The following is a 72,089-nucleotide window of genomic DNA, read 5'->3' as shown; positions in this document are numbered from 1 at the left end:
GATTCGTTGTTTCTGGGCCGCCATTCGAATAAGGGCGGGATCACATCTCTCGTCTAGTAGCTCCAAACTTGTGTTTAGGGTCTCGTTATTTGTTTCTTCGACAGCATATCAGAACCTGAGACTCCGCTCTCCAAATTTGACAAGTATCATAGCTTCGGTTCCATAAACTAGTGAGAATGGGGTTGCCCCGATAGTAGATTTCGAAGTCGTACGATATACCCACAAGACTTCTGGCAGGATCTCCTTCCATTTTTCTTTGGCATCGATCAACCTCCTTTTGAGGTTTTGTATTATGGTTTTATTAGTGGATTCTGCTTGTCCGTTCCCACTATGGTGGTGGGGAGTTGATAAGATCCTTTTGATCTTATGGTCTTCGAGAAACTTGCTTACTCTGCTGCCAATAAACTGTTTCCCATTGTCGCACACGATTTCGGCCGGTATTCCGAACTGACATATGATATGGTCCCAGATAAATTTGATGACCTCCTTCTCCTGACCTTCTCATATGCCTTGGCTTCCACCCATTTATAAAAATAGTTAGTCATAAATAAAATAAATTGGGCCTTACCGGGTGCTCGTGGAAGCGGGCCAATGATGTCCATCTCCCATTTCATGAATGGCCATGGTGATAAGACCGAATGTAGCAACTCTCCGGCTCGATGAATCATCGAAGCATGCATTTGGCATTAATCACATCTTCGTACGAATTCCTTCGCATCTTTTTCCATGTCGATCGAGTAGTATCCAACCCTAATTATTTTTCGGACCAGTGCTTCGGTACCTGAATGATTTCCGCAGGTGCCTTCGTGAATTTCCCTCAAAATGTATTCGGTATCTCCTGGTCCCAAACATATCGCGATCAGGCCATCGAATGTTATTCTTACTAAGGTTCCGTCCTCGGACAAACTACACTGGCCTGCCTTAGTACGTAGGGCCCTCAATTCCTTTAGATTCAAGGGCAATTATCCGGTTTTCAGGTATTCTATGTATTTGTTTCTCTAATCCCATGTTAGGCTCGTTGAGTTTATGTTGGCATTGCCCTCTTCGACTACCAATTTCATTAGTTGTACGACTGCCCCTGAATTGAGCTTATTGTCTTCTACCGACGACCCCAGATTAGCGAGGGTATCGGCCTCGTTGTTTTGATCACGAGGTACGTGTTGTAGAGTCCATTCCTTGAACCGGTGTAGTGTTACCTATAATTTATCTAGGGATCTCTGCATTCGTTCTTCTCTTACCTCAAAGGTTCCATTAATTTGATTTACCACAATGAGTGAATCGCACTTAGCTTCGATCACCTCCGCCCCAAACTTATGGCTAGTTCAAGACCTGCAATCATGGACTCATATTCGGCCTCATTGTTAGTCAATCTTAGAGTTCTAATAGATTGTCTAACTACATTGCCCTTTGGTGGCTTTAACACGATGCCAAATTCGGACCCCTTCACGGTCGAGGCGTCATCTTTAAAGAGGGTCTAGATCCTCGAAAAAGTCCTCGAGTTTAATAATAACTCTCTTTCGACTTCGGGTATCAGTGCTGGCATAAAATCAGCCACAAAGTCTGCCAAAATTTGAGATTTAATGGCGGTTCGAGGCCGATATTCAATATCGTACCCGCTGACCTCAACGGCCAACTTGACCAACCGTCTCGAGAGTTCGGGCTTATGCATTATATTTCCAAATGGGTAAGTAGTCACAACACGTATAGGGTGGCATTGAAAATACAGTTTCAACTTCCTAGAGGCGCTTAGCAAAGCAAGCGCCAATTTCTCTAGGTGTGGGTATCTAGTTTCGGCCTCACCTAAAGTTCTGTTAACGTAGTAAATTGAGAATTGCGTACCTTTTTCTTCACGGACCAGGACTCTACTTACCGCTATCTCCGAGATCGCCAAGTATAGGTATAGTTATTCCTCTATCTTCGGTGTGTGGAGCAGCGGTGGGCTCGATAGATATTGCTTGAGCTCTTCCAAGGCCCGTTGGCATTTTGGAGTCCATGAGAAGTTACTCTTTTTCTTCAATAATGAGAAGAATCAGTGACTCTTATCGGTGGACCTCGAGAAGAATCGCCCCAGAGCGGATATGTGCCCGGTTGGCCTCTGCACTGACTTTACGTTATCTACGACCATGACATCTTTAATGACTTTGATCTTATCAGGGTTAATCTCGATTCCCCGGTTAGATACCATGAATCCGAGGAATTTACCTGATCCAACTCCGAACGCACACTTCCCCGGGTTCAGCTTCATGTTGTATTTTTTTAATACGTTGAAGGTTTCCTGCAAGTATTTTAAATGGTCCTCTGCTCGCAGGTACTTAACCAACATATCGTCAATGTAAACTTCCATTGATTTTCCTATTTGTTTTTCAAACATCCGATTTACTAGGCGTTGGTAAGTGGAACCAGCATTTTTTAACCCAAATGGCATCACGTTATTGCAGTATGCGCCGATAAAGGAGGTTTTTTCTTGATCATCTAGGTTAATCCGTATTTGGTTGTACCCGGCATCGAGAAAACTGAGGATCTCGTAGCCGGCCGTGGCATCGATCATGCGATCGATGTTGGGCAATGGGATGGTGTCCTTGGGACATGCTCTATTCAAATCCTTATAGTCTATACACATTCTTAATTCATCCCCTTTCTTGGGAACTACCACTACATTTGCTAACCAATTCGGGTATTTAACTTCCCGAACGGACCCTATTTTAAGGAGTTTGAATACCTCGTCCTTGATGAAAGCATGTTTGACCTAGGACTGGGGTCTCCTCTTCTACTTGACTGGGTGGAACTTCGGATCCAAGCTAAGCTTGTGAGTGGTTATTTTCAGTGGTATCCCTGTCATATCGAGGTGGGACCAAGCAAAACAATCTTTGTTAGCTATAAGAAATTGAATGAGTTTTTTTCCTAAGCTCGGGGTTTAACCCCGTGCCCAGGTATACCTTTCGATCGGGCAAGTGTTCACTTAGTATGACTTGATCCAGTTCCTCGACCGTTGATTTTGTAGCATCAGAATCATCGGGGGTTATGAAAGACCTGGGGACTCCGTAGTCATTACCCTCATCTATTCCCCGCTCCTCCGATTCTGTCGAGGCCAGTATAGGTGATTGCTATTTGGCCCCATTTTTTATCACCGGATTCGTACCTTTAGATACCGAGAGTGTGGATGTCGAGATCACCTCATCGACTGTGAACATCTCCCTTGTGGTCGGTTATTCCCCGTACACTATTTTGGTTCCTTCGGGAGTCCGGAATTTTAGCACCTAATGTAATGTCGAGGGTATTGCTCTCATGTTGTGAATCCATGGCCTTCCAAGAAAAGCGTTGTATTCCATATCCCCTTCGATCACATAGAACTTGGTTTCCTGAATGGTTCTAGTGACGTTTACCGATAATGTTATTTCCCCTTTAGTGGTCTCACATGCCATATTGAACCCTTTTAGGATTCGGACTGTAGGTACTGTCATGCCCCAAACTCGAGGACAACGAGGATAACGAAAGTGTCACCTATTGTCTGCAGGTACTGTCACACCTTTTGATATTCACATAAATGTTGTTCTGTCTGCCATATAACTGAAACTACATATACAAACGAGGACAACGAAAGTGGCACTTATTGTCTGCATTACTAATGTATCTCATTAGACCGTCCTTAGTGTTCACATATCATATTATACACTTATGCATTTCATATACCGTCCATAGTGTTTATTCATATCGTATACCTATACATCTCATACACAAATTCACCTATGCGTTTTATAGACCATCCACAGGATTTCATAACACAATATACCTATGCGTTTCATAGACCGTCCACAGGATTTCATAACACAATATACCTATGTGTTTCATAGACCGTCCGCAGGATTTCATAATATAATATACCTATGCGTTTCATAGACCGTCCACAGGATTTCATAACATAATATACCTATGAGTTTCATAGACCGTCCACAGGATTTCATAACACAATATACCTGTGTGTTTCATAGACCGTCCACAAGATTTCATAACACAATATACCTATGAGTTTCATAGACCGTCCACAGGATTTCATAACACAATATACCTATGCGTTTCATAGACCGTCCACAGGATTTCATAACACAATATACCTATGGTACATATATCTTTCATCACAAGCTTATTCGGAATAGCCACTTTCATAATGAATAATTCTTGGACTTTACATAAATTGAATGAATACCGTGGGATTTAGTTATAGGAAAGGAGTTTAGCCAACATACCTCAATTGAGCTTCCTTAAACTCCAAAATATTTCGAAATTCTTAGCAACTTCAATCTATTTTAGAAATATAACAAATTGAACCAAGATTAGGAAGATGATCATGGTTCTAGCTCATTTGAGCATTTTATCAAACACTAGATGTGCATTAAGGTTTCAAGGTCCTTTATGGAGGATTCCATCATCCCACAACCCATTCTTTACCATTTTTAGCTCAACAATCATCCTACACCCCTTGATAACACATGCATGAAAGATGGACAACTCTCATGCCCAAATATTATCTTACTAATTACTCAATTCTAGACAAAATTCGAAATTGAGGGTTAGGGTGTAGAATCTTACCTTTAGGATGAAGACCTTGCAGGTTTTCCTTGTTAATCTTCCATGATCTGAGCAAGACTTGATGAATAATTAGCCTAGGGTTTCCTCTCTCTCTAAAACACTCTCACTTCTCTCTAAAACATTAGATATTTGCTAAATAATGTCCCATTGCATCCATTTAACGAAGTAGGGTCGGGTTATAAAAACCCAAAAATGAAGCTCCGAAACAGGGTATGCGGTCGCATATGCGACCGCAGAATGGATATACGGTCCGCATATCGGCTGCACAATTTGGTGCCAAAAATTGGGAAAATTTTTGCCTGGGTCTACGGTAGTTATGCGGCCCGCAGACCTGTTCTGCGGTCGCATAATGCACCGTAGAAGTGGTCTGCGGTCGCATAATGCACCACAGACTTTCGCCCAAACTGCCTCGCCCCTGCTATATTCTGTGACCGTTATATGGTCCACAGAGTGATTCTACGGCCGCATAGTGGGCCGCAGAAATTTTTTTTTCTGCCCAAATGTTTCCTTCACTTTCCAGTACATTGTTCAACCCAAAATACGTAAGCCTAGTCCAGCACCACGAAACCTTGAATTCATTTGTGAAATTTTACGGGGCTTTACACTTAAATACTTCGAAATTTTCTGGGGTGTTACAGGTACTATATGACCTTATAGGCCGAGTTATTTCACGACTCTCGATCTGATGATGTTGGCCGAGCTACCTGGAACAATCAACACACATTTAATTCGATATTTATTTATGAGTATCGATATTACCAGTTTATCATTGTGGGGCTATGTGATCCCCTCTGCGTCTTTGTCGTTGAATGACAAGGTTCCTTCCGGTAGGTAATCTTGAGTTCATTTCTCCCTTATGATGGAAAGTTTGGTGTGTTTCAACATCGGTCCCTGGGGGATGTCGACCCCACCAATGATCATGTTTATGACGTGCTGAGGTTCCTCTGATTCGGTTCGTTTATTCGAATATCTGTTCCTGAAATGGCTCTTGGCCCGATCACTGAGGAATTCTCGGAGATGACCGTTGTTGAACAACCGGGCTACTTCTTCCCTTAATTGTCGATAATCTTCCGTTTTGTGTCCATGAGTGCAATGATATTTGCACATAAGGTTAGGATCCATTTGGGATGGATCGGATTGCAAAGGTCGAGGCCATTTGGTATGTTTGATGTGTTCGATGGCAGACACGATAGCGGAGGCATCGATGCCAAAATTATACTCTGAGAGCCTCGGTGCTTCTTTAGGCCCGATAGGTCTGTCGAAGTTGTTTTTGCTCATTGATCTTGTCCAACTCACACCTCTATTCGGGGTTGTGAAATGGTCGATTACAATGATAATACCCAATAAGGAGTCGGGATCGAATCCATAGGGAGCTGAGATGGGATTAGTGGTATATATTTGGATAAAGCACGTGAAGTATCTTGGTTGCACTTTCACAAATATGGTTTTATTTTTACTTCTAAAATTACGTTAAGGGTTACAATTTTAAAGATATAAAACTAGAGAATATTGTTTTTGGATGGTTTTCAAATATATAAAAAGTCCTAGGGGTATGACCTTCACCTAAGTGTTTGCCTAACGGGTTGTAAACTTTAAGGCTTGTTTTGTTGGTCGGGGTATATTATAGCAATCAACACTCAAATACCAACTCTACCTCTCGGTGAGAGAGTGATTTTGCCCGATTTGGCTTTCTCAAGTCCAAATAGGTATTGAACAAAACAGTTGATAAAATGCTCAAGTCAGGTTTTACTATCTCTAGGTTCAACCCTTTAATTGGGACTATCAATCTCTTGATTTTATCTCATATTCTTGTTAGCCAAGTTTTAATAGACTAAGTCTCTCTTTCTCAAGTAGAGACCAAGTCAAATAGGCATAAACTAATATTTACAACCATTAATTCTACAATTAAAGGCAAGAACAAGGCTAAATAATAAACACTCAACCATAAACAAGTCATAAATCAAACACCCATTAGGTTCATACACTAGAGTTGGGTCACTATCCTAGTTAGAAATTTAGCTACTCATAATGGGTATAGAAGAAAATAAAGAAGAAAAGATGATAAAACTCATATTGCAAGATTAAAAGATAAAAATCCAATGTTAAATCACCAAAGTAAGCTAAAGTTGCCTAAAAAGGCCAGTAAAAATGGCTACAAGACTTTTAATATTCAAAATTTGACCTAATTTCATGAAAGTAGTCTATTTATACAAAGCTGAAATTTTCGGACAAAATTGCCCTTTCGGAGGTTCTGCGGCCACATAATTATATGTGCGGTCCGCCCTTCTCTTAAGATCTTGACAGGAGTTGATTCTGCAGCCGCACAATTCTGGATTACGGCCGCATTTCTCATGTTCTGCGGTTTGCACAATTCTGGGTGCGGCTGCGCTGGGCTCTTCTATGGACCGCACATTTCTTGAGTGTGGTCGCATAGATATTTTTGCGGCTGCACAATTATTGTGCGGTCCGCATTTCTTCTTGAGCTTGAAATGAAACTCTTTGAACTTTGGCTCTTACGTAGCTTCTACGGCCATACAATAATTGTGCGGTCCGCACTTTGCACTGGAGCTTTGTTGATTTTTCTTCACATTCTGCGGCCGCAGATAGAAATCTACGATCCGCACTTGAGCTTCTGTGCCTGATTTTTCTCCTTGTTCAGATCACTCCTCCTTGAGTTGGATTTCATCGTAGTGGCTCATTTTCCAATACTCCTTCAGGTAAGCATATTTCATCAGTTTTCATGAATACAATTAGACACTTTTGGACTAAAACGAAAGCTAAAAGGCACTAATAAGTCGTCAAAATTCCCACTTATCAACTTCCCCAAACTTAAGCTTTTGCTTGTCCTCAAGCAAATAAAGTAATTCCCACCTCCACAAAATAAGAGCTATTCCAGCTAATCTAAGGTAAATCAAACACACATCCATTGGAACCAACAATTACCCACAACACTTATAAATTATCAACAAGGCAATGATTTGAAGTTTTAAGCACAAATAGTTCTAATGTGACACTAGAGCATCAAGAGTTGACTTAACTCATCAAGGAAGTTCGCTCTTTCATGTAGGTCATTGTGGATCCCAAACTTCTCCTCCTCTACACTCCGTTAGTATATCTCACTTAAGAATGTAGCACTCACTTCAAGAATTTGTGAAAAGTTCGCTCATCTTCCTCAAAAGAATGTCATAAGTACGGCTCTAAGTACCATATGCTTTTCCCTCATGTAAATCACCACTAATGTAAGTTCACTCAGCTTGAAATCACGTAGGGCTTTTTCGGAATGTAATGAATGCTTTTGGACTAAGGTAGAAAATGTTGGAATAGAACGGGTTCATCTTTTCTTAAGCACTCTATTTTCTATTTTTGGCTCATGCTTTGCCGACTCTTTGAGTCATTTTCTTTTTCCTTAGGGGAACTAGAGAGACTTAACATCACTCTTTCTTGGTCATGATATTCGTTTTCTCCTTCTTTGTTTTCTCCATGCTTTGCTTTTCTTTGAATCCCTTCAACTCTTCAACTTATTCACTTTCTTTTTGCATTTTATTTTCTTTTGTTCTTTCTTTATTTTTCTTTGCCTTTCCTTTTCTTCATTTCTTTTCTCTTTTTCTACCCTGATACCACTTTCAAATTTCTCGTCTCTCCCCCAAACTTATGTTTTAGCCAATTATTTCTCAAGAGTGTTAAGGAAAGCTCGGGTGCCAAGAGAGAATCACTACAAAATGGGTAAAGGCTTGTAACAACATTGGTGGGTCATGAAAAATTTTAAAACGGGTCAAGGAGAGCCTACAATCACTTTTCAAGCCAAGCAAAACTTAGAATTTCCCCTAGAAACACATTCGGGGCAAGTTCAAGACCATTCGCACGGGTACTTGAACTTGTAACAAAATATCCCACCTCTCACACAGCTGGATTATTCAAGAGGATAGAGTCGAGGGCCCAAAACAACCATATTCGAGATTAAAAATCACTAATGGTTCAACTAAACCACTCGATGATTGCTTAAGTCAATACAAGAGTCAAAAGGTCACTAACTAGAGCTATTTCCTTTTGAGAACTTATTTTTAATCATAAGCACATAGTTAAGTGTGCTAGTATCAAGTGAAGCATGCTTGACTCTTCTAGTTTGACTCAATTAGGTCATCTTATTCATTATTACTACTGTTCTTACCTAAACATCAAAAACGGACTCAATCCTTTAAGAAGGTTGTCACGCCATCCATCATTGGGAAGAGTCACCCGTTTTACACAAAAACTACTTTTGGAAAGAACCGTGGCATTAAAAAAACTAAAGGCTTATTGATCACTTAAACATAAAAAGAAACTACAAAATTAAAAAGAAGTTATTAAAATAAATAAGACGCTATTAGACTAAACATTGACTACTGAGAAAATAAAATAAAGAAGCTATGAAGTAAACTGCTGAAAGCATAACTGAATATACAAACTGAGAAAGGGAAAGATAGTATATACATCAATAGAGAGAAAAGAATATGTACATAATGAAAGTAAAAATAAAAAGAGAATGTTATCAGTTATTACAGGCCAATGTCAAATCAAAATAGACTCCACCCCCCTGAATAAAAATAAGCATTGTCCTTAATGCTTAACAAAATAAAAACAAGGAAGGGAAAGAGTAGAGATGACTCCCTATGTGGTCTCCGTGTCCATAGCAGCATCACCTCTCTCAGGCTCCTCCAACTGTATCTCATCATCCTCTGCTTGGAGAGTAGCTGGGTTGGTGAACATCTGTAGCAGCACCTCTACAGTGTGGGCAGCGAGATCTGGCTTCTCAGACTGGCTAGCTGGTGCCACTGACACTGATGGTGCTGCTGGGTCTACTGGTACTGCTGGATCTATCTCCATCAGTAAGTCAAACGGAAGGTTTCCAACAGCTGCTATCTTGGTCACCTCTCGTCTCAACCTGTCAACCTATTTCTTCGAAGCCTAAGATTTCCTCATCTTCTTCACCTGCTTCCCAAGCTCCTCAATTGCTCCCCCATATGCCACCAAGGTATCCATGATGGTCTTCTGATTCTCCAATATTTTCTTCAAAGTTTCCTCAACTGACGAAGGAATCTGGGGTGCTGCGGTAAAAGTCTGAACTACAACGGCACTGGATAGGTCAAACATCTTTGCAGTAGCTATCTGCATCCAGTTGTTGAGACTCGCCAGTGTCTGGGAGACTCGCAGTGCATAGAGTGGATAAGTAGAGGAGGAAGGCACTAATACTGATGGCCCTGAAGATGGAGGAGGAGGTATGGCAGCTGTATCGGTAGAAGGCCCGGCTGTTGTAGAAGGAATGGCTATAGTAGATAGCATGGCAACTGAATCTGCAACTACCACCGACGGCTCATCGGACTGGCCTACAGTAGTAGTCGACTTACCCTTGTTCTTCTGGTTCCTTGGGTCCTTCAGAGAGTACCAGGAGAAGGGTTGCTTTGCCCTAATTTTCGTATCAAAGCACTTGGGCTCCACCCCCGCATCCATGAGATACTCCGTGATAGTGTTGGGATATGGATAAGAGCTTTCACCCTGCCTGACAACCAGAGACATATTGTCCAACATGATTGCACCCACATTGATTGAGTACCCGGCCATGATGGAAGCAACTAGGACTACCTGAGGGATTAGTAGATTGTTTTCATTCTGGCTTGGGTCTATGTGACTGCACACAAATGTTTGCCACCCTTTTGCTTCAAAGTTGACGGTGTTCCGCTGAATGGGAACCCCTGCTATGATCCATGGTGGTGGTGGTCCTGGAGTTGCCAGAAGCTCAGCTAGCTATGGGCGAGCTGCATCGCCCATAGCCAACTTTTCCAAGTATTGCACCGGCTCCACATCCTCCAACATTAGGTATGTGTTCAGGGTGGTTTGGTCAAACCTCACTTTCAAGTTCCTCACTTTCGTCACTTTCGTCCCCTTCTTGATGTGTGCCACATTGGCATAAAATTCCCGGACCAGGTGCTCTTTGGCATCTATTACACTTTGAGTGAACCATGTCCACCTTTTTCTCTCCCGAAACTGTTTTTCCACATTTAGATTGTACCTGTCCAAGTCTTTCAAAAGAAATTGATGCTCAAGTGTGAGCGATATCAGAGGCCACCACTCTCAGAACCTGTTGAATGCAGTCAGGCTCACAAACCTATCTTCCCAAACTTCATTCTTCTTCGACCTCTCGAGATAGGCAATTCTGGTATCACCCCCTCGACCGTCATTCGGAATATCATCATTATCATCAACTGTGACTGGTGCGGCGGGGGCATGAGTAGATGAAGGCTCCAAAGCCTGATTGTTCCCTTCTGACCCCACAGAAGTACTCTCAGAAGAGGTAGGCTCATCTCTCAGTCGGTATTTGTCCTGGGGCAGCTGTGGTTATGATTGTACAGCAGGCTGCCTTTGCACTGAGTCGCCCTCCAATGCTTCCCTAGACGGGGCATACGAACTTGATTCGAAGGGCTCCAGCTGTCTACCTCGGCCTATTGTTACCTTCTTACTTATCATTTTTTGGAGGGCGAGGGGTAGGGTGATTTTGCCTCTGCCTCTGGAAGGTTCACCCCTCCCCTTTGATATATCACCACGACCACGTGATCTAACTATATTCTGCACAAAATAGCAGTAAGAGTCTGTTTTAGTTAAGTGCAGGTAAGCATAAAATTTGGAGAACAAAACATATGGCAGGTTGGGAAAGTACGGACCGCACATTTTTGAGTGCGCCCGCATAAGGGGTTGTGCAGACCGCACAATTTGAAAGTGCGGCCGCATTGATGATTATGCGGTCCGTACAATTTTAAGTGTAGCCGCACATCTGAAGTGCAGTCCGCACAATTTTGGGTGCGGCCGCACATTGAAACTTCAAAAAGGACAACTCCGTGAAGACATAGAATTGCTTGATCTGCGACCGCACACACTTTTTTGCAGCCGCGGTTGAATATGCGTGGACCGCACAATTTCAAGTGCGGTCCGCACAATCATTCCACACCAAATGCCCTAGCCTACTGATCTACGGATCGCACAATCCCTTGTGCAGCGGCATAATACAAAACTTTATCGAGCAGATTCTTAGAGTTTCTAATTCACGCACAATTTAGACATGGTAGTAGCAATTTAGACATGATACACAGTTTACCCATCCCCCAAATAACAAATAGGAAGTTACCCACACAAATTTAAGCTCACATGATGATGAATTTGACATTAGGCCTAAAAATAACTAAACTAATTATGAACAAAATTAAGAAAATTGAAAAATGTAAAGATGAATTGAACATACCAGTGATGTAGTGATGCTAAGGAAGAATAAAAAATGATGAAATAAGTGTTAGATGCGTGAATCAGTTGAGTACACTATGTTTGCCTTTGTGTTAATTGTTCAGAGTTCGTAAAGTCTCAACAATAGTGAGAAGGCTAATATTTATACTTGACCGGTTAGGGCAAGAGTTCAAGAGATGAGTGCGGCCGCATAATTTTGTGTGCGGTCCGCACTCCTTTACCTATTACAAATTACCCTTTTGATGATCTACGGTCCGCACATTTTTTAGTGCGGCCGCATATTTTTGTGCGGATCGCACATTTTCTTGTGCGGCCGCACTTTGTCCATTTCTTTGACATGCACAACTTCAGAGAGTTTGCAATTTCTGATCTCCAGTTGTGCGGCCGTAACAAGAACTGTGCGGCCGCAGATCACCTTTCTGCTGTGGCCTTCAAAATTGTGCGGTCCGCACAATAAATGTGCGGTCCGTAATTTTTTCACACTTAGCCATTTTTCCTGAGCACAATTCCTGCAAAGCACACCCATTCTTGCAACACACTTCAAAACTAGTTAGCACAAAACAAGACCTATCTAAAGAAGAAGAAAAAGGAAAAGAAAAAGAAACATGGGTTACCTCCCAAGAAGCGCCTGATTAAACATCGTGGCTGATGCAGATTACCATCAATCACTTGAAATGAATCACTGCCACTACGTGGCCATCACCAATTTTTCCCAGATAGTGCTTCACCCGGTGACCATTGACTCTAAATACTTCATCATTTTTATTCTTCAAGTCCAATGCACCAAAGGGTGTCACACTCACAACTTCAAATGGGCCACTCCATTTAGACTTTAACTTTCTCGGAAATATCCGTAATCGAGAATTGAACAATAACACAAGATCACCTTCTTTAAACTCCTTGTTCCGAATGTACTTGTCATGGAGGTGATTCATCTTCTCCTTGTATAAGGATGAACTTGTATATGCATGGTACCGAAATTCATTTAGCTCATTCAATTGTGACACTCTTAAGTTGGAGGCGACATCCCACTCAAGATTTAGCTTCTTCAAAGCCCACATGGCCTTGTGCTCAAGTCCCACCGGAAGGTGACAAGCTTTACCAAACACTAACCAGTATGGAGACATACCAATCGGTCTTTTGTAAGCCGTCCTATAAGCCCATAAAGCATCGTCAAGTTTCTTTGACCAATCCGTCCGATTGGCATTCACTGTTTTTGACAAAATACTCTTGATCTCCTGGTTGGAGACTTCCACTTGTCCGCTTGCTTGAGGGTGATAGGGGGTCGTGACTTTGTGAGTGACACCATACTTGCTAAGCAAGGTATCAAAAGCTTTGTTGCAAAAATGCGACCCCCCATCGCTTATAATGGCCCGCGGAGTACCAAACCTTGCGAAGATGTTCTTTTTCAAAAATGCCACCACACTTCTAGCTTCGTTGTTGGGTAAAGCAGCGGCCTCAACCCATTTTTACACATAATCCACAGCTACCAAAATGTAGGTGTTCCCACAAGAGCTTGCAAACAGTCCCATGAAATCAATACCCCATACATAAAAAATATCAATTTCCAAGTGGTGGTTAGGGGCATCTCATTTTTATTTGAAATCCCACCGGCCCTTTGACATTCAACACAATGCTTGACTATATCACTTGTGTCCTTGTAGAGAGTAGGCCAATAGAATCCATAACTCAACACTTTGGCCGTCGTTCTTGCTCCCCCATGGTAACCATCATAGGGTGAAGAATGATAAGCCCCAAAAATTTTAACTTATTCCTCCTCCGGCACACATCTTCTAATCACGCCATTGGTACAAATCCGGGAGAGGTACGGTTCATCCCAATAATAGTCTAGGCAATCCCGTTTGAGCTTCTTCCTTTGGTTTGGAGAGAACTCATCCGGTATAATACCACTTACAAGATAATTTACTAAATCAACTAACCATGGCATCTCGGTCATTGAAATGGCTAGAAGTTGTTCGTCGAAGAAGGATTCATTGATTTCAAGGCCGTCATGTGGCCTCCCCTCCTCCTCCAAATGAGACAAGTGGTCCGCCACTTGGTTTTCACTACCTTTGCGGTCTTGGATGTCTAGATCGAACTCTTGCAATAAAAGAACCCATCTCATTAACCGAGCCGTTGAATCTTTCTTGCTCATAAGGTATCGAAGTGCCACATGATCCATGTGGACAATCACCTTTGTACCCATCAAGTACGGGCGGAACTTCTCCATAGCAAAAATAATACAAGGAGCTCTTTTTCGATCAAGTATAATTGACTTGGGCATCATTCATTATCTTACTAGCATAGTAGACCGGATGAAAGATCTTGTTGATACGTTGCCCCAAAACTTCTTTGACCGCCACATCACTAGCGTCACACATGAGCTCAAAAGTCAAGCTCCAATTCGGGGTGGTGATAATAGGAGTAGTTGTCAATTTGAACTTGAGAAATTCAAATGCCTTCATGCAATCCTCATTGAAATGGAATTTGGCATCTTTCTCCAAAAGCTTACACAAGGGTTTACCACTTTGGAAAAATCCTTGATGAAATACCGGTAGAACCTCGCATGACCCAAGAAACTCTTCACTCCCTTCACGGATGTTGGAGGTGGAAGATTAGAAATCACCTCTATTTTTGCCTTGTCGACCTCAATGCCATTCTTTGAAATTTTGTGGCCAAGGACAATGCCTTCCTCAACCATGAAATGACATTTCTCCCAATTCAACACCAAGTTCGTCTCTTTATATCTTTCTAAGACCTTATCCAAATTTTTTAAGCAATCATCAAAAGAATTCCCGACCACCGAAAAGTCATCCATGAAGACTTCAAGGAAATCCTCCACCATGTCCGTGAAGATAGCCATCATACACCTTTAAAAAGTCGCTGGTGCATAGCATAACCCAAATGGCATCAGCGAGAATGCGAAAGTACCATAAGGAAATTTGAAAGTAGTCTTCTCTTAATCCTCCGGAGCAATAAGAATTTGATTGTAGCCGGAATACCCATCAAGGAAACAATAGAAAGCACGACCGGCCAACCTATCAAGTATTTGATCTAGGAAGGGAAGTGGGAAATGATCCTTCCTTGTGACTTTGTTGAGCTTGCAATAGTCCATACACACTCTCCACCCGGTCACCGTTCTTGTAGGACTCAACTCGTTCTTGTCATTGGTAACCATCGTCATCCCCCTTTCTTTGGGACATATTGCACTGGAGAGGTCCATGAACTATCGAAAATGGGGTAAACAACCCCTGCATCTAACTACTTGATGATCTCCCTTTTGATCACCTCTTGCATTGCTTCATTTAGCCTCCTTTGATGTTCAATGAAGGGTTTGGAATCTTCCTCCAAATTAATCTTGTGCATGCAAAATGTGGGGCGTATTCCCTGAATATCCACCAATGTCCATCCAATAGCTTTCTTCCTCTTTTGTAACACCGCAAATGTGAAGTCTACATGCACATTAGTCAAATAATAGGAAAGAATAACCAGTAAAGTAGAACAAGGGCCAAGGAATTCATACCTGAGATGCGGAGGCAATGGCTTTAACTCCAAAGTGGGAGGCTCCTCGATTGAAGGATTTGTTGGAGGAGTCTTCCGATTTTCAAGATCCAAGGACAATTTGTGGGGTCCATAATTGTACGACCCCATTTCTTGCAATGAGTTCATGCATTCCACATAGCCACCTGTCTCGTCATCATCAAGGTTAAGCAAAACGGCCTCCAAAGTATCATCAACATTCATCGTGACACTAGTATCATCAATAATCACATCGGTCACCAAGTCCACAAACGAACACACTTCATTGCTATTCGGTTGCCTCATAGATTTGCACACATTGAAAACCATCTTTTTATCACCCACCCAGAAAGTGAGTTCATCGGCTTCCATATCAACAAGAGCCTTCCCCGTAGCAAGGAAAGGTCTACCAAGAATAATCAACACCTCATAGTCCACTTCACAATCAAGAATCACAAAATCCGCCGGGAGAATGAGTTTATCAACACGAACCAACACATCATCAAGTATACCCAACAGCCTCTTCATGGTATGATCCTCTATTTGTAATCTCATATATGTAGGTCTTGGTTGCCCAATTCCCAAAGTATTGAAAACCGAATAGGGCATTAAATTGATACTTGCCCCAAGATCACAAAGAGCTTTGTCAAAGTCGGTACTTCCAATGGTACAAGGGATTGTGAAAGTGCCGAGATCTTCCAATCTAGGAGCCATTGAGTGCACGATAGTACTCACTTGATGAGTCATCTTTATAGTTTCATAATTTATCGACCGCTTCTTTGTCACCAAGTCCTTTATGAACTTTACATAACTGGGCATTTTCTCCAAAGCCTCAACCAATGGCACATTAATAGATAGACTCTTCATCATGTCAATGAACTTTTTGAATTGATTCTCTCCATTTTGCTTGGCAAGCCTTTGAGGATATGGATGAGGAGGCCTTACCATTGGTGCCTTAGCCTTCGGCACTACCGGTTCCGGTATGTCAACAATGTGCTCCTTAGACGGGTTCACTTCCTCTTGAGTCTCATCCACATTATCATCAATATCAATTCTTACTTCATCATTTTCTTGCACCACATTGTTCGGGATCTCATCTTCTTGTACCACTTTCTCATCATCCACAATTTTCCTTTGACTTGAGGTGGGTGCATCCCCACCTTTTCCACTCCTTGTAGTCATGGCCATGGCATATCTCGTGTTGTTCCCACCCTTTGGATTCACCACCGTATCATTTGGTAGTGCCCCCTTAGGACGGGTGTTTAAAGCTTGCGAAATTTGCCCCAATTGAACTTCCAAATTGCAAATTGAAGTGTTGTGAGAGGCTAGTTGAGCATCGGAGTCGGCATTCTTCTCCATCATTTGTTTGAACATGTTCTCAATTCATCCCATATCATTGTTGGAAGAGCTTGGACCATGGGAAGGATAAGGAGGCGGGGTGCTCGGTTGTTGATACATCGGGGGCCTTTGAAAGCCCGACCCCCGATTTCCTTGGTTATTGTTCCATCCCCATTAGTTGTTGCCTCCCCAATATCCTTACTATTTCCACTCTAATTGCCTTGGTTATTTTGACCATTCAAATTTCCTTGATTGTTCCAATTCCCTTGGTTGTTTTGATTATTCCAATTCCCTTTATTACTATGAGGTCGCCATTGTTGTTGATTAGGGCCTTGAGAGTTGTTTCTTTGCCCTTAGAATTTGTTCACATATTGTACTTCCTCCTCTTGGTCATTGTAAAATTCATCTTGATCAAACCCACTATCTTCTTGCACATAATGTTCCGCACAGTTTTTCACTTGAGGACCCTTTTGCCTTCTCTTGTTTACCATAATATTAACTCTCTCCATTGCATTGACTTGCTTAGGATCTTGCACTTGTTGAAGTTGAGCCTTGGCTAATTGATTCATTGTGGTGGTCAACTCGGCAATTGCTTGCCCATGATCATGGAATTCTTTATGTAGGTGAATCATGTTTGGATCACCTTGAGGAACATTTGCTCTACTTTGCCATGCCGATGAAGTATCCACCATTTCATCTAAGATCTCACACGCCTCCGCATATGGCGTTGTCATGAAATTTCTACCGACAAGTTGGTTGACCACGCATTGATTGGTAGTATTGATCCCCTTGTAGAAAGTTTGTTGAATCATAGCCTTCGTTATGTCATTGTTTGCGCACTCTTTCACCATAGTTTGGTACCTCTCCCATATTTCATTTAATGGCTCATTGGGTTCTTGTTTGAATACTAGAATCTCATCTCTAAGAGTAGCCATATGCCCGAGAGAAAAGAACTTGGAAATAAATTTCTCCGCCAATTCATCCCATGTATGGATGGAATGGTTTGGAAGCCTTTCTAACCAATCCAAGGCTTTCCCCCATAGAGAGAAAGGAAATAGTCTCAAACTTAAAACATCCTCGGAGACATTTGTCTGTTTACTCCCCCAACAAGTGTCCACAATACCTTTCAAGTATTTATACGCATTTTGATTCGGAGCCTCGGTGAAGAATCCCCGTTGCTCTAGCAATGTGAGCATAACATTTGTGATTTGAAAGTTACCCGCCCTATTGCGGGACGTGACTATGGGACTTGCATACCCTTCATTCGGCAATACCCGGTATGGAGCCGCTCTTGATAGATTTGGGGATGGAACGGGAACAATGTCTTGAGGCGGTCGGCCTCGTCTATTTTCTTGAGGTTCAAGAGGAACCTATTCAACTTGGTCATCTTCCACGTCCACCTCCCCCAAAGGCATGTTTCCGAGAGGATCATTGTTGTTGAGAGCCATTGTTTCACCTATAACTGTTTGACCAAAAAGATTAGTAACACGGAAGGAAAAGAAGACAATTCACACACAAAACCAGATATATAGCTAAATACGTTTTTAGCTCCCCGGTAATGGCGCCAAAAATTGATCTCGTCCAAATCACACCTCTATTCAGGGTTGAAAAACAGTCGATTCCAATAATAATACCCAACAAGGAGTCGGGATCGAATTCACAGGGAGCTGAGATGGGATTAGTGGTATATATTTGGATAAAGCACATGAAGTATCTTGGTTGCACTTCCACAAATATGGTTTTGTTTTTATTTCTAAAATTACGTTAAGGATTACATTTCTAAAGATATAAAACTAGAGAATATTATTTTTGGATGGTTTTTAAATATATAAAAAGTCCTAGGGGTATGACCTTCACCTATATCTTTGCCTAACGGGTTATAAACTTTAAAGCTTGTTTTGTTGGTCGGGGTGTATTATAGCAATCAACACTCAAATACCCACTCAATACCCCTCGGTGAGAGAGTGATTTTTCCCAATTTGGCTTTCTCAAGTCCAAATGGGGATTGAATGAAACAGTCGATAAAATGCTCAAGTCGAGTTTTACTATCTCTAGGTTCAACCCTTTAATTGGGACTATCAATCTCTTGATTATATCCCAAATTCTTGTTAGTCAAGTTTTTCTAGACTAAGTCTTTCTTTCTCAAGTAGAGACCAAGTCAAATAGGCATAAACTAATGTTTGCAACCATTAATTCTACAATTAAAGGCAAGAACAAGGCTAGATAATAAATACCCAACCATAAACAAGCCATAAATCAAACACCTATTAGGTTCACACACTAGGGTTGGGTCACAACCCTAGTTAGAAATCTAGCTACTCATAATGGGTATAGAAGAAAATAAAGAAGAAAAGATGATAAAACTCAAATTGCAAGATGAAAAGATAAAAATCCAATGTTAAATCACCAAAGTAAGCTAAAGTTGCCTAAAGAGTCCAGTAAAAATGGCTACAGACTTTAAATATTCAAAACTTTACCTAATTTCGTGAGAGTAGACTATTTATACAAAGCAAAAATTTTCGAACAAAATTCCCTTTCGGAGGTTTTGCGGCTGCACAACTATATGTGTGGTCCGCACTTCTCTTAAGATCTTGACAAGAGTTGATTCTGCGGCTGCACAATTTTGAATTGCGGCCGCATTTCTCATGTTATGCGGTCTGCACAGTTCAGGGTGCGGCTGCGCTGGGCTCTTCTGCGGACCGCACATTTCCTGAGTGCAGTCGCATAGCTGTTTCTGCGGCCGCATAATTATTGTGCGGTCCGCATTTCTTCTTGAGCTTGAAATGAAACTCTCTGAACTTTGGCTCTTACATAGCTTCTGCGGCCACACAATAATTGTGCGGTCCGCATATTGCACTGGGGCTCTGTTGATTTTCCTTCACATTCTGTGGCCGCAGATAGAAATCTGCGGTTCGCACTTGAGCGTCTGTGCCTGATTTTTGTCCTTGTTCAGATCACTCCTTCTTGAGATGGATTTCATCGTAGTGGCTCATTTTTCAATACTCCTGCAAGTAAGCATACTTTATCAGTTTTCGAGAATACAATTAGACACTTTTGGACTAAAACGAAAGCTAAAAGGCACTAATAGGCAGTCAAAATTTCCACTTATCACTCATGAGTTCTCGGTTGTTTTGTCCTCGGTCATTCCTTCTTTCATTTCTCATAGGATTTTGCCCAGACCCACTGCTTCTCCGGTCCCTATTGTACGGTTGATACCGATCCCGGTTTGATCTAGGTTCATGATCGGTGTGTCTATTGACTCGGTCGGTGATCCTGACGGGGTGTACGTATCCGGAAGGGATCCCGAGTTGGTCATCCTCGACCCTGATTTTTGATTAATACCGGTTGTGGACGTCGGTCTAAGTCATGGATGGATATTCTACCAAGTTTTGTTTTAACTGCTGTGAAGCCAATGAGCTTTGAATATTGAGTCCTTGGGTGAAAGCCTGAACGGCCCAATCGTCCGCAACCGGGGGCAAATCCATCTGTTCCATCTGAAATCGAGAAACGAACTCTCTGAGTATCTCATTATCCCTCTGTTTTACTTTAAAAAGGTCTGATTTCCTGGTCTCGACCTTTATAGCACTGGCATGTGCTTTTACGAAGGAATCTGCAAGCATAGCAAATGAGTCAACAGAATTAGGAGAAAGGTTGTGGTACCATATCATAGCTCCCTTTGACAGAGTCTCTCCGAATTTTTTCAACAAGACAGACTCGATCTCATCATCTTCCAAGTCGTTCCCTTTGATGGCGCATGTATAAGAGGTTACATACTCATTTGGGTCGGTCGTTCCGTTGTCCTTAGGGATTTTGGGCATGCGAAACTTTTTGGGAATCGGCTTCAGAGCCGCGCTCGGGGGAAAAGGCCTTTGAATAAATTTCTTGAAATCTAGGCCCTTCAATATCGGGGGTGCTCCTGGGATTTGGTCGACCCTGGAATTTTAGGTTTCCACCTTTTTATCATTGGTTTCGATTTTCTTTTCCCCTATTTCTATCCATTTCGTCAATTCTTCGAGCAATTTCAGGATTTCGGGGTTAGTCCCTAATTCACTTTTGCTCGTTTTTTCCGAGATTGGTTCATTTCTACGGATGGCTTCCCGGGGGAGCTCGGGTTCATTTTTGCTCAGTGTTCGACCTTGGTTCTGCAATTGAGCTATCGCCGTTTGTTGAGCCTGTAGTATTTCGAAGATCATACGCAGGTTGATCCCATCATTTTTGCCGTCGTGAGTGTTTTGGGCAATCAAATGCACTTCCCTGTGCATGCTATTTTCGAGGTCGGTAGGCTGGTCTTTGTCGATGGCCATATGCGAACAATCGTCGATGGGAACCACCATCAGGATTCTACCAAGATCGACCGGTGTTGCCTCGTTACCGAGCGCTGCATTGTTGTTCATGCCGTGGTGGCCGGATTCTGTGTCTATGTTTAGAGGGACAGACTGTGGGTTTGATATTTCGATCCTGACCTGAAATCAGAAACACCTCAAAGAACAAGTGTAAAATGGGGTGTGTTATGATGAATAGTATCAAATTGCCGCTATTATCCTTAGCCCCACGATGCGCGCCAAACTGTTTACCCTCAAAATCGGATAATAATTGAATTTGCTAGTGGTTTAAAGAATATGCGAATTAACTTGATACTGAATGATAAATTAGATTGCAATTGAAATAGATAACGATAAATTAACTACAAACCACACGAATTGGATAATTTCAGCATGGGAAAGTTGACCACCCTTGAATTGAATGTACTTCGGTTGACACCAAGATACCAAAGAATAAGAATTTAGGGGATAACGGTAATGTATTGCTTATGAGTGTATGTTACCATGTGTTTCATGAATTGTGAGGCCCCTTTTATATATTAGAGGAACCCACTTTTAAAGTATTATTTTATTATTCCATAAAAGGTAAAAAAGTCCTTGATTTGTTGACCGTTGGTCCCTCTTTTGGCATGTTCCGTGATTTCTGTCGTAATGCCCGGTTAGTTGCGGAAATTTCGGACCCCTGTCAGATAAGCTGGCAATATATTCCTTGAGACCGTTATGACCGGGACTGGTTATGACCTCGATAAACTCGAAGGCATGTTTGGTGGTTCCGATGGCTAATTTGGTAAGGCAGGAACCGATCTCCGGGATTCTATCACCATCTCTCGATCCCAAATTGTCATGCTTGATGCTCGGTCAATCTCGAGTTCGATTTTACCCGCATAGAGAACTCAGTATTTCTTATTTTACCGTATTGAAGTGCGTGTCAAGGCTTATACTATTGGATAAAAATACTATTTTAATTAATTACTACTGTGATCTTGTCTCAAAGTATAGTTTTGATATAACTTCAGCTTGTCGGCCAGAATGTCTTTTAATTAGAAAAGCTACTATTCATGAATGAAGCACAGTGGAGGTTACATGATTTAAGTTTCATGATGAGTTATTTCGCTGCTAATTAATTTCAGCAAAGTGCACGACCAGAAAACAATGAAAGGATTAGAGGAATCTAAAGCGCATGATTACGGAAAGCTACAATATCCTCATAGTAGACAAGCTTTTAATTATTGACTTGGGTAATAAATGACATACTTCCTCAATTCCCACGTACACACAAACACATGTATATTATGTAAACAATTAAACACCTAGTATAGTAGTATATATAAGCACAAGAATCAAATGAATAACATATTTTTCAATTTCTACACACTGCTATAATGCACTATCTTTGACTCATCAACTAGACGTTCAACTTCGAAACTAAAAAAAATAAAGATCTAAGAAAAAAGATAATGTCCAAAATTAGACATTTGCACCTTGTCAAATTTCTCCCTATATATGTTAAAGAACTAATCATTCAATCTACCAACCATTAATTAAGTCCACTGCTTATCAGTAACAATCTCGTTTAACGTACATCCAAAGTTTCAAAATAGGGAATTTAGTCTTCAATATTCTATATAAACTCAATAAATATCCTCACCATTCTTCACTTTCACCTTCTCCTTAATAGAGAGAGAGAGAAGATGATAGGTGCAAATGATTTTTACAAAGTAATGTGTTCAATGGTGCCTTTATACTTTGCTATGCTGGTGGCATATGGATCAGTGAAATGGTGGAAGATATTCTCGCCGGAGCAATGCTCCGGCATCAACCGTTTCGTCGCCGTATTCGCCGTGCCGGTGCTGTCCTTCCACTTCATTTCTCAGAACAATCCTTACCAAATGGACACGAAATTCATATTGGCTGACACTTTGTCAAAGATTTTTGTTCTTGTGTTGCTGTCATTTTGGGCCATTTGTAAAGGGCAGTTGGATTGGCTCATCACTCTCTTCTCTGTCTCAACTTTGCCCAACACTTTGGTCATGGGCATTCCTTTGCTCAATGCCATGTATGGAGATTTCACTCAAAATCTCATGGTTCAGCTTGTTGTCCTTCAATGCATTATCTGGTAATACTAATCCAGCACCACTTATGTTCTCTACCTCTTTATTTTCCTAAATTTTTATATTTTGGGGGGTAAAATTTCATGTCTAGTCGGAAAAGGCGTATTCAACGCAAACGGGCTCAAGGAAAACATCATATACTTGAATAAGTGAGCATAAGAATTTGTAGTGAATGCTTTTATTAGTACTTGAAATAAGCTTTATTCCTCATGTCAATATAATGTAATAATTTTATAGCACATTTGGGCATGCATGTAATATTTGCTTTCGGATCCTTTTATTTCTTCATTTATTTAGATGTAAAAGGAGTAGAAAATTCATGTTCCATTTCTTAAACTTTTTTGGTGGTATCATGCAGGTATACTTTACTATTATTCCTGTTTGAATATAGAGCGGCCATTATATTAATTAAAAATCAATATCCTGGCAATGCTGCTGCGGCCATAACCAAGTTCGAGATTGACAATGATGTTATCTCACTAGACGGCCGAAACCCACTTTGTACGGAGTCGGAAGTCGACGGTAAAGGCCGCATTCGCGTCCGTATCCGGCGATCAACATCATCAGCGCCGGAGTCTGGGTTTTCATCCTCCGTAGGAATCACGCCAAGGGCATCCAATCTCTCCAATGCTGAAATCTTCTCTGTTCACACGCCAACACCTTTACATGAATTCCGGAATGGAGATATCCCATTTGGACATGGCGACTTAAGAGTCGGGTATACTGTTAGAATTGTGTGATCATTTGAAAGCGTGATCATTTGAAAGCTTACGTTATACTACTTAAAAGAGAGTATACTTTTAATTACTCTTTTTGTCATATTTTAAGTTAAGTTTGACTAGGCATAAATTTTAAGAAGTAAATTTTTTTAAAATTTGTAGTCCAAAAGAAGTTATAACTATTTGTGCGGCATCATTATTTTTAGGACATATTAAAAAAATAAAATGCATGACATAAATTGGGACAAAAAGTGTATTTAATATGGTATATCTCTACACACTCCTTCACTTGTGCCTAATTCTTTTCCATAGATCAAATACATGGAAATACTTTATGATTTTGGAGCAGTGAAATTTGAACCTAGGAATTTTGCCAATTTTAATACTTTACTATTAGTGATAGAACAGTTTTAATTACTTAACTATATTATGTTTCAACAGGATTCGTGCAGCGAGTCCTCGACTGTCGAGCTACGCATCATCCGACGCATACTCGCTGCAGCCGACGCCCAGGGCGTCGAATTTCAATGAATTGGATACGACCACAGTGACAACAACCGGAAATACGCCAATGTGGGTAATGTCTCCGGTGGCGGGGAAGGTGTTCCGGCAGCCATCTCCATCTGCTAAAATGGCGTGGGAATCGCCAGGGAAGTGTCTAAATGGAGACAGACAAGGATACAGAGATGTTGGAGGTACGCTACTGAGTTGTCAACATAATTATTTGTTTTGGTATCTGACTTTGTTGTTTTGTCGTGCAGATTGTTAACTTTAATACTCTCTCTTTATTACCAATAATATTCCTGTAATCCAAAAAAAAAAAAAGAGTCTTCATTCCTTTTCCAGAATATGTTAATTCATGATATGAAAGTATATTCTGCGTAGTTTTTAAAACTTTAAACCTTGTATAATAATTAAAAGTATATAGGGGTAATAACTTTGATCTAAAAAGTGACTGTGATAATTAGGAAAAACAAATTACTAGTACTATTTCTTGAAAAAAAGTATATAACCACGTGATTACTTCAAAAAGATAAAATTAAAAAAAAAAGATCTAGGAGAATTGATAATGGTAAAACTATAATATTTGGATTTTGTGAAAGTTTCTTTTTATTATTTAAAAAAATTAAAAATAGTTTCAATTAGGAAGATATTGACCTTGAGTATTTTTCATATAATTTTTATTGCATAAAAAATTATGAAACCGATGCTCAATTTTGTATTGGAAATTTTATTCTTGAACTCCGTACTTAAATTCTTTTATGGAGTAGTAATTAAGTTTAGGACGGGCGAATATTGATAAAGAGGTAGTACAAAACAAAAATAAAGCATGGTGATCCCAAGAATGTCGTTTAGGTATTATCAAATCAAGATTGAAGGGGTTTCTTTGACTGGCCAAGATATAGTATAGATGGGTTGTTTTCTCATTTGCATGCCTAGAATAAAGTCTTTGTCCCCATATCCTCAGATGTATATTGTCTCGTTCTGATTGTCATATTTTCTTTCTCTGTCCACCTGACCTGTCAATAGAACAAATTGTCTGATACTTAAATTAAAATGAATCAAAATTAATTGATACTTATAGAATTATTACTCTGTTTTCTCTTTTAATTATATCCAATTATACCAAATTGTTTATATTGTTTAGTACATTTTTAGTAGAATTTATATGTCAGAAACAATTAATATTCCTAGTATGTTTCTATAATTTAATTGGTTGGTCCGTCAAAATCTTCAATTAAATTACTAGTAATATTTTCAGCTGTAATAGTAGTAATTTGTTTTTTGAAAAAACGAGTTCATACTAATGATAAAAGAATCTATGCCCCTTCTACCAATTGTAAACGATAGAGTTTCTTACTTGTACCATACAAGTGTAGAGGCAGATTTTTCACATGTCACTTGTCCTTTTTGTTTTTCCCTAAAAGGGACTTGTCTGTCCTGAAAAAGTGCAATCTATACAATCTAGTTTTAATTTCATAAATATTGCAATAAGTAAAAAGAAAATAGAAAAAGGTCAAAGAAAAATTGAGACAACAATTGCTCAAAATAATTTCCTCTTAAATGGGCAAATAATGATTGGATCAGACTTCAATATATAGACAATATCATTACTTTAAAGCACGTGTATTTTGATGGAGAGACTTATTTGATAGCGCACTTGCAATCTGCTACTAATAAAACACTTTTGATGATCTCTCTCCACTCCATTGTTGCCCACCTTTTTCTTTTTTACCTCGTTTCGTCTTTTCAATGAATTTGATTAAAATATCTTCTATCACTAACATCTACATATGATTTTCTTAATTAATCCAGAAAAGGAAATTAGCTTCAGAGATATCTCAAATTTTCCAATACAAGGAGGAGCTGCAGATTTAGCAAGTACCAATATTATTAAACAAGAAATGCCAAATGCTTTTGTGATGCTAAGGCTAATTATAGTTATGGTTGGGAGAAAGCTTTCGCGTAATCCAAATACTTACTCCAGTATATTAGGACTTCTCTGGTCTCTTATCTCTTTCAAGTGAGTTCGTTAAATACTACTCTAAATTCTACTTATTACTTTCTATGTGTATTTTAATACTTTTGCTTAATATAGGGTATGTTTGGTATGAAAAATATTTTTTAATTTTTGCATGTCGGTTGGGTTAAATGTTTTAAAAAATATTTTTCTCATAGACTTATTTTCCTCCAATTGGAGGAAACTGTTTTTCCTACCAAGAAGAGGAAAAATATTTTTCAAAACTCTTTTTCGACCTTTCCAACCCTATTCTTACCCAGCCCTAGCCGTGCACCCCCACCCACCCCGCCCACAACCCCCACCCCACCTCCACCACCAAAACCCCCCACCCCTATCCCATATATTATTTACCTAAAACATATATTTTCCAGGAAAAAGTATGTTCTACTCACTAACTAAATACTAAAAAATATTTTTCGGATTTTGTTTTCACTCACCAACCAAACATGAAAAAATAAATGATAAAACTACTCATTTTTTACGATTAACATTTTCCTTGGTACCAAATACACGATAATCTTATTCATGAATTATTCTAAAGTTAAATTGCTTGTCGGCATTATATTCCCTAAAGGGTCATTTTCAATTTCTATGATGTCAAAGTTTAAATGATGGTTCTACTTCTACCTGTTCAGAAGTCAAATAGCAACCAAAAATAAAAGGGACTAAACTTTAGTATCTTCATAAAAGAAAAAGTTGTGTAACTTTCCTTGACATGTCATTTTCCAGTACTGTTACATAGGAGATCGCTGCTTTATTTTATTGTCTAGTGAATCATAACAAAGTTTCCTAACTTTTTGAGCAGATGGAATGTGGGGATGCCCAGTTTGGTGAAATATTCCATTAAAATAATTTCAGATGCAGGTCTTGGGATGGCCATGTTCAGTTTAGGTATGTGACATTACAAAAATTTACGCAATATCCCAACTCTTTTTGTGATTAATACTTGGAACTTAATTACATTTTTGAACAACTATTAGATAAAATGTAGTAATAAATATTAATTTTAATATGGCTATGGTACATTGTACTATTGTAGGGTTGTTCATGGCACTTCAACCACGAATAATTGCGTGTGGCACGAAGATGGCAGCCATAGGAATGGCCATCAGATTTATAGGTGGACCTCTAGTAATGTCAGCTGCTTCTATTGTTGTTGGGCTTAAAGGAGTTCGACTTCACACTGCAATTGTACAGGTAACAAACAATATAAAGTGTGATCAAAAGAGTACTCCAACATGAAATTTTACTTTCTAAATCAATTTATCTTGATTCAATAATATGACATAGTGACAACAACAACAACAACCCTGTATAATCCCGACCTTACCCCTATCCTGGGATAGAGTGGCTGTTTCCGATAAACTCTCGGCTCCCTCCCTCCAAGAACTCCCCACCTTGCTCTTGGGGTGACTCGAACTCACAACCTTTTGGTTGGAAGTGGATGGTGCTCACCACTAGAGCAACATGACATAGTGACTGCCCTTTAATACACGATGATATAGTTAAGCTAGGATAAAAACTTATTTGCATCGGGTATCTTTCATATATATATTTATCACTTAACCATGGTTAAATGATATTTATACTCTCTTTAATTTTTAACTGCTAACATTAAAAATTATATTATTTGATATTGGGATAAAAGCTTAGTGCGGGTAAGTGTAATTCCGTTCTCTAAGTTAGTTGAACCATATTGCGTTATCAAAATTTAAACAATTAGTATGATATAAGAGTTTGGACATGTACATTTAATATTTAGTGGCTCACGCTACATGGTTGTTTTTATTATTATAGGGAGGAATGTTGATGACTTCCACTTGTTAATAATTTTTGAAGTTTGTTAGTATAACATTTCAGAGCATGAACTCAAAACATTTATTTATTGTCGCTTAAATTGTAGGGAATTTTCACTTTTTATATTTGTAGCGCAGCCCCTTCAATTGCAACAGTTTTCCCTGGGAGAAAAAATATAATTTATTATGTATACCTTTGCTCCTTAAAAAAATACATATATATGTGTGTGTTCTATTATCTCGCCCTTATTTGCATAAGCAGGTCCAGAGTAGTTTAACTACTTCGTTAATATCTAGGTATAAATAAATAATTAAGATAACCATTGCATTATAAAACGCTAATACAACTCAATTTTCTGTCAAATTCAGGCAGCTCTTCCCCAAGGAATTGTTCCATTTGTCTTCGCAAGAGAATATGGATTGCATCCCGACATACTAAGTACTGGGTAAGTTGATCTCAATTGATATTTACAAAAATAAAAGAAACAAAAAAATTATTTACAATAAGTTCTTAAATTTCATACTACTGAATGAAACACTTTTGACATATCAATATTTTTCGCTCATTTTCTCCTATCAATTAATTGTCGTGTCTCGTTTTTTGTGGTAGATTTAAAATTATCTTCACTGTAAATTTAAATTCATCCTTTGGGAACTAAATTTGGTAAATTGGAGATCTATGCAAATTACTAGCTACAAGTTGACATCTTTTCCATATCAAATATAAGAAAGAAAACTTTTGGTCAAATTTTAGTTAATACTACTATATATGATTAACCAAAGAGAATATAAAAGTGATACTCCCTCCATTTTAATTTGCTTGAACCTTTTTGAAGTACGAGTGTCAAATTGACTAATTTTCGATGTGAATTCGAACATAGATTTTTTAAGTTCTTAAATAAAAATATACACATTTAGAAACTACAAAAAACGTATTATAAATCACTTAACAATTCAAAATATTTAATAATTATTTACAATACATGATAAAAGAAAAAACCTTGTTTGATTCCCCAAATACTAAAAAATTCATTCTTTTTGAAATAGAGAGAATAATAGTAATTTCTTTGGAAATAAAGGGATATCTACTAGTTGTTTCCTTCTTTTTGCATTTCTAACCCTTTTGAAATGAGCTTATTCTCTTCTTTTGCAGGGTTATATTTGGGATGCTGGTTTCATTACCAGTAACCCTCCTTTATTATATACTTTTGGGGCTATGAAGAAAAATGTGAAGCGATAATCAAGAAAATCTTTTTCCCCCATGCGGATAATAATTTGGTCCCGATTGTGTATTACTTTGACCTAACCAGCACTTTGACAAGTAATAATTAATTAGAGTACTCATACATCAACTTCCTTTTCTTGTGTTCTGATTATGTAAAAGCTATTTGGAATATTGACTTAGTAAAATCGACACTATTTAGTATTAGTCTCCATTACCCATTATTAGTGTCGATTTAGTTAGTGATAGCAAAATTATGTAAAAGATCTCTTCGGCTACGAATATTACTCTTTCCTTTAGTGCAATATAGGTTAGTGGTAACCGAAAGGGAATAAAATATTATTACGACATATCATTGCGGTTCGGGACTGACTTTCTTGTCATAATTTTGAAGTGTGTTACAAATAAGCAATGTTTGACCTGAGAAAAAAGAGAAGAAAAGGAATATTTTGATCTCGTTTATATTGTCTTTGTTTCCATTTGCGTCTCGTAAACATAATTATTTTTTCTGATAGTCTATGTCCTCTTGAATGGCTTGATTATGCTGTGTTCAATAATTGTGAAACGCTCGTTCAAATGTTTAATTTAAGAAATTTAAAACGGCGTATTTCTATTATATATTATATGTAAGAGTTATTAAACAAGCAACTCATGGTTGACATGACTGCTTGTTGTCATTAAAATTAGTGAGTTTTTAAGGCAACTTAATCAGTCATTGTACTAATGTTGTTGCATTGTCTGCTTGTGCCGTAAGTTTGAAAGTTTGGTCTTGGATTTTTAAGATAAATTTCAAAAATGATCGTATAACTATGATTTTTTTACATCAAAGTCATATAACTATGTTTTCTCACATAAAAATCATAAAACTTTTGCTACTCACATAAAAATCACATTGACAGAGAAATACAACTTTTCAATAGTTTTTTCTTATTCTACATTTTATTATTATTTATTTTCAGCCTAATAAATAATAACCCAATTAAAATAGAAAATATATATATTTTTAGCAGCTCCCAAAAATAATAGCTGTTAATGTGTGTGTGTGTGTGTGTGTGTATATATATATATATATATATATATGGTTAGCGAATGAAATTAGTTTCGACAGACCGATCAATTTTTTATCTTTAAAATAGGAATTATCCAACCCGACTCAAGTCAATACGCATACACATAAAGTAAAATAATAAGAAAGTGAATCCTTCACCAAAAATTTTAGTTTGAAATGCATGAGATTCTAACAAAATAAAAAGAGAAAGAAATAAAAGGGTATTGAATGAAAATGTGAAAAAAAAAAAGAAGAAGAAGAAGAAGAAGAAGATAGAAGTATCGTATTTTGGGGGATTCACTTTTAATATTATTTTAATTTTTATATATGTGTATTGGATCGGGTTAGGTTGGGTCATTTCTATTTTAATTGGGTTATTATTTTATTAGACTGAAAATTAAAAAAAATGTGGAATAAGAAACTATTATCAGAAATTTGTATTTTTCGATCACTATGATTTTTGTGTGAGTTAGTGAAAGCTTTATAATTTTTGTGTGAAAAAATATAATTATATGACTTTGGTGAAAAAAGATTATAGTTATATGACCATTATTGTTTACCCTTAAAATTGGATAACAATTAAACTTATAATATGGTTCTAAGGACACGTGATTTCGCTTAATACCAATTGATAAATATGAAGATTAATAACAGAAATGAACTATAAAGTAAAGCGAACCAGAGTTGAAACGGAATTCAACCCTAGCGCTAGAGTGCCCTTGAACTAATTGATACCAAAACAGTTAAAAATAAAGCAAGCTGATGAACAAGAGAGTATAAGCTAAAGAGAGAGCGTTATATTGGCTTTTTTATGCGAGAATAATATAGCCCTTACAAATGGTTAATACTCCCCTTTATATAGTAGAGGAATTCTACTTATGGTATAACTCTAATTACAGAAGAAAATCCCATGATTAGCTAATTAACCGTTCCTGATTTGATCCATTCCGAGATTTTCACCATGATCTTCGACCAATCACGGATATTTTGCCTTTCCGTTATTATGTTATCTTCGATCTTGCTCGATGCCTGTCTCATTCGGTCTCGATCGCTGCTGGCCTCGATCTCGACAGGTACCCCGAATCCCGAACTTGGTACCTTGTCCTTGTACCTTAGTCTGATCCACTACGGGGCCGACCTTCGATGCAGCTCCCTGGTCCCGGTCAGATAGAAAAATTGGGTGGGCTCGGTTTTAACCGTATACAGATAGTCCTCTCTTTTTTTAAGAATGTAATGACAAGAAACGAATTGAGCCTTCGATTTTTACCTCGACCTGCCATGACATCACCGTCGTGACGTAAGCGACGGAAGTGACCGAAATATACCGTTGGTACAGTTCCCCAAGTTATTAATGTGTATCAGTTGGTGGTCGGCCACTAGTGCCCTTGAACCGTCGATGTGAATCCCATAAATAGGCCTCTTTTTACACTCTTTCAAACTTTACCTTCAACTTTTTTCTAATCTCCAAAGCTTTTTACATCTTCTAAGTTATTTATTTGCAAATCTACGATTTTTACTGCTAACCTCTTCTTAGAACACCAAATCTTATCATCTCCATCTATTTTTAACTTCAAATCCAAATGGCGAAATCGTCAATAACTGTTCCTCAAAAGAAAAATGCTTCTTCATCGCGGCCGGCCGGCGACAAAATACCGGTGGAGCCGCGCCCTGAGGAGTGTGTTCCCGGGGGGTGCGTCCTCACTTCCGACTTTAAGATTGACAAAACTTCGTCGGTCCCTGGTCGATGTGAGCCAATGTCGAGGTATATATGCTCGATAACTGGGAGCTTCCTTAAGCAGGTGAAGAAAGACTACAACTGAGAAGGCAAATAGGTGGTGATTCCGGCCCCCGAGGAAGACATCACTACCCACGTGGATGGGTTTCTGAGTGTTTACACTTACCCTTTCACGCTGGGCCCCCTCGATCCCATTATCGTCGATTTCTGCTGCAAGTATCAAATAACCCTAGGTCAAATCCATCCCTCATTTTAGCGGATTGTTATTCTGCTCTGATTTTTCGTGAGCAAGATGCCTTTCACCCTCGACCACCTCATCAGGTTGTACAGCCCTCGCCTCTATCGAAGCAGGTTAATAAAACTTCAGCGTCGGACTACAAAGGTGTTGTTCTTGAGCATAGATGATGACAAGGACCGAGGCTAGATGGGCCGGTTCATTCGCGTGAGGACTTCCGACCTAATCCCGGCCGAGAAGATGCCATTTCCCTAGAAATGGAATATGAAGCGTAAGTACAATCCCACTGTTAACTCCTATTTATTGTTTTGGTCTTTTGCTTCTTCTCATCGATATCCTTTTCCGTGATGTAGCAGTCGCTTGGATGCCCGGTGCAATTCCTAACCTCGAGGGCTGGGTTCGGGACCTGGCCTCGACCTCTACGTACGCCGAGCGCTCATGGCGCGATTTATCAAAGGGCCGATGAGAGATCAAAAATCATGGTAAGCCCCTTTTCCACGTCTTTGATGATTTAGTTAAAGCATTTCTTACTTAATTTCCTTTCTACAGGCCTTGGTAAAGATGCTGTCATGAGGCCCCTATCTAGTGAGGAGGAGACTTCGATCCCGACACCGAAACTGGCGAAGGATAAAAAGAGGAAAAAGACCTCATCCTCCAAGGATCCAGAACCTAAGAAGAAGGCGGCTCGTAAGCCAAAGAAGAACATCATCCTTCTGATCGAAGACTCTGTTCGGCGTCTAAGGGAGAAAGATGAAGAAGAGGAAGAAGATGACTCTGAGCTGGTGGCCCGAGTGGGAATAAGCACCGAGGCCCGAAAGGCCACTGAATCGGTGAAGGCTGCAGAGACTCCATCTCAAGATGAGGGGGTCTCGGGATGAGACTTGGGCGAAGTCCGAGAGTCATCGAGGATTGAAGATGCCTCCCACCATAATGAGTCAACGGTAAGTACGGCTGTAGGGGCTGGTCTCGAGGCCCCTCGAGATGGAGAGAATGCCCCAAGTGATCTACTTGGGGCGATAGAAATTGGAGGCTCCCCTGTCACGCCCCAAAACCGAGGAGCGCGACCGGCGCTCAACCGAGTGAACCTGACCGAGCAAGCCTGTTAGATTTCATTCTACCCAAACTCATCCATGAATAGAGAAAATACATATTATCATTAATTAGACGAAAATGTGTTCATGTCTACCATACCAATTCATTTCCAATAGTTTCATCATTTTAAAGTCTCAAATGGACAAGTAATACATCCACAACATAACATAGTTTGTCTTTCTCCAGCACCAATACATAACCCACACTATGTCTATGGAGCCTCTATAGATAAAGAAGAGTGCAATGATAATGCCGGCAACAAGGTCCCGGCTATACCTCAACAGAATACACAAAGTACAAAAGATTTATGACCCCGGAATGAAATGGAGCTCACCAAGTCAGTTGGGAAGAAGGTGCATTGCTATCACTAATCAATATCTCCTGCTGTGGAACCACCTACATCCATTTAAAGATGCAACGCCCCCGGCAAAAGGGACGTTAGTACCGTTGAATAGCACTAGTATGTATAACTAAACACCCTCTCAATAGAATAACAAATAATACAAATAAGATTATCATAATATCAATGAAAGACTTAATCAACATCAAACCTCAATTTAGGATAAAGACAATGTTCAAATTAATTTCCATATCTCACATTGGGAGATTTTTAGTATCGATATACCATTGTCCACAATACCATTATTCATAATACCGGTACCACCGTACTCTTAGCACGGAGTCCGATCACGACCCGATCGGCTAGGCCATCTCATTAGAGACATCAACCACAATTTTTCTCAATATCAATACCACCGTCTTTAACACGGAGTCCGATCATGACCTGATCGGCTAGGCTATCCATTAGGGACATCAACCACAATTACCATTTCAATTACAATTTCTAGCACAATCACCACCATGTGTGCGGCATGGTCTCTGATCACGACCCGATCGGCTAGGCCATCTTATTTGAGACATCAACCTTTTTATATCAATCATCGCATTTCATAATACTTTTACATTTTTTCATTTCATTGGCACTAGTGGCCATAATTATAAGATCATTCTTGGCACGTTGGCCATATTCAGTATTTCATGCTCACATTATCAATTTCAAATATCATCCTCGTCATCAACAACAAACACAATTCAAATCAAAGTGTGTAGTACACATGTGAGCAATTTAGAGTCTAATGCACATAGAGATATTTCACAAAATTTGGCATAATAGCCTTCATCTGAACTTGACTTAAAGTCGAAACATTATTAATGCACAATCCATATTTTAACACATCCTCAATTGGTAGCATAACATGAATAGAGCATTTGTAATGCTTGCTGAACATATATCGTTCAACCCAATCTTACTCGGAAAAGCCAATTTCATAATGAATCACTCGGGACTTACATAATTTACATGAATATCGTGGGATTCAATTCTAAGAGAAGAGTTTAGCCAACATACCTCACTTGAACTTCCTTACACTCTAAAACATTTCGGAATTCTTAGCAACTTCAATCTATTTTAGAAATATAACAAATTGAATCAAAATTAGGAAGATGATCATGGTTCTAACTCACTTGAGCATTTTATCAAACACTAGGTGTGCATAAGGTTTTAATGTCCTTTTTATGAAGGACTTCATCATCCCACAACCCAATCTTTACCATTTTTAGCTCAATAATCTTCCTACACCATTTGATAACACATGCATGTGAAATAAACAACTCTCATGCCTAGAAATTTATCTTGCTAGTTACCAATTTTTAGAAAGTTTTGAAATTAGGGTTTAGGGTGTAGAATCTTACCTCTAGGATGAAGACCTAGTAAGCTTCCCTTCTTAATCTTCCAAACCTTGAGCAAGAATTGAAGAAAATTTATGGAAGAACACCTTCTCACTCTAGGGCACTCTCTCTCACTCTAAAATATGAGATTATGTCTCAAAAATGGCCCAAAGAGTGTATTTAACGAAATAGGGTCGGGTTTTAAAAACCCAAAAATGGAGCTCCGGAACAAGGTATGCAATCGCATAACCGATATGCGGACCGCATATCGGTCGCATATTTGGTTACAAAATAGCCAAAAGAACTGTTTGTGTATGCGGTCACTATGCGGTCCGCATAACTGTTATGCGGTCACATAATGCACTGCATAACAGTTATACGGTCGCATAGTCGACCGCATAGTTGCTTCCAAGTGACCCAATCAACTGCCTCACTCTGCGGCCATTATGCGGTTCGCAGAGTGGTTCTGCGGTCGCATAATGGACCGCAGAAATGCACTTTTCCGCCAAACATTTTTCTTTAGTTTCCGGCTCATTGTTCAACCCAAAAAGTCCGAGACGCGGTTCTACAATCCTTAAACATGTAAGCCTAGTCCGGCATCATGAATCATTATTTTCTTTGCAAATTTTACCGGGTTTTACACTTAAGTACTTCGAAATTTTCCGGGGTGTTACATCCCCGCTGCTACCTCGTTTTCTGAGGAGATGATTCAAGAGGCTCGGGCCTTGAAGACCCTCTCCATCGAAGGAGCCCATGGAAGGTAGGACCCTTTCCGTGATTACTTTGCTGGGGTCGAAGATGCTACCGGCCTGAGCGACTTGGAGGTCTCGAGGAAGGACTCGGGCGAGGAATCGAGCCTTTTCAACGAAGCACAGCAAGCTCTGAATTGGGTAAGCCTTAACTACCCTTGTGTTCATTTTTCTCTTCATGTCTAACTTCTTTTTTTCCTTTCTGTGTAAGCCTCAGCGCTTCATCGGGAAGTATTTTCTCGGTCTCGAGCTGAGCTGAGTCGGTGCGAGGCCGACATTCAAAGGCTTACCGAGGAGAGGAATGCCCTCAACCTTCTCGGTGGGCAAAAAGAAGAAACGATCAAGGACCTCTGAGCCGAGTTGGCCACGGCTCACAAAGATCAGACCGACCTGATCGAGCAGGTAATGAAAATTTTAAAAGCTCATGGGCTCGATTTAGGAATGGTGGCTAATTTCAATCTCACAACTGCAGCAGAATGTCGATAGGATCGAGTAGTTCCGCGAGGAGGTCAACATGATGAAGGCGGAGACCTTGGGGTGGAAAGAATGGATGGAACGCTTTGCTGCAGAAAAAGAGACTGCTCGAGCCCAATTGTCATCGGTCGAAAGGCAGCTTTGAGGCATGAAGTAGAAGAACTCGACTCAGGCAAAGAAAATAGAGGATCTCGAGGCTCGGTTGGCTTCCAAACTTGCAAAGGCCAAATCTGAAGCCGAAAAGTCAAAGGCCGATGTAGATGCGATCGTGGCCGTCTACCGGGCCGATGCTGAAGCCACTCAAGTCCAAGCTAGAGAGGTAGCCGAGACCGCTCAAACTCGAGCACATTGGATTGCTGAACTCACCAAATGCCAATCTCGGAGGGAAACCCTCGAGGAGATCCACGCTCGAGGTTTCGATCTTACCGACGAGATAGTAAATGTTAGAGAGCATGAAGCTGATGTTGGAGCGCTGGCCTCTTTCGATGATGATGATGATGGTGATGGCAGCAATAACGGGTCCGAGAATAGGGAGGACCTCGATGGAGAAGAAGCTGCCCCTGAGGAAAATTAGGAATCTTAGGCTTCTTTTTTTTATTGTACAGGACCCTGATCAGTCCTTGTAAATATCTTCGTATGTATAAAATATCTTTTTTCTCTTTGACTTGTCTTTGTTCAATTTCCTGCCTCGTGAAAATTCTGTTTCATTCATACTTTATGAAAATTTTGCTCATAAGCTCGAGGCTTAGGCAACTTGATCGAAGCCGGACTAGTGTAGTCTAGTCCGGCACCATGAAACATTATTTTCTTTGCAAATTTTACTGGGCTTTACACTTAAGTACTTCAAAATTTTCCGGGGTGTTACATTCTCCCCCGCTTAGGATCATTCGTCCTCGAATGAGGGTAAAAATACGCCATTAGCATCTTATGCAACTCAGTTTGTTTCATACCACTTTCGGGCGGCCCCAAATTTGACTAACTCCCAAAATCTCCAAAAATTTTGCCAGAGTTTCCCTTGTAACTAGGCCTATCCACCTGTCAGAGAGCCCCAAAAACACAACCTAACAGCACATACATAATCCAATGACGTAACATAATAAACAATAACACCAACTGTGGTCTCACAAGCAATATATTTCCAGAAAGGAACACCCTTAACGCCAATTGTACAAATGATACAAAATTCATAGAAAGCAACTCTTAGAATATTTCTCATAGATCACAACTTTATAAAATACATGGCTATTCAAACAAATAAGGATACTTTTTCTTCATTTCTTCCTCGGCCTCCCAAGTAGCCTCTTCAACCTGTTGGTTTCGCCACAACACTTTCACGGAGGCAATTTCTTTATTTCTCAATTTTCGGACTTGATGATCAATAATAGAAACTGGAATCTCTTCGTAAGTCAATTTCTCATTTACCTCAATAGTCTCAACCGGAACAATGAGTGTCGGATCTCCAACTACTTTCTTCAACATAGACACATGAAACACCGGGTGTACTAATGACATCTCAGGTGGTAGCTCAACCTTGTACGCCACCTCACCGATCCTCTGAATGATTTTGTACGGTCCGACATACCTCAGACTCAATTTCCCTTTCTTACCAAATCGCATTACCCCTTTCATGGGGGAAACTTTCAAGAATACCCAATCATCTTCTTTGAACTCCAAATCCCTACGACGAACATCCGAATAGGATTTCTGATGACTCTGAGCAGTCTTCAACCGCTCCTTAATGATTTTAACTTTTTCCATGGCCTGATGCATGAGGTCTAGCCCTATCAACTCTGCTTCCCCAATTTCGAACCACCCAATGGGAGATCTACATCTCCTACCATATAAAGTCTCGAACTATGCCATTTGAATACTAGCGTGATAGCTATTGTTGTAGGCAAATTCTATGAGTGGTAAATGATCATCCCAACTACCTTTGAAGTCTAGAACGTAAGCACGCAACATATCCTCAAGCGTCTGAATAGTCCGCTCTGCCTGCCTGTCAGTCTGCGAGTGAAAGTTTGTACTAAGATTCACCTGAGTACCCAAACCTTGATGAAATTTCTTCCAAAAATTTGCAGTGAATTGTGCCCCCCGATCAGAAATGATGGAAACTAGGGTGCCATGCAACCTGACTATTTCTTTGATATACAGCTGAGCATACTGCTCCACTGTGTCGGTAGACTTAACCGGCAAAAAGTGTGATGACTTCGTGAGCCGATCCACAATTACCCAAATTGAGTCAAACTTGTGCGAAATGCACGGTAATCCTACCACAAAGTCCATATTAATCATTTCCCATTTCCTTATTGGAATTTCTATGTTTTGTGCCAACCCACCAGGCCTTTGGTGTTCGACCTTCACTTGCTGACAATTCGGACATCTTGCCACAAAATCCACCATATTCCTCTTCATATCATTCCACCAATTGACTTCCTTAAGATCATGATACATTTTCGTAGAACCTGGGTGCACGGATTACCTAGAAGTGTGAGCTTCAGTCATAATTCTTTCCCGGAGACCATCCACATTTGGAACACAGAGTCGCCCTTGGTACCTTAGTGTACCATCATCCATGCCAAGAGAAAAGGCCATGGTATTATGCTTATGAATCCCTCTTTCAACTACACAAACAATGGATCGTTGTATTGCTTCTCTTTGACTTCCACAACAAGCGATGATTGAGCCCTATTTTGCACAATTACCCCTCCTTCACTAGAGTCCGCAAGACGAACTCCCAAACTAGCCAATCGGTGAAATTCCTTGGCTAATGGCCTCTGGTATGCCTCCAAGTGTGTTAAGGTACCCATAGATTTTTGGCTAAGAGCATCCGCCACAACATTAGCCTTCCCCGGATGGTATAAAATATCAATGTCATAATCCTTGAGTAACTCAAGCCATCTTCTCTGACTCAGATTCAATTCCTTCTGTTTGAAAATATATTGAAGGCTCTTATGGTCCGTGAATATATCCACATGGACCCCATATAAATAATGACGCCAAATTTTCAATGCAAATACCACCGCCGCAAGTTCTAAATCATGTGTTGTATAGTTCTTCTCATGATTCTTTAGTTGCCTAGAAGCATAAGCTATCACCTGCCCATGTTGCATTAATACACACCCAAGACCAATTCTTGAAGCATCACAATATACCACAAATCCATCCATACCCTCTGGTAGAGTCAATACCGGCGCCGTAGTTAGTCTTGCTTTCAATTCCTGGAAACTCTTTTCACAAACATCTGACCATTGGAACTTAATTGCCTTCTGTGTCAATTTAGTCAATGGAGAGGCAAGAGTAGAAAACCCCTCCACAAAATTTCTGTAATATCCAGCTAAGCCTAAGAAACTGCGAATCTCTGTTAGAGTTGTAGGCCTCGGCCAATTCTTCACAGTTGTAATTTTCTGAGGATCAACCTTAATTCCTTCATTAGAGACAACATGACCCAAGAATATGACCGACTCGAGCCAAAATTCACACTTTGAAAATTTTGCATATAATTTGTGCTGATGCAAGGTTTGCAGAACTACCCTGAGATGGTCAGCATGGTCCTCCTGACTTCGTGAATATACAAGAATATCGTCAATGAACACTATCACAAAGGAGTAGAGGAATGGCTTAAAAACGCGATTCATAAGATCCATGAAGGCTGCTGGGGCATTTGTAAGCCCAAAAGACATCACCAAAAATTCAAAATGCCCATACCGGGTCCTAAAAGCTCTTTTCGGAATATCCCGCTCCCTGATCTTCAATTGGTGATACCCGGATCTTAGATCAATTTTGGAGAAGTACCTAGCACCTTGTAATTGGTCAAACAAGTCATCTATCCTTGGTAGTGGGTACTTATTTTTGACTGTTACCTTATTAAGTTGCCGATAGTCAATACACATTCTCAGTGACCCATCTTTCTTTCTTACAAAAAGGACCGGTGCGCCCCAAGGTGACACACTCGGCCGGATGAAACCCTTTTCTAACAAATCTCTTAATTGTTCCTTTAGCTCCTTCAATTCTGCCGGTGCCATTCTGTAGGGTGGAATAGATATAGGATGTGTGTCTGGCATCAAATCAATCCCAAAATCAATCTCCCTGTCTGGTGGGATCCCAGGGAGTTCATCCGGAAAGACTCCCAGAAATTCATTCACAACAGGCACAGACTCAAGTGTAGGTGCCTCATCATCGGTGTCCGTAACCCAGACCAAATGGTAAATACATCCCTTGTTGATCATTTTCGTGGCCTTTAGGTAAGAAATAAACCTACCCTTCGGCACTACATCGTCACCCTTCCACTCAATAACTGGCTCATTTGGAAATTCCAACCTAACAGTTCTGGTTCGGCAATCAAGCTTGGGAAAACAAGAATAAAGCCAATCCATCCCCATTATCACATCAAAATCGACCATTCTCAATTCAATAAGATCGGCCACGGTGTGCCGACCACGCAACGTAACAACACAATCCCCATAAACCCGCGTGGCTAAAATAGACTCACCAACTGGAGTAGATACAGAGAACGGCTCATAAAGATGTTCTGGTTCTATCCCAAATTCCATAGCAATATAAGGTGTGACATATGACAAAGTGGAATCGGGATCAATAAGAGCATATACATCATGAGATTGGAAAGTCAATATACCTCTAACAATATCTGGAGAAGCCTCTGAATTCTGGCGACCCCTCATAGCATAGAAACGGTCGGATCCTCCCAAATTCTGTGCTCTACCCCTAGCTGCACCACGCCCTGCGGGTGTTGGAGTGCCTCGAGCTGGAGGAGGTGCTGCAGATGTAGTAGCTGCAGAACTGGCTAGTTGTGCCATGCCCCTGCCCGTACCCTGGTGGGACGAACGACAATCCCTCTGAATGTGACCCCTCAATCCGCATCCGTAACATATGGGTAAGTCCATGTAGCATATTCCTAGGTGCATCTTTCCACACCTAGGGCATGGGGGCTTCCTCTGCTGCTGGAATCTACCACCATGACGACCCTGCTGATTGGATCCCCTATTGCCCTGACTGGGCCTGAAACGGCTCCGCTGCTGCTGCTGACTAGGCCCTGATGGTGGTGCACTAGCTGAAGACTGAGCAAAGGACTGTGATAGCCCTGACGACCCTCCTCTGAATGTTGACTTGCCACCACCTGAAGAACCACCAAAGTTTCCCGTAGACCGGGCCTTATTATTACCCTCTCGCTCCATTCTGTTCCTTAATTTGCCGGTCTCTGTGGCTTGATCGAATGACACCATCTTTCTATAGTTCATATCAGAATTTAAGGTTGTTGTAGCGGCCTCATTAATTACCAAGGGACTAAGGCCCTGCACAAATCGGCGAACTCTAGCCTCCATAGTGGGCAGCATGTAAATAGCATATTTAGACAGGTACACGAATCTCATATGGTAATCCCACACACTCAGGCTACCTTGCCTCAGGTTCTCAAACTCAGCAGCACGGGCTGCCTTAGTCTCGGCAGGCAAGAAATGATCAATAAAGGCATCGGCAAACTCACTCCACCTCGCCGGAGAGCTCCCTTCTTCACGGGAATCCTTCCATAGTTCTAACCAAGAATATGCCACCTCTTTCAGGCGGTAGGAGGCCGATTCCACTGCCTCTGTTTCAGTAGCACGCATAACTCTGAGAGTCTTATGCATCTCATCAATGAAATCCTGGGGATCTTCCTCTGGGTTAGTACCCGTGAACACTGGAGGATCCAACTGGAGAAACTTGTTCACCCTGGAACCAGTAGAATCCCCTGGCTGACTGGAAGAAGTGGGTGCAATATTTGACCTATGGATCTGGGAAGCCACTATTTGAGCCAACATCTGTTTGGCTCCCCTAAGATCAATATCAGAAACACCAGAATCGGAAGCTGGAACTGGAGATGGAACTGGTATATCAGTTGGAGGGACTGTTGCACCTTCAGTAGGTGTAGGGACAGGTGCGGTCTGATCAGTTGTAGTAGCGTCAGGCAGTGTAGTAACTGGAGGAATATTCTCACTCCTCGGGTGCTCACCCGCATCATCAATTATATGATCAATTGTCACTCCTGGGGTGACATTGGCTCTTTGGCCAGTTCTTGCCTTCTTCTTAGGCGCCATGTACTAAAAATTAGAGCAACTCGGGAGTTAAAGAAGGAACAATCTTACAACAGGCTTTATCGCACGATCAAGAACATGAAAGAAGGGTATTATTCCTAAATTCCAAATAGCATCCCAACTATAGATGTGGTCGACAACACACCGATAATAAGGACTCTGCTAGACACGGCTCCGAGACATCCTAGGACACTTTAAAACCTTAGGCTCTGATACCAAGTTTATCACGCCCGAAAACCGAGGAGAGCGACCGGCGCTCAACCGAGTGAACCCGACCGAGCAAGCCTGTTAGATTTTATTCTACCCAAACTCATCCATGAATAGAGAAAATACATATTATCATTAATTAGACGAAAATGTGTTCATTTCTACAATACCAATTCATTTCCAATAGTTTTATCATATTTAAAGTCTCAAATGGACAAGTAATACATCCACAACATAACATAGTTTGTCTTTCCCCAGCACCAATACATAACCCACACTATGTCTACAGAGCCTTTATAGATAAAGAAGAGTGCAATGATAATGCCGACAATAAGGCCCCGATTATACCTCAACAGAATACACAAAGTACAAAAGATTTATGACCCCGGAATGAAGTGGGGCTCACCAAGTTAGCTGGGAAGAAGGTGCACTGCTATCACTGATAAATATCTCCTGTTGTGGAACCACCTGCATCCATTTAAAGATGCAGCGCCCCCGGCAAAAGGGAAGTTAGTACCGTCGAATAGCACTAGTATGTATAACTAAACACCCTCTCAATAGAATGACAAATAATACAAATAAGATTATCATAATATCAATGAAAGACTTAATCAACATCAAACCTCAATTTAGGATCAAGACAATGTTCAAATTAATTTCCATATCTCACATTGGGAGATTTTTAGTATCGATATACCATTTTCCACAATACCATTATTCACAATACCGGTACCACCGTACTCTTAGCACGTAGTCCGATCACGACCCGATCGGCTTGGCAATCTCATTAGAGACATCAACCACAATTTCTCTCAATATCAATACCACCGTCTTTAACACAGAGTCTGATCACGGCCCGATCGGCTAGGCTATCCATTAGGGACATCAACCACAATTACCATTTCAATTATAATTTCCAGCACAATCACCACCATGTGTGCGGCATTGTGTCCGATCATGACCCGATCGGCTAGGCCGTCTTATTTGAGACATCAACCTTTTTATATCAATCATCGCATTTCATAATACTTTTACATCTTTTCATTTCATTGGCACTAGTGGCCATAATTATAAGATCATTCTTGGCACATTGGCCATATTCAGTATTTCATGCTCACATTATCAATTTCAAATATCATCCTCGCCATCAATAACAAACACAATTCAAATCAAAGTGTGTAGTACACATGTGAGCAATTTAGAGTCTAATGCACATAGAGATATTTCACAAAATTTGGCATAATAGCCTTCATTTGAATTTGACTTAAAGTCGAAACATTATTAATGCACAACCCATATTTTAACACATCCTCAATTGGAAGCATAACATGAATATAGCATTTGTAATGCTTGCTGAACATATATCGTTCAACCCAATCTTACTCGGAATAGCCAATTTCATAATGAATCACTCGGGACTTACATAATTTATATGAATATCGTGGGATTCAATTCTAAGAGAAGAGTTTAGCCAACATACCTCGCTTGAGCTTCCTTACACTCTAAAACGTTCCGGAATTCTTAGCAACTTCAATCTATTTTAGAAATATAACAAATTGAATCAAAATTAGGAAGATGATCATGGTTCTAGCTCACTTGAGCATTTTATCAAACACTAGGTGTGCATAAGGTTTTAATGTCCTTTTTATGAAGGACTTCATCATCCCACAACCCAATCTTTACCATTTTTAGCTCAATAATCTTCCTACACCCTTTGATAACACATGCATGTGAAATAAGCAACTCTCATGCTGAGAAATTTTTCTTGCTAGTTACCAATTTTTAGAAAATTTTGAAATTAGGGTTTAGGGTGTAGAATCTTACCTCTAGGATGAAGACCTAGTAAGCTTCCCTTCTTAATCTTCCAAAACTTGAGCAAGAATTGAAGAAAATTTATGGAAGAACACCTTCTCACTCTAGGGCACTCTCTCTCACTCTAAAATATCAGATTATGTCTCAAAAATGGCCTAAAGAGTGTATTTAACGAAATAGGGTCGTGTTTTAAAAACCAAAAAATGGAGCTCTGGAACAAGGTATGCGATCGCATAACCGATATGCGGACCGCATATCGGTCGCATATTTGGTTACAAAAAGCCAAAAGAACTGCTTGTGTATGCGTTCACTATGCGGTCCGCATAACTGTTATACGGTCGCATAATGCACTGCATAACAGTTATGCAGTCGCATAGTCGCTTCCAACTGACCCAATCAACTGCCTCACTCTGCGGCCATTATGCGGTCCGCAGAGTGGTTCTGCAGTCGTATAATGGACCTCAGAAATGCACTTTTCCGCCAAATATTTTTCTTTACTTTCCGGCGCATTGTTCAACCCAAAAAGTCCGAGCCACGGTTCTACAATCCTTAAACACGTAAGTCTAGTCCGCCATCATGAATCATTATTTTCTTTGCAAATTTTACCGGGCTTTATACTTAAGTACTTCGAATTTTTTTGGGGTGTTACATCCCCGTTGCTCCCTCATTTTCTGAGGAGATGATTCAAGAGGCTCGAGCCTTGAAGCCCCCCTCCATCGAAGGAGCCCACGGAAGGTAGGACCCCTTCTGTGATTACTTTGCTGGGGTCGAAGATGCTACCGGCCTGAGCGACTTGGAGGTCTCGAGGAAGGACTCAGGCGAGGCATCGAGCCTTTTCAATGAAGCGCAACAAGCTCTGAATTGGGTAAGCCTTAACTTCCCTTGTTAGTATTACCCTTGTGTTCATTTTTCTCTTCATGTCTAACTTTTTTTTTCTTTTTGTGTAAGCCTCGGCGCTTCATCGGGAAGTATTTTCTCGGTCTCGAGATGAGCTGAGTCAGTGCGAGGCCGACATTCAAAGGCTTACCGAGGAGAGGAATGCCCTAAACCTTCTCGGTGGGCAAAAAGAAGAAAAGATCAAGGACCTCTAAGCCGAGTTGGCCACGGCTCACAAAGATCAGACCGACCTGATCGAGCAGGTAATGAAAATCTTAAAAGCTCATGGGCTCGATTTAGGAACGGTGGCTAATTTCAATCTCACAACTGCCGCAGAAGGTCGAGAGGATCGAACAGTTCCGCGATGAGGTCAACATGATGAAGGTGGAGACCTTGGGGTGGAAAGAAGGTATGGACCGCTTTGCTGCAGAAAAAGAGACTGCTCGAGTCCAATTGTTATCGGTCGAAAGGTAGCTTCGAGACATGAAGGAGAAGAACTCGGCTCAGGCAAAGAAAATAGAGGAGCTCGAGGCTCGGTTGGTTCCCGAACTTGCAAAGGCCAAATCTGAAGTCGAAAAGTCAAAGGACGAGGCAGATGTGATCGTGGCCGTCTAGCGGGCCGATGCTGAAGCCGCTCAAGTCCAAGCGAGAGAGGCAGCCGAGACCGCTCAAACTCGAGCACATTGGATTGCTGAACTCACCAAATGCCAATCTTGGGGGGAAACCCTCGAGGAGATCCACGCTCGAGGTTTCGATCTTACCGACGAGATAGTAAAGGTTAGAGAGCATGAAGCTGATGCTAGAGCGCTGGCCTCTTCCGATGATGATGATGATGATTGCAGCAAGAGCGGGTACGAGAATAGGGAGGACCTCGATGGAGAAGAAGCTGCCTCTGAGGAAAATTAGGAATCTTAGGCTTTTTTTTTTCTTTTTTCTTTTTTTTGTACGGGACCCTGATCAGTCCTTGTAAATATCTTCGTATATATAAAATATCTTTTTTCTCTTTGACTTGTCTTTATTCAATTTCTTGCCTCGTGAAAATTCTGTTTCATTCATACTTTATGAAAATTTTACTCATAAGCTCGAGGCTTAGGCAACTTGATCAAAGCCGGACTAGTGTAGTCTTAATCGTGTGAGTACTTGCTCGAACTCGGAGTAGGGTAACCCTTAGGTTTTAATTGAGTGAGGATGATTTCTCGAACTCAAAAATAAAATGGCCCTTTAGGATCTTGAATTAGGCTGATACGGCCATAGTAAAAAGAATGGCTCTCTCCCCCTTTTTGGCTTGAAAAGTTTATTGTTTAATCATATAAAATCTGTTGTACCTTAGCATGAAATAAGGGGTTTTCTCGAGAGTCCGAACAATTCCGTACCCATTAGGGTTTTCAAGGGTCAATATTATCGAGACTCTTTGTTTCGTAATGCCTTAGCATAAAATAAAGAATTTGTTCGAGAGTTCGAACGAATTTGTACCCATTAGGGTTTTCGAGGGTCGATATTATCAAGACTCTTAGTAATTCAGCCAAGGGTAGCCTTTTTAACCGGTTTATAAGAATATTCGAAGGCCTGTTTTATAATGGCAATCGGAAGTCTCCGAACCGTGTTAATTTGGCCGTAGCCTTTAGCTTGGGATTCGCCTTTTGGGCTTGTTCCCCTGTGATACTTCGAACTCTGTCCCCGAGTGGGGTGGCCATGGCCTATAAAATCGTGGGTTACCTTTTTAAGGTCTTACGATCTCGAGGTTTTAGTAATTCGATCATGTCGATTTTTTGGACGGCAGTCCCCGAGTGCGGGGTCAATTGTTTGAACTTTAGTTATGACTAGCCTTTAAGCCAATTTCCACAATAGATCACAAGTACGACATTGTAAAGTAAAAATTTCTCTAAGGCATGAAATATCTGGCAAGGAAAAAATACTTTTTTCAATAGATTAACATGCGTACATGTTTGCCATTAGGGCTCGAGTAATCTACACGGGCATGGTTCGTTCGACCGTTTGACCCTTACAAAATTTACATATCGAGACCTTATCGGCACGAAGTATTTTCCTTGTAACTATCCGAGGGCGATGTTGCCCCCCAGTATTCGAGGTTGATTGTAAAGGAGCCTCGAATACTGTTGAATTGCTCTAAGTTAGCACGAATAATGGTTTTCTCGTTAAAAACCTCGCCGGAAAAATCCATTTGGGACAAATATCGGTCTAAGGGAAAAAGAGTGCAACGCATGCTTTAAGACCTAAGGACTTTATGTTTGAAGAATCCTTTGATGTCTTCGATTAAACACCTGCAAATGGTTAGTATAAAATATAAACAAAAGTGGAGAAGGCCATACCTTAGCAGTAATATCGTTTGAGGAGTGATATATATATATATATATATATATATATATATATATATATATATATATATATATATATATATATATACACTTTCAACATAGTACATATGCATCATCATTTAGTTTATAAGCATATAAAAGTATTTTTCATAATTTTTCATAATTTTTAAAGGCTTTAAATCGATTTATTTCCGCATTTTTATACCCAATAATTATCCTTCAAATTATTTTTATGATGATTTAATCATCCAAACTTGTCATTTACACCAACATGTATGTTTTTAAATATTTTACTGCATTTTTTATAATTACATTTGCATTTTTAGGCTAATTGCACACTTTTGCAATAATAGCCCATATTCATGTATAATTACATTATTTATGCAAAAAATAACTTTTATGTTTTTATAATATAAGTTATTATTTGTAATCATTTTAGTGCACAAATAATATTTTATTATTAATTAATTACTTTTATAAATTATTTTTTATTAAATATTGGGGTATTTAAAAACTAGCCTAAATTCCTACCTATTTTCGGACCAATTACTGGCCCAAAATCTAATACCGTAGCCCAAATAACCCCCAGCTCAAATAAATTAACCCAACCCTATAATTCGGTCGCGACCCGTTTTAACCATTCGACCTAGTTCCCCTCTAATCGTGGCCGTTGATCTCTGAGATCAACGGCCAACATTAAACCTTCCCTTTTAATTACCACCCTCATCCCTAACCCTAATCATTTCCCACCATCTGCCGCCCTCATATCCAATCCCTTCTCCCTCCTAAGAACCCTAATCGCCCCCCTAAAATCTCCATTATGGGATTCTATGGCTACCCTTTGCCATATACGGCCTCTCTTTGGTACTGGTTTTTCTTCTATACTGCTTGCCTAAACATGGCAAGCAGATCTCATAAGGATCGAACCAAAATCGGTTCAAATTCTTTACTTTTCCGATATTCTGTCTACATTCATCATCTTGGTCTTTGTAAGTACGAATATTTGTGTATCTCTTATGGATTCTTACTTACCCTAAAATTAGGGTTTTCAAATCTCTTTTAATCGAACCAAAATAGGTTTGATTCTCTGATTTTAAGTATTATTATGTCCATATTCGTTCTATATTCTACTATGGCCTATTTTTATTATATTTTTGTCAATATTTGTCTTACCCTAAAATTAGGGTTTTCAGATTTTCTTAAATTGGACCAAAATTAGTTTGACTCTATGATTTTTAGTGCTATTTGGGTCTATATTCATCCTATGTTATTATTTTTGTGTATAGTCTAGTAATATTTGTTTTCCTAAAAACTAGGGTTGCTTGACTTCTCCTAAATTGATTCTGAATCAATTTCGCATGTTATTATTTCCTTTTCTTTTGAGGTTGATTGATTGTTTTCCTTGTCTGTGTGTTTAATTGTTACCACTATATAAACCCATCCCCTTTCCCCCTTTAGACAGAACTGGAATCACTATTCTCTCACTAAAAACTGAAGTTTTCTACTCCATATTGGTTCACTATTCGATTCTGTTTGGTTCTTGGCCAGCTGAAAGCCAAGACCATCGGACTTCTACTTTTTCTGACCTCTCTTGGGTGTGAGAACTGCCTGGGTTCTTGAAACCCTTTGAATTTGACACATTCAGGACTTTGGGTCCTCACTGTAATCTTTTTCTTGTTTATCGAACAGTCACTAGTTAGTTTCTAACTTTCGCAATGTTTATTATGTTCTAATTAGCATGTTCTCTGAACTGAATGATCTAATGCATTTCTTTGACTCCTTTCTACCTAATTTTGCTTGTGATTGCTAGCTTAATAATGCTTTGCACCTAGCCTAATTAATTTAGACAAAATGAAGTATGCTTAGTTTAGTTTGTGATAACGTGAAAAATCTGTTTTGACTATATGGTTCAATCTATGTTCTCTGCCTAATTCTGAACTTCTAATGACCAATTTGATGTTATTAGTATGCCCTAACTTGTTTAAGACCTTTACTCTGAATGTTAAATGCTCTTATGACTATGGTTATCACCCTATGTATTCTTGCCATATCCAATCTGTACCTCTAACAACTTGTTATCCTTTAAAACCAGTCTGCCTTAACTGACACTCTTTATGTTACCTGATCCTGTTTGTATTATAATGCTTAACTCATGTGCTTGGTATAATATGATCCCTTAAGTCCTAAATTAGTTGCATTACTTGGTTTTAATAGTCTAATACCATTGCTTGTTAACTTGTAATCCTAGGCTCCTTGTTCCTTATCATATGTCACCCTGCCCAGTGTGTTAATTTGCTTTTGGAGTTTATTATGTGATTATATTACAAGTTCGCAAATGTTTTCCAAACTTATTACCCTATTACTATTTTCAGTGGTTGTTTCTTGTTTAATTCTGGGGCTGGCTGAAAGCCAAAGCCATTCAACTAAGTCTCCTCTATCAACCTCCCTAGTTTGATCACTGCCCTGGGTTCTTGAAGCCCTTGGAAACTCTGACACACTAGGGTCCAAGGTTCTTTGCCACATTTTTCCTAATTGCTCAACTTTTTCCCTTCTTCTCACCTACTGGATAAACCAGTTGGTTTGCGTAAATGGCTATACCTCTGGGACTTTTGATGGCTATTGGATGTGGACTATTTTGTGTGAATGGAGATTGTTTCTGGGCTGTTATGAAACCGTGTTGAAGGCCTAGCTAGGCTAGGTATACATTGGGCCTGCCTTAGGCCCACTATAGCTATTCTGTAATTCTATAATTCTGTAATTTATTTCACTTATTTGGCTTGTAATAATATTATAATAATAATTGGGGTGTTAGTTAAATTGGGAAAATGGGTATATTATAATGTTTGCATGAAACAGGTAGAAATCCTTCCTATAGGTGTTTAATTTGCTCAAACATGTTCTGCTACCAAGAGTTGTTAGATATCCTACCTATAGGTGTTAATTTGCTCTAACATATTCTGCTTCTATGTGTCATTAGATAACCTGCCTATAGGACCTGAGTGCTTAATTCATCTAACATATTTTGCTTCTATATGTTTTGTTAGGAAATAAAATGACAAAATCTCCCAATTTGCATAATTGCAGCATATTCATTAGATACCAATATTCATCTAGAAATCATGCCTATAGGACTTTGATTGGTTAATTCGATGTTGTTATTATAATTGCTCACTTAGGAGACATGCCTATAGGAGTTAAGTATAAAAATCAGTTTCAATCGCTAATCGTTAGAAATCCTGCCTATATGGTAATACCACTCGCCTTAATGTGTTAATATTGAACTTTCAAACACTGTTTCATTGATTAACTCTGCCGCTATTAGAAAGCATGCCTATAGGATCAAACTGGGTAATTTTGAGTATTTTCAATAGTTATCACTGCCAACTACTGCGCAAATCACTAGAAATCATGTCTATAGGTTTAACCACTTGTAATCTGTAATTTCAACAATCAGCTCGCAATACCAGATTCCCTAAAATGTATAGTTGTTCAGAAATCACGTCTATAAAGGTAGCATCTTGCATCTGAAACTGCCCGTATGTTTGAATTCCAAGGTCACATAGAAGCCATGTCTATAGGGCCTAATGGCTTTAATTTGCCTCAATCCTAAAATTGTCTAACGTTTAATGTGAAAATTTGTTCGCGTGCATTTGTTGTCTAAGTGTGGAGGCTAACTTGAGCCCTGAAGTCCAACTTTTTTGCATGTCGCCTAGTTTTATCATTTCTGAGCATCCTAAGCTAAGTCTAGAAACCATCCAAAATTGAGGTCCAAACGCCTCCTAGGCCATAGGCATGGGACGGGTAGTGCACGCATAGGGCACGGTTTAGAATCAACTAGTGCGCTTTAGATAAAAATTTAAAGATAGTAATCGGGTAGCAGGAGATGATAGTTTGTGCCTGCTGAATAATACGAGTAACACCCCACATCGAGGGAGTTACGAAGTATTATTTATGTTGCACGGGGTGATCCTTTAGGCTAAAAAATGTAGGACACCCCATCTTGTCTTTAAACCAATTATCTGTGTTTACTCAAGGATTTTCTTATAATGATTTTTTTTCAAACTTCTTATTTTTCTCTCTGACTATTTGACTAATTCATATAATTCAAGTTCGACCGGGACCCATAGTTGTGGACCTCGAGGAGTGCCTAACATCTTCTCTTCGAGGTAATTTGAGCCCTTACCCGATCTTTGGTGACGCAAACTGGTTAAAACAGAGTTATTTGCAAATAGGTGCCCTAATGCACCTCAAACCCATTAGGTGATGACTTTCTCTTTTAACACCTTCCTTTAAAAGAGTTGCCACGTGTCGAAACCCGATTTTGCAAGAAAGAGGGGTGCGACAGCATGGCGACTCTCCTGGGGATATTCTTTTTAGGCTCTTACCATAGAGAACTTGGTCTATATGAATTAGTCTTATTTGATAAGCGTGTCTTTGTTATTTTGCTGTTACATGAATATCCCGGTCCCGTTTCCCATTTATTGCTACATGCACATCCTTTTCCCTATTTTTCCTTTTATGTGAATTCATATTAATATGCAAATCTTTGCCTAATTTGGTTACAATATGCGTTTTCCCTTTATTTTCCAGTTATGTTCACTTGCTCCGAATCATTTTTTTAAAATTTGCCATATCATGTCTTTCTCCATCCCTATCCTTTTGTTTGCTTTATTGCAATTCTTTCACATTGCGCGAACTAACTTCTTCCTTGTTTTCCTTTCTTTTTATGTCTTTACGCTCCATTTAATACTGCCTTTATTGTCTTCATCATGCAAAATACTTGACAACGTGTTGTTATATCTTTACATAAAGCATGCTCCACATCATATTCCACTTGTGCGTAATTAATACCATAGCGGCGCTTGATGAGTGTCCGCGCTCTTCCTAAATCACCCTTTTAAATTTGGAAAGGCTTATTTGCAGTAAAACTAGTCGATCAGCGGTGCAATTTCGTGCCTTCCCCTCTCAAGTTGTCCACTTGAGGCTTCCGGTCTAGACTCTTATAGAAACCCCCACTCTAATATTAACTGTGCATGTATCATGTCTAAAACTAGTATGGATTAGAACGTTGTCCGCGTAATAACTCTCTAAGGCAAGCCTTGTTCAAAGCCCGACAAGATTTCCTTAAATCCCAATGGGTAAAATCATGATATGTGCATTATTTGGAGAAAACATGCCGATATGCTAATCATTAATGTATAAATAGTCAAATTCGGAGGGGGAAAGGGCTAACTTTATTTGTTTTGCAGAAATGAGGCACGAAGTCCCCAGGTTCGGCATGGTTCGAAGTATCCCACCTTTGTTGCTAGATTTGTGGGAAAATTTCTCGCCAAGTGACAAAAATCATGTGAAAAGAGTTTTCGGGAATTTACCTTCTTTGTTAGATATTCAGCCGAACAATGTGTTAATTGAGGCTGCCACCATGCTCTGGGATGAGAAGAGGGCCGTCTTCCATTTTGGTGATATAGAAATGACTCCCCTTCTAGAGGAAATAGGAAGCTTCGCTGGGCTCCCATGGGATAGCCCTGGCTTGTTGGTACCGGAAAACCGTACTTCTCGAGGTTTCCTAAAAATGATGGGTTTCAGGAAAAATGATGAGTTAGTCTGCCTGAAGAAATCTTACATACCATTCGACTTCCTTTACGAGCGTTATGGTCACAACAAGTCATATCGTCTTTACCATGAAGAATTTGCCATCACTTCTTTGGGATAGACTCACCGCCGGGTTTTTGTATCCATTATCTATTTTCTGGGGATGCTGATATTCCCAATACAAGGAGAAAGGATACACACTCGCCTAGCTATGGTCACTAAGACCCTAATGGAAGGAATTAAGTGGCAAACTTACACTATTATCCCAATGATCGTAGCTGAGATGTACCGAGCCTTAGACCGTTGCAAAAAGGGATATAGGCATTTCGAGGGTTGCAATCTGTTGCTGCAAATATGGTTGTTGGAACACCTTCAGAGAGGACAATACAGTCAAGTATTTCCACGATGACCATGGAATGACCACATAGCTTATCACCATCCGAAGAGAATGACTTTTATCTCAGACATGTTTGCACAACCGGGAAACACTGTGAGCTGGGTACATTTCTTTAGCAATTTGACTGATGACAAAGTACATTGGATGTTCGAGTGGTTCCCTAGCAGTGAATTCATCATCAGGTCGAGAGATGTTCCTCATCTAGTGCTAATCGGATTAAGGGGAATCTATCCTTATGCTCCTATCAGAGTCATGAGGCAAGATGGGAGAAAACAAGTTATACCACGAGTTTCTAGAATAGTTCATTACAAAGCAGATTTCCAAGCGAATATCATTCCATTCAAGTTCGAGGCACAGCACATGTGGCATCAAAAGATTATTGTGGAGAAAGATACCATCTAGCCAGATAGGCATCATGCCGGCCATGTGTACTTCTACCCATCATGGTTGGACGATGACATAGCAGGAGAGGTCAAGCCAGGGGTTGATTTGAGAAATAGGGTCATAGATGATGTTGCTGAAGCACAAGTCAAATACAGGAGATTGCGCAAAAGGGTCTTTGAATCTGAGGCCAGGCATTTGGAACAACATAAAGTGGACATGGAAGCAATTAATAAATGGAGGGGAATCGCTACTAAATCAACAGAAAGGTTAGAGTATTTGGAGCAGGGTTTGATGGAACTTGAGGGAAAGATGAGGAAAAGGGTCTCGGATTGTCAGAACACAGAGGGCATTGAAGGAGGACATCTAGCAAGGGTGTATCTGCTGTTGGACATGCGCGACCTGGGGAATCTGATTGACGGGGCTAAGAAGGCCAAGCTTGGATAAGGTCCCTCTGGGACCGAGTAGATTAGGAATGATGTTTTCTAGATTCGTTTTAGAATTTGATTGAAATAAGGCAAATGCCACTAGTGACTCTTTACAATTATTGTTGTTTTAGTAGAGATTTGGTCTATTTATCATATTAATGAAATGACGCAGTTATCGGCATTGAGTTTTCTCCAAAGCTATATGTCGCTAGGCCTACCTCGGGCATGATGTGGTCCCCAAATTAGGATGCAAATTTGTAATTCCGCAATACGTGTTTAAATATCGTAAATATCCTTTTAATACTCCTTACTGACTTGTTTACCTTTTGTTTTACTTTTTTTCTTTGTTTATTCCCATCCCCTAAGAATGGTTCGTGCATACTGGTATCATCAGCATATCATACCAGATTCTAGAGGTCCTCCACCTCCTCCTCCTCCAAGTGATCCCAAGAACAAAGAAAAAGCTAAGATGGACGATATGAGTGGTATTAGGAAAGACAACGCTGCGCACGCCGAGAATGTCGAAACTTCAGATGGTCGAAGTACTCTGGCGCAGAATGACTTGGTTTTACGGTTAGAGCAAAAGATACTGGAGTTACAAGGGGAACTTGAGCAGGTCCGTAACTTGGCAAACCTTTCCCTTACCCTGAATGTTCCCGACATCAACCAACAAAACGCCTCCAGTTTCAGCACCTCCTCAAAACACACAAAACTAGCACCCGCAAAATCCTCCCGCACCTCATCAATACGCCATGCCTCCCCAAAATTCTAATCCTCCTCCAGTACCAACTCCTCCACAGCATCATCATCATCTGACCCAGTACCCACAAACTACCACCTACCACACTCCTCATAATGCACCACAACCTACTCCTGATCCCCAAAACTCAACCAATGATCACCACTACACCCAAATCCCTAGAGTCCACCAAAGTAACCCCATATATGTGGAAACCTTACCCCATACTTGACAACAAACCCTGTATACACCAGAATCCGCCGAGAAGGACCTGTTCATCAAGAACATGGCGGAAGAACTTAAGAAGCTTACAAGTCGAGTCCAAGGTGTTGAAGGTGGTAAAGGCATCGAACGTTTAAACTATGAGGATTTATGTATTCAACCGGACGTAGAACTGCCAGAGGGTTTCAAACCTCCTAAGTTCGAAATGTTCGACGGGACAGGTGATCCAAAGGTACATCTAAGGACGTATTGCGACAAGCTCGTAGGGGTTAGTAAAGATGAAGGAATCTACATGAAGTTGTTCGTGAGGAGCCTCACCGGAGATGCCCTATCCTGGTACATCAGTCAAAATCCAAAGAAGTGGATTAATTGGGTAAGCATGGCGTCAAATTTTATGGATCGGTTTAGATTCAACACAGAGAATGCACCATACATCTTCTATATCTAGAATCTTAAGAAGTAGCCGATAGAAACTTTCCGTGAGTATGCTACTCGGTGGAGATCAGAGGCTGTAAAAGTAAGGCCAGCATTGGAAGAAGAACAAATGAACAAATTTTTTGTCCGGGCCCAGGATCTGCAATATTATGAGTGGTTGATGGTTATTGAAAATCATAAATTCTCCGACATCATCAAATTGGGAGAAAGAATAGAAGAGGGAATCAAAAGTGGGATGGTAACAAATTTTGAGGCACTCCAGGCTACGAACAAAGCCTTGAAGTCGAGGGGTATATCTAAAAAGAAGGAAGTAGGGACTGTGATGGTAGCCCAAGGTCCGAAGTCTCCTCTCACATACCAAACACCTCCACCCACATATCAGCCTTTACCTCCTAGATATCAATAACCCGCTACTGCCTACCATACTTACAACACTCAACCAACATATTACCTCTCACCACCAGCCCGCCAAAACTACCAAAAACCCAGGACAAATTTTGACCATAGGCCACCCAGACAATACACTCCTATTGCCGAACCTATTGACCAGTTGTATGAGAGATTGAAAGCTGCCGGTTATATCACTCCCATTCCCGCTGTCGCCATGGAAAATTCCTCTCAATGGGTCAATCCGAATAAGACATGTGCCTACCATTAGAGCATGAAGGGCCACACAATTGATAAATGCCGCACTCTGAAGGATAAGATCCAAACGCTGATTGATACCAAAGTTATACAGGCAAAGGAGACTGCATCTAACGTCCGCAACAATCCACTCCCGAATCATAGGGGCGAGGAGGTAAATATGATAGAAACTGATGAAGAATGGGACCCAGAGGGGTCAATTGGGCTCATTCGAGAAGACCCAAAATGCCTCCAGTCACTCTCATGCCTATTGTGGTACAGATACAGTCACCGATTGAAGTTGAGGTAGCCGCACCGACTCCGTTCGAGGTTGAAGTAACAACGCCCTCAGCCATGCCAACTCCGTTCGAAGTAGAAGTGACCACACCATTCACCGTAACGGTAGCACCCACACCATTCTTTAATTCCAATGTTGTGCCCTGGGACTATACTGCAGAAGCGAGAAGGAAAGAAAAGGGAAAAATGGAAGAAACTGGTGCAGCACAAGGTATGACCAGAACTGGTAGGGTTTACACGCCCGAGCATTTGGGGGGAACAAGTAAAGAAGCCGCTTCCAGGAAGCCTATCATTGAAACCGGCCCGGATGATCTTTGGAGAAAGGTGCAAGCAAGGGAGTTTCTGTGGTTGATCATTTGAACAAAACCCCTGCTCAGATATCTATTCTATCACTACTGCAGAATTTTGAGGCACATAGGAACGCGTTGATGAAAGTGTTGAATGAGGCTTATGTACCCAACAACATTACCACTGGAGAGATGGATAACATGGTAGGACAAGTATTGGAAAGTCATAAGATCACTTTCCACGAAGATGAACTGCCGTCGGAAGGGTTAAGTTACAATAGGGCACTGCATATCACAGTGCACTGCGAAGACAAATTCATTGCCAGGGTCTTGATAGATGGGGGTTCAAGTCTCAACATCTTCCTGTTGACTACTTTGAAGAGGTTAGGTAAAGGTTTGCATGAGATACGAGCAGGAACTATGAACGTAAAAGCGTTCGATGGGTCTCAAAGGGCCACAATCGGAGAAACCAACCTCTGCTTACAAATGGGTCCAACTTGGTTTGATATTGAATTCCAAGTGCTCGACATATCCGCCTAATATAATCTGCTATTGGGATGACCTTGGATACACGCTGTTGGGGCTGTAGCGTCTACTCTACATCAAGCTGTGAAGTTCGAATGGAATCATCAGGAGGTGATCATTCATGGAGACGGGAGTAACCCTATTTATACCAACCAGACTGTCCCGGTTGTGGAGAATATAAGGAAGTTAGGGGGAGAGACTTACCATCGCATTGAGCATGCTAACGTGATCGAGAAGGACAAATGGTGGAGTAGAAAAATAGAAAGCATATTTGCATGAATAGGGTATGAACCCGGCAAGGGTCTCGGCAAGAATCTCCAAGGGATCACCAAACTAATACAGTTAAGACGTCACGGCATGACTTTTGGACTGGGATATCAATACACCTGGCACAAGTAACAAAATTGGTCACCACTATGTCGTGGTCCTTATTACCCTCTCGAGCAGCCGATACCACATTTGAGCCAATCCTTCCATCAGGCTGATATGATATGGGGATCCGAAGAAGATGAAGCGCTAGCTGGTTTAAGAAATCTATTCTTGGAAGATGAAGACATGGACTGCAGTGTAATAGTTGAGGAGGAGGAGGAAGAAGGCCTCGTCATCCAGACAGTAGAGAAGGGAGCTGTTCTCAAGAACTGAACTGCCACACCATCAAGGGCCCGCCCGTGGGGGATGTACTACTATAAAATGATGTCGTTTGGTCTAAAGAATGCTGGGGCTACTTATATGAGGGCCATGACAACTATTTTCCATGACATGATACACAAGGAGATAGAGGTATATGTGGATGACATCATCATCAAATCCAAGAAGAGTACAGATCATATAGCAGACTCGAGGAAATTCTTTGATAGGCTTCAGAGGTACAATTTGAAATTGAATCCCGCAAAATGTGCCTTCCAGGTCCCCGCAGGAAAGTTGTTAGGATTCATCGTCAGCCGCCAAGGAATTGAGCTAGACCCATCAAAGGTCAAGGCTATCCAGGATTTGCTAGCTCCAAAGAACAAGAAAGACGTGATGAGCTTCTTGGGACGTCTTAATTACATCAGTCGCTTCATAGCACAATCAACCGTGATCTATGAGCCGATTTTCAAAATTTTAAAGAAGGATGCCGCAACCTGTTGGACTGAAGACTACCATAAAGCTTTTGACAGAATCAAAGAATATTTGTCCACACCGCCAGTCCTGATCCCTCCAGAACCTGGTAGACCACTGCTACTCTATATCTCTGTATTAGATGGGGCTTTTGGTTGTGTCTTGGGACAACACGATGAGACAGAAAGGAAAGAACAAGCCATATACTATCTGAGTAAGAAGTTCACACCCTACGAAGCAATGGTATTCTTTAATGGAACGCACCTGCTGTGCTTTGACCTGGATAACCCAGAAACTGAGGCACTACTTCTATGCCTATACCACATATCTCATATCAAGGATGGATCCTCTAAAGTACATCTTCCAGAAACCCATGCCTACAGGGAAGCTGGCAAAATGGCAGATATGTTTGAGTGAATTTGACATCATCTATGTGACTCATAAGGCGGTTAATGGAAAAGCATTAGCGGATCATCTTGCGGAAAATCCTGTAGGAGGAGAATACGAACCACTAAAAACGTATTTTCCTGATGAAGAAGTATCATTCATTGGAGAAGATATCACCGAAGCCTACGACGGATGGAGAATATTTTTCGATGGAGCCGCAAACTTCAAAGGAGTGGGTATTGGAGTCATTTTGGTATCAGAAACAGGTCAACATTATCTGGTATCCGCAAAACTCAGATTTCCGTGCGTCAATAATATGGAAGAATATGAGGCTTGCATATTGGGGCTCAATTTGGCCGTTGACATGAATATCCAGAAATTACTGGTAATTGGTGATTCCGATCTTCTGGTACATCAGGTGCAGGGAGAATGGGCTACAAAGAATGCCAAGATATTACCATATCAATATCATGTGCAAGAGATGATGTAGAGGTTCACGAAGATAGAGTTTAGACATGTCCTGAGAATCCAGAATGAGTTCGTAGACGCATTGGCCACTTTGTCCTCCATGATACAGCATCCAGACAAGAATTTCATCGACCCCATTCCGGTAAGGATTCATAATCAGCCAGCTTACTGCGCTCATGTTGAAGAAGAAGCAGACGGGAATCCATGGTTCCATGATATCAAGAAGTACTTGGCAAAAGGAGAGTACCCGGAGCATGCAAATCATACTAAAAAATGCATGCTCCGAAAATTGTCCAACCATTTCTTCCAAAGTGGAAGAATTCTGTATAGAAGGACTCTAGACCTAGGGTTATTATGGTGTGTTGACGCCAAGGAAGCTTCCAAACTGCTCGAAGAGATACACTCTGGAACTTGCGGACCACACATGAATGGTTTCGTTTTAGCCAAGAAGATACCGAGGGCAGGTTATTTTTGGATGACTATAGAAACAGACTACATCAGGTATGTCCAAAAATGTCATCAGTGCCAAATACACGCAGATATGATACGGGTGCCGCCAAATAAACTCAATGCAACGAGTGCACCTTGGCCTTTTGCCGCTTGGGGAATGGACGTCATTGGACCAATCGAGCCTGCCGCTTCAAACGGGCACAGGTTCATTTTAGTGGCCATAGACTACTTCACAAAATGGGTCGAAGCTGCATCCTACAAAGATGTAACCAAGAAAGTTGTCGTAGATTTTGTCAGAGATCGTATTGTTTGCCTATTCGGCGTTTCAGAGTCCATCATCACCGAAAACTCCGCCAATCTCAATAGTGACCTAATGAAAGCTATGTGCGAGACATTCAAAATCAAGCACAAGCATTCCACATCATACATGCCTCAAATGAATGGAGCTGTGGAGGCCACAAACAAGAATATCAAGACAATACTGAGGAAGATGGTAGACAACCACAAGCAATGGCATGAGAAGTTATCATTTGCCTTATTGGGGTACCGTACCACAGTCCGCACATCAACCGGGGCAACTCCCTATTTGCTGGTCTACGGTACCGAAGCTGTCATTCCTGCCTAGGTTGAAATTCCTTCTTTAAGAATTATACAAGAAGCTGAACTCAGTGATGCAGAATGGATAAGAAGTCGCTATGAACAATTAGCTCTCATTGACGGGAAAAGACTGAATGCAGTGTGTCATGGTCAACTCTATTAGAATAGGATGTCCAGAGCTTTCAACAAAAGGGTCAAACCTAGACAGTTCGCACCGGGGCAGCTAGTACTGAAGCGGATCTTCCCGCATCAAGATGAAGCCAAAGGGAAATTTTCACCCAATTGGCAAGGGCCCTACATGGTTCACAAAGTACTAACAAGAGGAGCACTCATACTTGCAGAAATGGATGGAGAGGTTTGGCCAAAGCTTATCAATTCAGACACAGTCAAAAGATATTATGTTTAGAATATTCGCATTTCTTCATCTGATGAAATTGAACTACGCTCGACCTGATTCCCGTTTAAGAGGGGATACGTAGGCAGCCCTGTGGGTTCGGTCATAATTTAATAAAATTTTCATTTTCCCCACAACCAGAAACTAGGGCCGAATTTTGAGGAGGACCCTCAAAATTCTGGAGCAATTCCAGCCAACGTCATCATATGCAGAACGGGCAGAGAATCGCCTAAGTAAAATGGGGCAAAATTTTGAGGAGGACCCTCAAAATTCTAAGGAAGTCGCAATGTCTCTAAAGTGTCACAGTCATTGGTTCATCTAATTTATCTGATATTGCATACTAATGTATTTTAAATAACTGCATTCATCATATGCACGCACATTTTTGAAAACTTTATTTTTATGAAACAGCCAGATGTTACCTGTGGTAACTCGAGCAGGATTTCGATGCAGAGCAAGGCAAAGCAAGCAGGCAAAGGCACGAACCAACCTTCCCCATAGAACTCATGATTTTCCTTTGGATGCATGAACAAGGAATATTCGCAAATACGTGCACACCTCAGGATCACTATCTTCATAACGACAAAATTGCCAAACGCAAACATATCTCCAACTAAGAAATACTCTGGTATCACTTATTATCTGTTCATTGCATGAGACTAGGCATTGCCTCCATTTTTGCATGAGGCTACGCACTGCCTCCTTAATCGCATAAGGCTAAGCACTGCCTTCCCCTGGATGAGACTAAGCATTGTCTCTATTTTGCATGAGGCTAAGCCCTGCCTCCTCAATTGTATAAGGCTAAGCACTTCCTTCCCCTGCATGAGACTAAGCATTGTCTCCACCTTTGCATGAGACTAAGCCCTGCCTCCTCAATTGCATAAGGCTAAGCATTGCCTTCCCTTGCATGAGACTAAGCATTGTCTCCCACTTGCATGAGGCTAAGCCCTACCTCCTCAATTGCATAAGGCTAAGCATTGCCTTCCCTTGCATGAGACTAAGTATTGTCTCCCACTTGCATGAGGCCAAGCCTTGCCTCCTCTTGCATGAGACTAAGCATTGTCTCCCATCTTACATAAGGTTAAGCCTTGCTTCCTCCTTGCATAAGACTAAGCATTGTCTCCCATTTCGCATGAGGCTAAACATTGCCTCCCTAATTGCATAAGGCTAAGCTCTGCCTTTCCTTGCATAATACCAAATGCTATGCTACTTGAAATCTAGCATTATTTTCTATTTTTCTCGAGGCTAAGCTCTGCCCCCGATCTTACACAAGACTAAGCTCTGTCTTGTTTCGCTTCGTATATGACCAAACATCATGTCTTTGCATCTCATGGGCTGAAACATCGCCATTCTGTCCAAAGGCGTCACAGTATGAAGGCATCATCCTCATAGCCGGAAGACACCATGCCATGGCCTGAGGATCTCTCAATATTGCACATTATTATTCAAAGGCGTCATAGTTCAGAGGCACCATTTTCATGGCCCGAGAACATCATTTCATGGCCTGTGAATCCCTTATCACGCAATTCATGGCCCAGGACATCATGGTCTAAGGACATCATCCCCATCGTCCAAAGACAGCTTTCATGGTCCAAAGGAAATTTGCATCATGTTTAAATTATCGCAATAAAAACCTGCATGCATTGTATTTAAGTTTTGCAGGTAATCCAGGAGGTAACTGTTCTCCCAATGGGAGCAATCTTCGCTCCAGTTTCCGTTCAATATTCACACCCTGTAACTACCTCAAATATAGCCAACCACCGTTCGTTACCCATTCCCATCTGATAACCGTTCAAATATCCATAACTATTCCAAGGTACATCTATTCACAATTACGATATCGTCCTATCCAGAAGAGCTTGTCCGTTCCTATGACAACTCCATCGGCTTATTCCACCGTTAGATCCAGAACTACACACGACCTGATTCCCGCAAGACCAGGGATATGTAGGCAACTCAGAAACCGTAGTTTGGCCTATATGTTTCCAAATCACCACATTCGGTCAAAATCGATAATCATTTTTTTACCCGACAACTATTTCATCATTCCTAGGTAAAGAGGGGCAGTTGTTGATACTCAATTTTTCCCTAATATTCTATATATATATATATATATATATATATATATATATATATATATATATATATATATATATATATACACTTTCAAAATAGTACATATACATCATCATTTAGTTTATAAGCATATACAAGTATTTTTCATAATTTTTAAAGGCTTTAAATCGATTTATTTCCGCATTTTTATACCCAATAATTATCCTTCAAATTATTTTTATGACGATTTAATCATCCAAACTTGTCATTTACACCAACATGTATGTTTTTAAATACTTTACTGCATTGTTATAATTACATTTGTATTTTTAGGCTAATTGCATATTTTTGCAATAATAGCCCATATTCATGTATAATTATATTATTTATGCAAAAAATAACTTTTTATATTTTTATAATGTAAGTTACTATTTTAAATCATTTTAGTGCACAAATATTATTTTGTTATTTATTAATTACTTTTATAAATTATTTATTTTATTAAATATTGGGTATTTAAAAACTAGCCTAAAGTCCTACCTATTTTCGGACCAATCACTGGCCCAAAATCTAATACCCTAGCCCAAATAATCCCCAGCCCAAATCAATTAACCCAACCCCACAACCCGATCGCGACTCGTTTTAACCACCCGACCCAGTTCCCCTCTAATCGTGGCCGTTGATCTCTGAGATCAATGGCCCACATTAAACCTTCCCTTTTAATTATCACCCTCATCCCTAAACCTAATCATTTCCCACCGTCCTCCACCCCCATATCCCACCTCCCTTATCCATCCTAGGAACCCTAGCCGCCGCCCCCCTAAAATCTCTCCTAATCCCACACGATATGGGATTCTATGGCTACCCTTTGCCATATACGGCCTCTCTTTGGTACTGGTTCTTCTTCTTCTATACTGCTTGCCTAAACATGGCAAGCAGATCTCATAAGGAGCGAACCAAAATTGGTTCAAATCCTTGACTTTTTCGATATTCTGTCTACATTCATCATATTGCACTTTGTAAGTACGAATATTTGTGTATCTCTTATGGATTCTTACTTACCCTAAAATCAGGGTTTTCAGATCTCTCTTAATCGAACCAAAATAGGTTCGATTCTCTGATTTTAAGTATTATTATGTCCATATTCGTCCTATATTCTACTATGGCCTGTTTTTATTATATTTTTGTCAATATTTGTCTTACCCAAAAATTAGGGTTTTCAAATTTTCTTAAATCAGACCAAAATTAGTTTGACCCTCTGAGTTTTAGTGCTATTTGGTTCTATATTCATCCCATGTTATTATTTTTGTGTATATTCTGGTAATATTTGTTTTCCTAAAAACTAGGGTTGCTTGACTTCTCCTAAATTATTTCTGAATCAATTTCGCATGTTATTCTTTACTTTTCTTTTGAGGTTGATTGATTGTTTTCCTTGTCTATATGTTTAATTTTTACCACTATATAAACCTATCCCCTTTTCCCCTTTAGACGAAACTGGAATCACTATTCTCTCACTAAAAACTGAAATTTTCTACTCTATACTGGTTCACTATTCGATTCTGTTTGGTTCTTGGCCGGCTGAAAGCCAAGGCCACCAGACTTCTACTTTTTCTGACCTCTCTTGGGTGTGAGCACTGCCTGGGTTTTTGAAACCCTTGGAACTTGACACATTCAGGACTCTGGGTCCTTACTGCAATCTTTTTTTTGTTTATCGAACAATCATTGGGTAGTTTCTTGCTTTCACAATGCTTATTATGTTCTAATTAGCATGTTCTCTGAACCGCATGATCTAATGCATTTCTTTGACTCCTTTCTGCCTAATTCTGATGTGATTGCTCGCTTAATAATGCTTTGTACCTAGCCTAATTAATTTAGACAAAATGAAGCATGCTTAGTTTAGTTTGTGATAACCTGAAAAATCTATTTTGACTATATAGTTCAATCTATGTTCTCTGCCTAATTCTAAACTTCTAATGACCAATTTGATGTTATTAGTATGCCCTAACTTATTTCAGACCTTTACTCTGAATGTTATATGCTCTTATGACTATGGTTATCACCCTATGTATTCTTGCCATATCCAATCTGTACCTCTGACAACTCGTGATCCTTTAAAACCAGTTTGCCTTAACTGACACTCTCTATGTTACCTGGTCCTGTTTTTATTATAATGCTTAACTCATGTGTTTGGTATAATATGATCCCTTAAGCCCTAAATTAGTTGCATTACTTGGTTTTAATAGTCTAATACCATTGCCTGTTAATTTACAATCCCAGGCTCCCTGTTCCTTATCATATGTCACCCTGCCCAGTGTGTTAATTTGCTTTTGGAGTTCATTATGTGATTATCTTACAAGTTCGTAAATATTTTCCAAACCTATTACCCTACTACTATTTTTACTGGTTGTTTCTTTTTTAATTCTGGGGCTGGCTGAAAGCCAAAGCCATTCTCCTAAGTCTCCTCTATCAACCTCCCTAGTGTGAGCACTGCCCTGAGTTCTTGAAGCCCTTGGGAACTCTGACACACTAGGGTCCGAGGTTCTTTGCCACATTTTTCCTAATTGCTCAACTTTGCCCCATCTTCTCACCTACTGGATAAACCCGTTGGTTTGTGTAAATGGCTATATCTCTGGGACTTTTGATGGCTACTGGATGTGGGCTATTTTGTGTGAATGGAGATTGATTCTGGGTTGTTGTGAAACTGTGTTGAAGGCCTAGCTAGGCTAGGTATACATTGGGACTGCCTTAGGCCCACTATAGTTATTCTATAATTCTGTAATTTATTTCACTCATTGGGCTTGTAATAATGTTATAATAACAATTGTGGTGTTAGTAAAATTGGGAAAATGGGTCTATTATAATGCTTGCATGAAACGGGTAGAAATCCTGCCTATGGGTGTTTAATTTGCTCAAACATGTTCTGCTACCATGTGTTGTTAGATATCCTGCCTATAGGTGTTAATTTGCTCAAACATATTCTGCTCCTATGTGTCGTTAGATAACCTGCCTATAGGACCTGAGTGCTTAATTCGTCTAACATATTCTGCTCCTATATATTTTGTTAGGAAATAAAATGACAAATCTCCCAATTTGCATAATTGCGGCATATTCATCAGATACCAATATTCATCGAGAAATCATGCCTATAGGACTTTGATTGGTTAATTCGATGTTGTTATTATAATTGCTCACTTAGGAGACATGCCTATAGGAGTTAAGGTAAAAATCAGTTTCAATCGCTAATCGTTAGAAATCCTGCCTATAGGGTAATACCACTCGCCTTAATGTGTTAATATTGAACTTTCAAACACTGTTTCATTGCTTAACTCTGCCGCTATTAGAAAGCATGCCTATAGGATCAAACTAGATAATTCTGAGTATTTTCAATAGTTATCACTGCCAACTACTGCGCAAATCACCTAGAAATCATGTCTATAGGTTTAACCACTTGTAATCTGTAATTTCAACAATCAGCTCGCAATACCAGATTCCCTAAAATGTATAGTTGTTCAGAAATCACGTCTATAAAGGTAGCATCTTGCATCTGAAACTGCCTGCATGTTTGAATCCCAAGGTCACATAGAAGCCATGTCTATAGGGCCTAATGGCTTTAATTTGCCTCAATACTGAAATTGTCTAACGTTTAATGTGAAAATTTGTTCGCGTGCATTTGTTGTCTAAGTGTGGAGGCTAACTTGAGCCCTTAATTGCTTTTACATGAAGTCCAACTTTTTTGCATGTCGCCTAGTTTTATCATTTCTGAGCATCCTAAGCTAAGTCTAGAAACCATCTAAAATTGAGGTCCAAACGCCTCCTAGGCCATAGGCATGGGACGGGTAGTGCACACATAGGGCACGCTTTAGAATCAACTAGTGCGCTTTAGATAAAAATTTAAAGATAGTAATCGGGTAGCAGGAGATGATAGTTTATGCCCGCTGAATAATACGAATAATACGAGTAACACCCCACCTGCAACCCCGTGCAACACCCCACTTCTTTCATCCCGAATCGGCATATAATGTGGTCCCAGATGAAGTCTATGACTTCTTTCTCTCTAGTTTTCTCGAAAGCATGTGCTTCAACCCACTTAGAGTAATAGTCAGTCATAAACAAAATAAATTTAGCTTTACCTGGGGCCGATGGTAAAGGGTCGATGATATCCATTCCCCATTTCATGAATGGCCATGGGGATAAGACTGAGTGGAGTTGCTATCCGGGTTGGTGAATCATCGGCGCATACTTTTGACATTTGTCGCACTTTCGAACAAACTCTTTTGTATTCTTTTCCATATCGGCCAAATAGTATCCTGCTATGATTACTTTGTGAACCAATGATTCAGCACCAGAATGATTTTCGCAGGTGCCCTCGTGGATTTCCCGTAGGACGTAGTCGGTATCTCCTGGTCCCAAACATATTGCCAATGGTCCATCGAACATCCTTCTATATAGTGTTCCATCTTCGGCCAATGTGAATCGTGCGGCCTTCGTACGTAGAGTCCTCGATTCCTTAGGATCCGATGGAAGCTTCCTGTTCTTTAGGTACTCGATATATTTGTTCCTGCAATCCCAGGTCAGACTTGTGAAGTTGATTTCGGCGTGGCCTTCTTCGATTACTCACCTTGAAAGTTGTACGACAGTCCCCAAGCTAATCTCGTTGTCTTCGACTGATGACCCCAAATTTGCAAGGGCATCGACCTCGTTGTTTTGTTCTCGAGGCACATGCTGTAGGGTCCATTCTTTAAATCGATGTAGTGTCACTTGCAATTTGTCCAAGTTGTCACACCTCCTTTTTCCCGAGGAGGAATAGGGGATAAGGGAGTTTTTTCAATTAAAGTGACATTAATCGAAATGGGATTATTTATTAAAATCAGAGTCGCCACTTGGAATAAGTTTTGGTGTCCCAAGTCACCGGTTAATTTTAAATCCCAAATCGAGGAAATTTGACTCTATTTATGGTATGCGAACACAGAAGACCGGGTAAGGAATTCTGTTAACCCGGGAGAAGGTGTGAGGCACTCCCGAGTTCCGTGGTTTTAGCACGGTTGCTCAACTATTAATAATTGGCCTAATTATCTGATTTAATACATGTTTTAAAAAAAACCTAGTGTGCATTTTTATCTTCTAGACCGCTTTTAATTATTTATGGAATTATTTCTGGAACAAGTCACGATGTCGTACACTTGTCGTTTTGGCACACGTCGCAAACCGCGCCACATGAAATGCACCCGTGATTGACGACATGCTTATTTTTATTATTATTCGAAGTTATGGTCGGGTCACATGAAATGCACACCCGAATTGGGAATTATGTATTGTGACCATGCCACGTGAACCGTACCCATGACCACAATGATTTATTAATCGCACCTACAACAAACTACGAGTGTTAATGATTTTAAAAGAATTCCCTAAATTTGAGGTTGTTGTGAAAGGGTATAGATTATGGAATTTAATGTGGATCAAGTAATAAATTTGAACAGAGGAAAGCAAGGAAATTAGCCAAAAATATAACTCCTTAGCTTTACCATTTGAAATGGTTGACAATTTTTGCAGAATACTCAAAAGGACGTGGACTTTCATTTCGCGCAGGAGACGTCATTTAGGAAATAACGAATGGAATCATCATACTCAAAACATAGCAATGTCAGAGCCATAATCTCTTTCAGTCCAGCAGCATGTTTGCAAATTTAAAATACAAATAAGACACTCCAAAGAATGAAACCTAACTATGAATAATCAAGCTATTTATAAAGTCATTGTGGCAACAATTTGGGTGATTATCACAATGCTATTCATATTACAAAGAATCTCCCAAACTTTAATTCCTACACCAACTTAATATGATAACTTCCAGTAAGTTTTTAGGTGTTCATACATGATGACTCTCAAACTTGACCGAAGCTGGTTGGATTTTATTTCGGACCAGTCCAAACCATTATATTCACATTAGGCAACAAAATATATTTGATCACTCAACCTTACTTCATTAAACAAACAAAATTTACTAATACCATTCAAATGCTCAAAGTCAAGAAGAATCTTCCAACAACAACATAATATAGGTAAATAAAGCGACACTCACATATACATGCAAAATAATATATATATATATATATATATATATATATATATATATATATATATATATAGCGAGAGAGAGAGATACATGCAAAATAATATATATATATATATATATATATATATATATATATATATATATATATATATATATATAATATAATATTGGACAGAGGGGAAACTAATCAGTAATCATAATAAGGAATAGGAAAGTTCATCAATTATTTAATCCAAGTAAACAGTAGGAAATCAAAGTGAGAAATGGCACCTTTAAAAGAAATTCAGATGAAGCCTTCTCCAATATTTGATTCAATACAAAAATGAATTCCCAAGGGAACTGGCCACAACAAACAAATGAGAGAAAATGGGTCTCTGACTCTGAAGGAGAAGCAGTAACTATAATTTAGAGCTCAGCTCTTAGCCAAACAATAGCAGCGATGAACAACTTGAAAGGACCTCAGCTTGATTAAACACAATCCATGGTTTTCATAAAATCAAGATGACAAATGAAGAACAAAGGTATCTTTGTTTCTATATTATTTTAAACTTGAACAAAAATTGAAAAACAGCATATTTTTTGTACGTGTTTTTTTTTTTTGTAAATTCAGAGAATGAAGATGCAGCTGCTAGGTTTTGTTTTTCAAGGGTGGGGGTCGGTTCTTGAGGAGAAAAAGATGAGAAGTCGTTGCCTTTCTTAGCTCTCCGTCGTCCGTCTCTGGTGTTCTCCTTTTTTTACATTCTCCTCCCCCCCCCCCCCCCCCAAAATGAAGAGAGAATATCTCTTTTATGGGAAAAATTCCTTTGAGCCCCCTCCCATGTGCACTCCCTAAAATTAAGGGGAAAAAGAATCTTTCCTAACTAATTTTTTACAGCTGTCCCTCTTATCAGGTTATATCTATTTCAGCATCTTTTGTTTTCTTAACAAAATTGGGTCAGTTGTCCCTATTCTATAAGCTTCCTCAAATTCCTTAAAACTCCTATCCTAAACTACCCTCCAAGACTTTTGTATTTTACATTTAGTAACCAAACTAGGTATGGGCCTCCAAGTCTGATTAATAGCAATAACCTAATAGATATAAAAATCATTGACTTTCTTCTTCTTTTTTTGTTTTTTTCTTGATTTTAAATCCTAATAAAATTAATTAAAAACCTAAATTAAGTCCTAAATGAATATAATTTGTAGAAATAAACTTAGTTAGATATTTTACCATTTAAATAATTAATTAATTTAAACTAATGAAAGAAAAATTACTAATTTGCAATTAAAAGCTAAAATATAAAAAGACCTAAAATGTTATGCATGAAATACTTTAGACATTTTGGTATTTTTCTCATGATTTTAAAATGTTAAATATGCAACTAAATGCAAGAAACAATTAACCAGAATTCCTACAAATTCTGTAAAAACTAAAACAATTAAGAAAAACTCTATTTGTGAATTTTTGTAGGAATATTTTAGTCGGGCAAAAATCAAGTGCTCACAGCTACCCCTCTTTGCTTGGAAACACGAAGAGTTTTCGGGCAAGGATACATGGAGCAAATACGAGCGATTTTTGACCGTTTGGATACTCCATGGGAAGCATTTTGAAAACGTTTGACCGAACCTTGCTTCGGAGGTTGCCTACATATCCTCGGCTATAAAGGAATCATGTCAGTGTAGTTCTGAAAGTTTCGGTAGCTGGGCCTACCGAGTAACGGTGATTTCACTGTTGTTGTTGCTGCTATTGCTTGCTGAACTCCTTATTACACCAAAATCAAGATGAAAAGAAACTAAGAAAGTCTATCAGCTATGAATTACAGGATTCCAATCTATAGATCTTTAGGAACTTGATCTTGAATCTTCTATAGTTCTGTTGTGCATCTCGAACTAACGACTCACATTCTTAAGTCGAGCTTCTATCACCTCTAACTTGAACTTGAAATAACTTCCCTCATTCTCCAGGTGAGTGCCTGATGTTGACTTAAAACGTGAAATATATTCCCTCATTCTCCAGGTGGGCGCTTGATGTTGACTTAACACTTAAGATGAATTCCCTCGTTCTTCAGGTGGGCGCCTGATGACTTGAAACTTAAAATAAATTCCCTCGTTCTCCAGGTGGGAGCCTGATGACTTAAAACATGAAATAAATTTCCTCGTTCTCCAGGTGGGCGCCTGATGACTTAAAACTTGAAGTGAATTCCCTCATTTTCCAGGTGGGTGCCTGATGACTTGAAACTTAAAATAAATTTCCTCGTTCTCTAGGTGGGAGCCTGATGACTTAAAATTTGAAATAAAATCCCTCGTTCTCCAGGTGGGCGCCTGCGACTGACTTTAACTTGAAATGAATTCCCTCATTCTCCAGGTGGGCGCCTGATGACTTTGAAACTTGAAATAAATTCCCTCGTTCTCCAGGTGGGCACCTGCGACTGACTTTAACTTGAAAAGAATTTCCTCGTTCTCCAGGTAGGCGCCTGATGACTTTGAAACTTAAAATAAATTCCATCGTTCTCCAGGTGGGAGCCTGATGACTTAAAATTTGAAATAAATTCCCTCGTTCTCCAGGTGGGCGCCTGATGACTTAAGACTTGAAATAAATTCCCTCGTTCTCCAGGTGGGCGCCTGCTATCACAACAACACAGACAAAACAGAGAAAATTTTCTGCCCCAGTTTGTACCAGGAACATTCATTGATTGTTAGTTGCATCCCATTATCCAGGAGGGTCCTAAAAACTTAAAACTAGATCCCATTATCTAGGAGGGTCCTGAAAACTTAAGACTGAACTTATCTGGAACATGTTTTCATCATGGGGGATTCCTAGCAAAGCAAACAAGATTTCTTTCCCCTTCTTAAAACAAAGAAAGTTTTGTCAGTTT

The 72,089-nt window shown here is 40.0% G+C and overlaps 3 protein-coding genes across 3 annotated transcripts; 2 read left to right on the top strand and 1 right to left on the bottom strand.

The window, feature by feature from the left end:
• Positions 1–15,117: 15,117 nt before the first annotated feature.
• LOC138894532 (uncharacterized) lies at positions 15,118–16,323 on the bottom strand. Its single transcript, XM_070179234.1, has one exon. The coding sequence runs from the start codon at positions 16,321–16,323 to the stop codon at positions 15,118–15,120; it is 1,206 nt and encodes a 401-aa protein (XP_070035335.1).
• A 6,220-nt stretch (positions 16,324–22,543) lies between these two features.
• On the top strand, positions 22,544–29,866 carry LOC104090196 (auxin efflux carrier component 6). The gene is made up of 8 exons (XM_009595247.4): positions 22,544–23,151; positions 23,505–23,864; positions 24,307–24,560; positions 26,182–26,389; positions 27,192–27,277; positions 27,426–27,583; positions 28,552–28,628; positions 29,336–29,866. The coding sequence occupies exons 1-8, from the start codon at positions 22,727–22,729 to the stop codon at positions 29,400–29,402; spliced, it is 1,635 nt and encodes a 544-aa protein (XP_009593542.1). The 5' UTR covers positions 22,544–22,726; the 3' UTR covers positions 29,403–29,866.
• A 2,166-nt stretch (positions 29,867–32,032) lies between these two features.
• On the top strand, positions 32,033–37,039 carry LOC138894531 (uncharacterized). Its single transcript, XM_070179233.1, has 3 exons — positions 32,033–32,198; positions 32,972–33,288; positions 36,638–37,039. The coding sequence occupies exons 1-3, from the start codon at positions 32,033–32,035 to the stop codon at positions 37,037–37,039; spliced, it is 885 nt and encodes a 294-aa protein (XP_070035334.1).
• Positions 37,040–72,089: the final 35,050 nt, after the last annotated feature.

The sequence above is a fragment of the Nicotiana tomentosiformis genome, chromosome 6 (assembly GCF_000390325.3).
Source record: "Nicotiana tomentosiformis chromosome 6, ASM39032v3, whole genome shotgun sequence".
NCBI classification, from domain to species: domain Eukaryota; kingdom Viridiplantae; phylum Streptophyta; class Magnoliopsida; order Solanales; family Solanaceae; genus Nicotiana; species Nicotiana tomentosiformis.
The sequence above is the reverse complement of the archived record's forward strand: the minus strand, read 5'-3'. Positions and strand labels throughout refer to the sequence as shown.

Excerpts from the sequence above, each read along its gene's own strand:
- LOC138894531 (XM_070179233.1), top strand. The coding sequence starts at position 32,033 with ATGGCGAAATCGTCAATAACTGTTCCTCAAAAGAAAAATGCTTCTTCA. Across the intron at positions 32,199-32,971 it reads TTCGTCGGTCCCTGGTCGAT|GCCTTGGTAAAGATGCTGTC; the intron begins GTGAGCCAATGT and ends TCCTTTCTACAG. Across the intron at positions 33,289-36,637 it reads CTCCATCTCAAGATGAGGGG|GCAAAGAAAATAGAGGATCT; the intron begins GTCTCGGGATGA and ends AACTCGACTCAG.
- LOC138894532 (XM_070179234.1), bottom strand. The coding sequence starts at position 16,323 with ATGGTAAGGCCTCCTCATCCATATCCTCAAAGGCTTGCCAAGCAAAAT.
- LOC104090196 (XM_009595247.4), top strand. The coding sequence starts at position 22,727 with ATGATAGGTGCAAATGATTTTTACAAAGTAATGTGTTCAATGGTGCCT. Across the intron at positions 23,152-23,504 it reads GTCCTTCAATGCATTATCTG|GTATACTTTACTATTATTCC; the intron begins GTAATACTAATC and ends GGTATCATGCAG. Across the intron at positions 27,278-27,425 it reads GATGGCCATGTTCAGTTTAG|GGTTGTTCATGGCACTTCAA; the intron begins GTATGTGACATT and ends GTACTATTGTAG.